The 50,827-nt window shown below is 42.3% G+C and overlaps 1 protein-coding gene and 3 pseudogenes across 1 annotated transcript; 2 read left to right on the forward strand and 2 right to left on the reverse strand.

Annotated features, from left to right (window-relative positions):
- Positions 1–2,669: 2,669 nt before the first annotated feature.
- Positions 2,670–11,943, reverse strand: LOC128579406 (tripartite motif-containing protein 43-like). Its single transcript, XM_053581522.1, has 6 exons — positions 10,974–11,943; positions 7,736–8,147; positions 7,003–7,098; positions 4,224–4,454; positions 3,308–3,330; positions 2,670–2,790 (listed from the first exon to the last, which is right to left on the reverse strand). Exons 2-6 carry the CDS (start codon positions 8,141–8,143, stop codon positions 2,670–2,672), a joined length of 879 nt encoding a protein of 292 aa, XP_053437497.1. The 5' UTR covers positions 8,144–8,147; positions 10,974–11,943.
- Positions 11,944–12,214: 271 nt separating this feature from the next.
- On the forward strand, positions 12,215–14,351 carry LOC128579407 (forkhead box protein K2-like; annotated as a pseudogene).
- Positions 14,352–24,829: 10,478 nt separating this feature from the next.
- LOC128579410 (serine/threonine-protein kinase RIO2-like) lies at positions 24,830–26,462 on the reverse strand (annotated as a pseudogene).
- A 4,392-nt stretch (positions 26,463–30,854) lies between these two features.
- LOC128579408 (cyclin-dependent kinase 16-like) lies at positions 30,855–32,265 on the forward strand (annotated as a pseudogene).
- Positions 32,266–50,827: the final 18,562 nt, after the last annotated feature.

Consider the following 50,827-nt stretch of genomic DNA (forward strand, 5'->3'; position numbering starts at 1 on the left):
CCTCCTATTATATTCTTTTCACTGAGAAAGACACGATCACTTATATAGAATCAGATCGACTCGATGGATACCTAGGTCCTCAGGTGGAAGAAACGTGCTGAGATTTGCCTCTGTGCATCAGCCAAATCAGTGTTTCTCAAATCATTATCGTTCATTACAATCCTCTGGAAGATTTGCTAAACCATGGATGGCTGTCCTCACCCATTGAGTGTCTCATTCAAGTGGTCTTGGGAGGAGCTCCGAATTTCCATTTCCAACAAGTTCCAGGTGATACCGATTCTACTGGAGCTGGCAGCAAACCACAAGCCACAAACATTTATTCAATCCAGGTTGTCCTTAGCATTTTCTAACTGACTGGTTGCACTGTATTTTAGCACTGCATGTGCTTTATAGCAATTTTTAATTTACTTTTGGTTTTGATTAATATTCTTGATCAGTATCTACAAACTTTGGGAACCACGTTTTGTCTGAAATAACCTTTTTCTTGTAATGATGTAATTCCCTGAGGAATTGTGTTCTATGTGACCACTAGCAGAGATGATGGAACAGCACACTGAGAACTCACACTGTTGGAGGCAGCTTGCTTATACCTTTATTCACCTACACCTATTCACTCATCAAATATTTGTAAGTACTCACTATGTCCTGCACAGTATGTTACCTGCTGAGAATGGGGTCTGAATAGGAGATACAACCTGTATGTCTTCTAATTTACACTATTGAAAAACGACCAGCTCTTCTGTGTTTATATACAGAAAGACTGTCCTCCCTCTGAGGGTCAGTCGAAGTTTCACTGTGAAATAATTTTTTCTCCTAAGGTGGACTGATATATAGAATTTGTTAGATTGACAGGAGTTAATATCAGGCTGATAGGAGCAGTGTGGCCAACCAGGTCTGTCCAGAATTTAGAAACTGTTCATTAAGGTGGAATCACACACCCAAAGATTTTCAGAACCGCAGGGAGCTCACAAAGCACGTGAGCAAGCTGAGTGCAGTGCACGTTTAGGTAGCAGACCACAAGAGATGATTTCAATGTAAAGAAAATGGGACAACAGAATTTTGCGTTTTATACTGTTTTACTGAATAACAATAAAATGAGATTCCATGACAGTACAAAACCTTCAAGACAATAAAGTAGGGTTGATTTTCTTCAGCTGAGAAGGGCTCCCCAGCACATGGAGGTCCCAGACCTGCAGTCAGGTTCCTGCCTCATCCCTGCTCATTTGTGTTCAGTGATAACGAAATGCCTGACAGGGAAACACAAGGAGCCAGCGCGGCACATCCATATAAGGGAACTCTTGGCAACGTTCACAAAACTCACACTCCCACTCTGCAAATCAAGATACACACCAACCCGGCCCACAGGTTTCTCTACAAACTGAGGAATTGCTGGGGAGGTTGTCCAGAGAGTGTACTGATTATCCTGCCTCACACATGTCCCCAGGAAGCATTGTGCCAAGTCTGCGTATCGGGTAATCTCTACCCCTAGAGCCCAGTCCCGAGAGTCGTCCATATCCAGCTCCCAGTAATACTTCCCAGCAGTGAAGACCTGGTCTCCCCAAGCAGCAAAATAGTTAGATTACTCAGGATTCAAAGACTGATCTTGATTGCGAGATCTAAATGTGAAGTCTCTCAAATCGTCAAACAGCCTGATGTGCTGATTGCTTGCTTCATTGTGGAAAGAAGACAATAGTTCATTAAACATCTATTTTACAAATAAATTATCTCTGAGATATGAAAGTCTACCTGGATGGTCAGTGGAATAAATAGGCCAAGACAACCAAGAAGGCAGTTCTGGCAGAACTGTATTAATTCACAAGCTACCCATAAAAATGAAGCAGAAAGAAGGATCTAATCACAGTGGGGAGATTCCTTCAACTTCAGAGACTGTAGCGAATGAGGCCATGCCTACCACTCCCTGGTTACATTTCATGGCACATGGAATTCTGGAGTTATAATTCCATAGCAATAAACTTCCTTACATTTCCCTTCCTGCTTCCTGCTTTCTCAGAAGGATCTGAGACCTAGAGAAATGGTGATCACCCTGCCCATGTTACTGTAGGCTAGCTCCTGAGCACTTAAGCTAAATATGCCTGTGAGAACGTGACTTCCTGCTAGGAATTCTGTGCCTTTCACTCCTACTTTCATGTTGCACCTAATCTGCCACTCTACCTCAGGCTTAGCACACCTGCCTTAGCCTTAGATGTGCTGCTGGGCTCTAGGTCCTGCCTCCTTAACCACTGACTTTCTTTCTGCTTATAAAATGCGGTCTGCATTTACTTTATTCATGCATTTTTATGATAATTTCAATTGAAATTCCCATTATATGAAGTCCAATGTTTCAAAATTTTACAGGAAATATATTTTAAGATGAAACGTCAGCATCGCTAATTGCATTTAATAAGAGCTCAGAGGTACTGAACACATTCACAGTTCTGCACGATTCCATGCATTGACAAGCTCCCTAAGAATTATTCCAATTCTAATAGAGACCTTTTGCTTGATATTTTTTTCTCATTCTAGTTTTGCACCAGCTTCCTTTTACTGTAGTGCAATAAACACATGTCTATCCTGTTCACGGCATTACTTTCTCTCCTAAAGGAAAGACCAATGAAGAAGGAAACACTGGCTATAGGAAACATGATCAGAGTGGACTTGGGCATTCCCAGTCACACCGCAGGCTGACACTCACCCCGGTAGCGGCTGTATCTGTCCATCAGTCCAGTGATGGCTCTGATGCTGAGCTCTGGACGCACAGGCCGGGGCATGTGCAGCTGCACATACTCATTCCTGGAAGAAGGATTCAGATGATACTTTGGCTCCCAAACATTTCATCATGATGCTTAAGAGAGACATAAGTACCCAACAGAAAAGACTTTCTCGAAGACTACTTCCGAATTATGCTTACCTCCACAAACTCCTTACAGGATTCTATTATTCATAGGGTACCTTTCTTACTTTTCTCTTTGCTTAAATACTTTTACCTCATGATTCTCAGAGACACTTGCTTTTAACTACAATCCTGGGGAAATCTAGTCCACACCCCTGAAGATTTCTCTGAGTTTGATGCCTTCTGGCTACTTGTGAATTCAGCCCGTCAACATACCCCTCTGAGCCACCAGGCAGAGATCAAGACTAACTTGTGGTAAAGGGAGTACAGGACATGGTATTCAGAACAGCACATGAATGCTTGGTCACATAAACAATGTAATAGCTATAATCTAATATGTAATGGCTTCAATTGCTAGAAACAGCTTGATCTCTGTCCTAACCAGGTACCCCAGTTCACATTGAAGGTCCAACTTACCTCATCAGTAGGGCTCCCAAATCCTGTAAAGAGGGAAAAAAGGACAAGTTATATTCCTCAGACATTGGATGTTGTGCCTATCCAGGCTTAGGGTTTGGGAAAGTAAAGAAAATTACTCATCACAAACATTCCCTAAACCTTCTTATCAACCATGTCTCTTTTTCCTCTTAAAGGATGAGCCCAGTACAACCTGGTAACAGACTGAACTCTTGATGAATTCATAACTCTGAGGGTGACATGAAGAGAGAGAAGCTAATGGATAGGAACCACAGTCACCAGCCTCCTGCCACCATCCAATGTCTACCAGGGGTTCTTGCTAGGGGTTATCCCCCAAGGCCAATGAATTAAGACAATTCAAATCTAGTACATCCACAGAGAATGGCAAAATCAGTGGGAGCTTGTGCCAGATATTTCTGTATTTTCCCTTACAGACAAAAATGGAGGGTGGCGCCTGTGGCTCAGTGAGTAAGGCAGCAGCCCCATATACCAAGGGTGGCAGGTTCAAACCTGACCCTGGACGAACTACAACAACAAAAAAAATAGCCGAGTGTTATGGCAGGCGCCTGTGGTCCCAGCTACTCCAGAGGCTGAGGCAAGAGATCATCTAAGCCCAGGAACTGGAGGTTGCTGAGAGGTGTGACGCCCTGGCACTCTACCAAAGGCAAAGTAGTGAGACTCTGTCTAAACAAAAATAAACAAAAAATGACTCCCAACAAAGATGTGGAAATAAGGAGAAATATTTTGGGGACCAAAGTAATAATGGAGATTAACGTAGTAGCAGGGTGGTGCCTGTGGCTCAAGGAGTAGGGCGCTGGCCCCGTATACCAGAGGTGGTGGGTTCAAACCTGTCCCAGGCCAAAAACTGCAACAACAACAACAAAAAGATGTAGCCAGTGAGCTGAGGGCAAGTCCTGACCTGCAGCAGCTCCTCATCTGGTTTGTGGCACATGCCCATCAGTTCCTCGTGCATTTCCTTTAGTTGTTTCCGCTTTTGATTTATTTGGGCCACAGTTCTCTTGAGTTGCTGAAGGATATTCCAGCTCTCCCTTTCCAGTTCCTCCAAATGTTGTTCTTCTTCCTTATAGAGAACTGGGTGAAGCTCTGCATAATTGGTCCTGGTCATTTTTCTCACTAGAAGCACATATTCCTGTAAGGAATGGGTTAGATAGAAATGGGTTACCCAGATCACATTCCAGGCCACCTTAACTTGCACGCACACCTCGCCTGTTTCTCTTTGGCTCTTGCCCTTCACCCATTAGCAGTGCACAGCTTAAATTCACATTGTCCAGCTGTCACAATCCACAATTCTTCTCTTTATTTCCTTTCTTCCTTCCTTTTTTTTTTTCTTTGTTAATCATGACCAGTTTATTAGCGCACAACCTAAATAAATCATTTTTAAATCCACCATGTGCTCCTTGGTCACGAGCACTCAGGAAGCATTATTTCTCATAGTAACCTTAGTTATGCTTTCTTTAAAGATGGAGGCTATTTGGAGCACATTGATTTTCATTGTTATGTGACCTTTTGACAGGAGTCATCTTTACTCACCTCTGATATTGGTAAAGATATGGGCATTATTTTTTTTTTCTCTCCTATCTATAAAGGTGTTTTTATTTCTGCTCCTATTACATCAATTACCATTCAAGATTTCTATGTCCTCTATCATATCAAATATTAGTCAAGGCTTTTATTCATTTTACTATAAAGATATGTCAGTATTATTTACACTGTCCTGTTTTTTGCTATCTAGGAAACAATTGGTGAAGTAATATATTTTAAAAATGTAGAATGTTTTTCTCTTCAATACACAAGGTAAGTGCCCTGATTACACAACGTGTGCCTAGATGTAGCATTGTCTTATGATTCAAACCACCACCCTCGACAAAGTATTTCTTTAGATTTTCTTAGTGGAGTTTACATTTAGTACTAAACATTCTTGGATAAAATTGATACTAATCATATTTACGATCATACTAAATAGCCTGTCATAGGCTTGAGGCAGATCACATATTTTTCAAGTAAACATTACGAATAAAAGTATAGCATCCAGTAATTTGAGAACTGAATTACATCAATATTCACTTTTGAATAAATTGAAATACTTTCAATAGAAAGCATCCATGAATAGATTAACAATTATACCTTTTAACATAAATGTCTAGTTAATTATTCAGTGTAAAATTCTGGGAAAAAGATACCAAAATTTTATGGGATACGCAATCTTTTTCCAATTATTTATTCCTTGGTATTTGATTAAGCAATGATAATTAGATAAAATTTTACCATACTGATCCAGGTTGTAGATTTTGGCATGTAAAGGTAATATTGGTTGGAGGAAATATAACAAAGTTTTAATGAATGATTCCTAAAATTGATGGCGTTCATAGCTATGCTCTTTGATTTTATATCTCTGGTCGTCAGAAACACTGAGGCTGGGTGTGGTGGCTTACACCTGTAATCCCAGCACTCTGAGTGGGTGGATTTCTGGAGGTCTCCAGTTCAAGACCTGCCTGAGGCAGAGCAAGACCTCATCTCTAAAAATAGACAGGCACTGGAGAGTCACCTTCCCCAGTTACTTTCTTTAATACATATCCTCTCAAATCTGAAATCCAACATTTAAACAGTTGAAATTTAAGGTTTCTTATTAAAACTTTGTATGAGCTATTGTGATCTGTTTAACTCATTAGTCTCGCCACTCTGCAACCTGATTATTTAAATTAGAAGAAATACTGTATATTACATATAGGATTAGAAGCCATCAGACAAGAACCTAACCCCTTAAAAAGATTTCTATTCTCTTAATTTCCATGGTGCTCCTAAATATGACCTTGGGCCTCATATGGCCAGCCATTTTAAAAACAGGAATTCTAATTTCATTGCATCTCCTCCCAATAATCACGTATTTGTTTTCTAAGTCCGCTGAGTATTTTTGTTTTTGTTCTGTCCTTCTTTGTCAATCTCTCCACATGTTCTATGTTCTCCTACCAGTATCACTGTCTAGCGTCTGTGCAAACCGTTTTAACCATGGCAGGCACACTTCTAAAATTGCTGTTCATGCTTTTCCATCCCTAATGAAAGGCCTACAATACGCAATTACATACTCTGTATTTTCTAGAATTCATCTCCCACATAAATCTTTGCCTGAGGCACCCATGGAATTTTTATCACCTATGTTCCTCTCTGAAATCACACTGATTTTAAATCAATATTGGGGAATTTGGGAAAGCTCGGTGGTTACTGAATTTCCTCAAACCCTGTGTGTGTGCCTTCTCCACCTCTCTTTGGGTAATTTTTGTGGTTGTTCTTACCTTAGGGTCTAGAAATCCTCAGAAAAATGTGACCCTCCATTGAAAAGCCCAACAGCAGGGTGTCCCAAAAGTCACCATATAAGCAAAATTCATATATTCATATTATATATATTTATATTTTATGACTTAATTTATACATATATGTATCTACACATAGAGAAATGTATTATAAAATTTTGTAACAAATGTTTTGCATATGAAGCTACATTTGGCTAAAATTTCTCATTTTCCCTATGTATGTGTCTTTTAAGACAACCTGCATTTATCCCATAAACCTATCAATTCATTGAATGTAAGAACTCATGGTTTCAGGTCAGGCGTTTAATGGCTAATGTTGTAGCATGTCTGTCCGAAGCCAAATCTGATGGAAACATTTCCTGTACTTACCATCCAATGGTTAATCATTATTTGTTCCTCTCTCAGGTTCCTCTGATTTTCCTGGATCTTGTCCCATAAAGATCTCATTTGCTTTTCGAGTTTAGCCTGCCAGAAAGATACAAATGTGAGCAGTAGAAAAACAAACAGTATAGAATTCTGACCCCGACTGATGCAGAGAGTCAAGGGATGTTCAATAAAAGTATGTTGGGAAGAGCGGCAGGATTATTTTGTACTTTTACTCTGCATAACTTTCTATATTAGAAGATTTCAGACTGTAGCCCACATGTAATACAACCACTATCAAGGCAAAACAAATAAATATTTGATATATTTGGGGAAGTTTCAGGTAAGCATCCTGCCTCATGATGTCCATCTACAACTGCTTTTCAAATGCCCATTCCAATGTACTTAAAGCTAACATGTTTGTCAAGTTTTGGTAAATGTGTTTCCAATACAAAATTTTCTTTACGTAGTTTTCTTAGTCGATGATCTCTGAACATGAGAGCTTTCTGTTGATGTCTGCATAATCCTCTTAATGAAAACAATCAATTCACATTATCATCCTTCTATTGGAATGCTAACCTCATGGAGGCGGCTATATGTATAGCTGTTAGGCATGTACCAGTACATGTTAGGCATGGTAAAGAACGGAAAACTCTTCCTCATGATCTTCATCTTCCTTCTACCCTCTTTAATTCTACCACCCTCCAGCTCTCAATGTGATCTCAGAAGCATCCCTTACCCGCTGGTCCGCAGCTGCCCCTTCAATGGGACAGTGTCTGTGAGCCCCGTGCTCCTGGGAGTTACAGCAGAGTGAACACAGCAGGCTCCTGTCCACTTCACAGAACATCTTCTTCTCCTTGTGGGTTCCACACATTTGTTCCTCAGAGCTCAGGAATTGCCAGAGACTGGCTTTTCTGGCAACGGACACCAGATTCTTCAGAACAATATTGGTTTTGAACTTTCTCTGCCATGATGGTTCTCTGCACTCTGAGCAGTGGGCAGGATTTGGGGCTCCTTCCCAGGAGAGAGAAAGGCAGGGCCTGCAAAAGCTGTGTCCACAGCCTATAGTGACTGGGTCTATAAGGTAGTGCAGGCAGATGGCACAGGTGATTTCCCTCTGGAAGGCTTGCAGTATATCTAGGTCCATGTTACTAAAGAAAGAAAATTAGAATTTATTCTTCTGCCCTAAAGAAGCAAAAGTCTAACCAAAAATACACTCACATGTTGACTGAATAATAAACTCCTATCTAGAGCAGAATAGCTTTCCTTTGCATGACACAAATGGGAAACTGAGGCACAAACACATTTCTCAAGCTTTGTAGATAACTGGTTGGGTACTTATCTAACATGTATCTACCTTACCAAACCGTTTCTCCTCTAGAAATGTACCAGTTTTCAGCTGGGCGCCGATAACTTAGTGATTAGGGCACCAGCCACATGCACCAAGGCTGGTGAATCAAATCCAGCCTGGGTCTGTTAAAATTGAATCTGGCCCATGCCTGGTAAAAGAAAAAAAAAAAAAATAGCTGGGCATTGTAGCAGGCACGTGTAGCCCCAGCAACTCAGGAGGCTGAGGCAAGAGAATCACTTCAGCCCAAGAGTTGGAGGTTGCTGTAAGCTATGATGCCCATAGTTTTATCACCTATTTTCCTCTCTGACATCAGATTGATTTTGAATCAATATTGAGAAATTTGGCAAAGCCCCGTGGTTACTGAATTTCCAAAGTGAGACTCTGTCTCAATTTAAAAAAAAAAAAAGAAAGAAAAAAGAAAAGAAATGTGCATGTTTTGTGTTGTATTACTTTCCTTTAAGTTGCTCAAACTACAGGAGCTCAACCCAATCTGTACCTCCAGGAGTTTGGTCTGGAGGGATCTGAAAATCAGTTAATTCTCATTGCCAGTCATTGACTTGACAATGGAAGGAGGGGCTGAGATTTGATCTCAATTAATTGTTGGAATCCCCCTACCATGACACGTCTCCAACATCACTCTAAAGTAAGTGTTAAGGTTTCAGATCTAAATTAAAATCAGCTACCGAAGCACCTGTTATTCTCTAAACAACAATTTAATTCAATCAACAATTATTTTCTGGTACATTTCCTCTTCCAAGCCCTATGTCTCAATCAACTCAAAGATATGCTGCTGACTACAACGTCCATATCAATAGATAAGAAATGTTTCACAAAAAGAAAAAAAATTATAAAATGCAGTAATGTAGAGAATGCCACTGTGTCTTGTGTGTCTCACTCATGAGGTAGAAAATACCTTCCAGCTAACCAATTGATAAAAATAAGAAAAATGTATATACAACATGTTTATAAAACAAATTTTCTCCATTGATGTCTTTTGTTGTCTCTAACAGATTCCCTCCCAAAATCAACTTTTGAATACAGGAGACAAACTTAACTTTGTAAAATTGGATCATATTTCGACCAGTCTCTTTTTATATAAATACCCTAAGTTGTTGAATCTGTTCTATCTTTATTATCTATATCTTGCATACAAATCGAATATCTAGAGCCTGCTTGATGGAGAAAAACCAAAGTGATAATGGTGGGCAACTAAGAATAACAAGAGAAACAAATACAGGATTGGGATTAGTGGTGCAGCCATGCTCATCACCAGCCTCAAGCAAAGAAATCAGCCTAAGTATATAGGGAAAGTTAAAGTTCTTTGTGCACAGACAGTGTAACCAAGGAAAAATATCTTCAACTTTTTATGGGCTTCTGTAGGTGCTAAGGAAAAGGTTACAAAGAAGGTAATGAAAATCAGTCTAGTCCCTTACAATTGTTTCATCACAAGACTTCCGTAGAGTGAAGTAAAAGGTAAAAGCTTCCTGGGAGAGGATGAAAAACAAGTTGAAGAAAAATATGTTGTTCTTGAAGGAAAAGGGCAGCTGGGGGTCATTCTTAGAATGTTTCCAAGTCGTGGGGGCCCCCACCACCTCATGACTGTTCTCCACCACAGACCAGTAAATACACCATTGACATTAGATCTTCCAGGTCTTTGAAAAACACCAGGCATACTTTCACACTGAGAAGAAATAATAAATATCATGTAATAAAATTCATTGTACAATAAAACTGGGGTTCTCTTTTCTATAGTAGATAAATACAGATAGCATTCTCATTACTGAGGTTCCTTCATGATCACTAATATCATCTTTTTCAGTGCCTAAACATTTACTCATTTTTAGTATTTAAGTTTATAAATGGAAGCTTCTAAAGTGACAATATTGCCACCGTCAAGAGCAATATTTTCCTAAGAAAGTTATCACTTATTTGAATATCTCTTCTATGCGTACATGAAGCACTACTTATAAAGTAGTATGTAATGTATGTATGCATGTATAACATATTTCTAGAATAAATGTTCCTGGCCAGTCTCTGCAAACATAGCTCAGTGTTTAGGGTATTGGCCACATACACCTGGGCAAGTGGGTTTAAACATGGCCCGAGCCTACTAAAACAAAAATGACAACAGCAGCGGGAAAAAAAAAAAAAAAAAGGCAGGTGCCTGTAGTCCCAGCTACTTCGGACCCTGAAGCAAGAGAATTGCTTAAGCCCAAGAGTTTGAGGTTGCTGTAAGCTGCAACACCACAGAACTCTACCAAGGGTGACTATCTCAAAAACAAAAAAAGAAAGAAAAATAAAAAAAGAAAAAATATTTCTTGCCAATTTGTACAATCTACAAAAAGCACAAAATTATAAGTCATCTGGCAACCTATCTTTGAATATTACCAGGTAAACAATGAAGACATACCTAAAATAATACAGAAAAATCATCATATGAATTAAAAATTAGTAAGATGACTTTATAAAATAGTTTATCTTTCAACTAGAGTGTAGGAGTCATTTTTACTAACTGAGCAAAATCGCTGCATAAAAACAATTTCAATTGACTGATCTGCAAATTAAAATTACACTATTTATTTCAGTGATAGAAAGTAGTAGGGACTCATGCAGATTGGGTACTCACCTAATGACTCTATCTGTGACCTCACCAGTGCTTGCTGGAGCAGTATGAAGTCAGGTTAAGATCAGGACCTCACAGGGTAGGGGTAGTAGCTTTCAGAAGTGTGCGAGGCCAAGTGAGCTCCCAACTCAACTCTGCCTGTTATGGAGAGAATGAGCTTGACTCCTTGACAGTCTCTAATTTATAGGACCTCTGAGGACCACACCCATAATGTCAAAGTGATTATCAAAGTGATTACTACTCATCAGATGGGTGGGTGTTAGTATGGGCGATTAGGTTTCCCGGAGACAAAAGGGAAGACTGATTTATCACCTTGGATATCTCCGGAAACAAATTTCTACCAACATCATCTCATCAAGAATCACATATTTTTGCAACAAATAAACTCCCTACTGGTGATTTAGTATCTAAAAAATGATTTCTGGATTGGTAGCTTTAATTATTAACTTAAAAAATGGTAAAAAAAAATTTTTTTTTCAACAGTTAGTAATTTTGTCAAATGTCTAAGAAACGTTGACGATGATGTGCCTGAGGGTGACTTCACATGTATTTGTTACTGTAGGAAGTGTTTTATTTTTTATATTGATTTATTTTTGTATTGGAATGTAAAAATGTAATGTGAGAACAATTTTGGCCCTTACTTCAGAACACAGATTTCTCCTGCTCCTGAAACTCCAGATAATGTTGCCTAAGGGTTTCTCCCCAGAGCATAATACAGAATTCTTTGCCAGGCGCCCCCCAACCCCATGTCAGAGGGAAGGAATGCCAGGAAATTGCTGGGAAGCCAGAAGCAGGGTGCCCCTGGGTCTGAGCAGGGAAGAGAAGTTATGTGGAGGTTAATCAGAATTTATTTCTACCCCAGAATATAATATGATGGGAGCCTTTTCCCCAACTCATTTAGTTCACTGCTTATGGGGTGGGAAGAGATGACGCATTGGAGCCTTAAGGAAAACCCTTCTCCTGACAATTCCCTCCAAACATCTTCCATGTTGTCTGAGAGAGCCAACCTGGATTCTGAAGAGGCATCTCAGATCTGTGCACAAGAGTTTTTAGGCAACTGTCTTGGCTTCACAGAGAAAATTGGGACAATGGGATGATACACCAAGGCTCTGAGGACCTAGAGGAAGGAATGCCTGGATCTGCCTCACTGACCAGAGGCTTTGCTGTGGAGCTTGGCCGGGCGCCTGGGCCTCCACCTCCTGCAGGCACCTGCACCAAGCAGCGGCGGGCCCTCACAAAGGTCGATGGCTGCGGCAGCGGTGGCACTCTTGGGTGTGGGTCCCCCACTGGCGGGCAGCGCGGCCATGGCATGACTGGAGGGCCACGAGTTCGAGTATCTGATGAAGGAGTGCTCCGTGACCCTCCGGTGCAACTCGTGGCAGGGCTCGGTAGACATGAGTATGGGGCGCTGGAGCTTCATCTCCCCGTGCCACCTCAAGATCTTCACGCCCAGAGTTGCTGGCCGCACAGCCCAGGCTGGACACTGGCGGCTACTTCTACCTGCACTGCCTCTGCAAGAACAGCCTGTGCGTGGACTGCTGTTCCAGAGGCACAGGGCGCCTGGCAGCTGCTGCCTCCCATGTGCAGGTTCAGGTTGCCGAGCACAAACGTCAAGATCACATTCACCGCCCTGTGCAGGACAAGAGGGAGAAGCAGGAAGTGCCGAGTCCCCAGTGAAGGCCGGTCAGCCGCCCATCTTGCCCCTGACCATCAACATTCCAGACACCGTGGTCCCTCCCCTCCCCCACGGGGGGCATCATTGCTGCCAACTCCTGCCCATCCAGCCCACAGAGCAGGTTGTTCAGGGTACAAAGTGGGCCGAGTGATGCCACCTGACCTCAATTTAATGGCCGAAAACTCGCAGCCAGAACATGAGAAGGAAGCTTCCGGAGGAGAAAGCCCAAAGGGTGGCTCAAAGCCACCTTATTCCTGTGCACGGTTAATAGTACAAGCAATTAGAATGGCTCCTGATAAACAACTTACCCTAAATGGAATTACACGCACATCACAAAAATTTACCCCCAGTACAGGACTGTGGACAAGGGCTGCTAGAACTCAATTCGCTCCAATCTCTCTCTGAATCGTTACTTCATCAAAGTAGCATGTTCCCAGGAAGAACCAGGCAAAAGGTTGTTCTGGAGGATAGATCCTGCCTCTGAATGCAAATCAATAGAGCAGACTTTTAGGAAAAGACGGCCTAGGGATATGCCTTACTTTAGAACCCCCCTGGCACTGTCTCTTCTAGGAGCAGGTGGCTTCTCCCAGTCACACTGGGGCGCCTGTGCTCACTCCAGCAGCACCCAGACCCCTGCAGCCTGTCCAGGGAAGGTTCGCCCACACCATGGAGCCTGAGCCTGGCGCCTCACAGACCAAACTTGCTGACATCCAGGAAGCTTGGTGTGCCCAGAGCCACCATGGTCACCTCTGCCCAGCCAGCCAGTCCTCATTGCTGTTCAGCGACAGCTGCCACAGACCATTTAAGGCCGCCCCTTACACGGTTGCAGCCCCAGTGACCACTCCGACCTCCCAGCCGTCCGTTGTGCGGACAGTTCACGTGGTCCACCAGTTACCAGCAGTGTTGGTCACCAGTGTGGCTGGACTGGCCCCAGCAAACACTTACACTGTTGCAGGACAAGCTGTGGTCACTCAGGTGGCTGTGCTGCCCCCCACGACATCCGAGCCGGGGGGAGAACGGCCATGACACGGAAGTGAAAGTAGAAACTATTGGGTGGCGCCTGTGGCTCAAGGAGTAGGGCTCCAGTCCCATATGCCGGAGGTGGTGGGTTCAAACACAGCCCCGGCCAAAAAACCACACACACAGAAAAAAAGAAACTATTCCCGCAACTAGTCATGATACACTAGGCGCTGCCAGCCAGATCATTCAGCCCTCACAGACCACCCGTGTCCAGACGGTCAACAAAGTACAACAGGAGCCTCTAGGTCAACACCAGCAACCACTAAAATCTGAAACAGAAAATGGTACTCACGTGGTACCAATCCCCAGCTCAGTCCACGGTAAGGTGGACCATGGGGCAGTGAGCCCTCCGCAAACTGGCAGCCCATGGTCAGCATCAGCCTCCCTGCCCCGTCCACAAAGCGCCAGAACGGCGACCAGCCAGAGCAGCCAGAGCAGCAGCGGCTGAAAACGGAGGACAGCGAGAGTATGGTCATGGCCCTGAGCATGGCCACGCCACCGGCAGCTGCGAGGGAGAAGGGCATCCAAAACTAGCGTCTGGGAGAGTTTTCTGACTTCAAAGATACCAACTTTGTGGTGCCAAAAGGAGACATTGCCTCTCACCTACGCTCAGAGCACATCCCCTAGCCTAGCCCAGCCCATGGAATGATTTACTTTTGTCTGTCTTGTTAAAGTTCAGAGGGAGCTACTCTGTGACAGCTGCAGATGTCCCCTGGTGGAGTGGTTGCCTGAAGGATTTCAGCACCTCGGTCTCCATGGGTGGGACAGACCAGCGGTGCCACAGCCACACGTGTAGGCCCAGGTGCATGAGGCACATGTGAGGGCCCAGGGATGAGCCAGTTGTGCAAAAGACCTGCCAGGATTCGTGAGCTGCACTTAACTGTTCTCTTTCTTGGTATTTTTTATTGTTTGTTTCTTTGTGTTAACTTTGTCCCTGGCAAAATATTTTCACTCTAAGTAAAACCAGTCTCCTAAAAAAAGAAAATAATAATGATAGCAAGGAAGGAAAATGAAGTTGAGGAAGCCCCTATCTTCTAGGATGCCTCATTTTGAGCATGGGCAACATAGATGATTTCACCTTGAGGTCTTTCCTGGTCTCCTCTGAGATTTGGGTTTTCTTCTGGATGAGGCCATCCAGGGATGTGACAAGAGGTTTGATTCTAGGGGCCTAAAGCAGGGACTTGGGATGGAGAACCCCTAAGGGAAAGGGACCCTGCTGAGCAGATTCCTGGATGCTTGGGGCACAGTGGAGGTAGAGTAGGGATAATTTTGCAGAACCTGGAAGTTCCAGAACCCCCCTGTCCCCATCACCAGTGGATGGATCTCATGATAGTGGAAGCCTGGGGAAACATGGGAGAATGTGTGATAAAGAGCAGCCCCCTAAAAGACCCAGGTTTGTCTCAGCCTGTTTCAGCCTTAGTCCCCAGCATGTTCCCCCGTTTAATCTGAAAGGCAAGTTTCAGAATAAAACTGAATTTCTCCCAGTTCCTCCAACCCCCTAGCAACAGCTAAACAATGGTGGAAAAATCACCTACACGAAGTTCCCAAGCTACTGTATCTCCCACGCTGTCTCCGTGCCAACCATCACGATGTAGGCCATGCAGTCACCAGGCTATAGCCCCCTGACTGTAACTCTGCCTCTCTGCCACGTTCTGCTTTTGTTTCTGCTTGCTTCTATGGCGCAAATGGTATAAAAGTCCACCTGCCCCTCACTTCGGGCCCTTTGCTATCCCAGCAACAGCCCCCTGCACAGGTGTAATAAATCACCATCTGATTTATACCCGAAGTGGGGTCCAAGTCTTTCTAACAGGTGGCTGTGGGTCCTACACTGCTTACAACAAAGGGAAGTGAAATACTATTGTAGTTTTTACTGTTCACTGGACTGAGCATCCTCTTAGTTTCAGAAACAAGGACTGCAGGTGCTCTGGGGCCTACAGAGCAGAGCACTTTTCTCTGGTTCCTCCAAGACCACCCAGCATCACCCAACTGACAGAGACGTCTGTGAGGACTTCTGGTTCCTAGAGTCTCTCTAGGATTTCTAAATCCAAAATTGACTGTGTGAACCAGGAGCTGCTCTGATCGTTCCCCTGGTTTGTTTTTCCAGAGCAGACAGCACAACATTGGCTCCATACATAGGTCTGACCATTCTAAATTCCAATCCAGCCTTCTATGTTATGAAAGTATAAAATATTTCTCAGAAGGATAGAAGATGTGTATTGACAGTTTGATAGCTATAGTTACACATTTTGAACATTTGGGCATTTGGTATGTGTGCCTCAATTTGTTTTCTTGCTCCAGTTTCACAAATATGAGAAGATATCTGTGAAAAAGTCTCACTGAGAGGTTCTTTTAACACCCACCTCTTCCCAGCCTGGGGCTTGTTCCCAAGCCAGTTTCCTTGAAAATTGCTTTCTATGTCTTCTTTTACTACTTAGTTCATAAATCATTATAACAGAAAATCTACTATAGTGGAAAAGTGATAGAGCTCATTTTTTTATTAATATTAAATCATAGCTGTGTAAATCAATGTGATCATGGGGCACCATACACTGGTTTTTTAGACCGTTTGACACATTTTCATCACACTGGTTAACATAGCCTTCCTGGCATTGTCTTAGTTATTGTGTTAAGACAATTATATTCTACATTTACTAAGTTTCACATGTACCCTTGTAAGATGCACTGCAGGTGTAATCCCACCAATCACCCTCCCTCTGCCCATCCTCCCTCCTCCCTCCCCTCCCTCTCCCTCTTTCCCATATTCTTAGGTTATAACTGGGTTATAGCTTTCATATGAAAGCCATACATTAGTTTCATAGTAGGGCTGAGTACATTGGATACTTTTTCTTCCTTTCTTGAGATACTTTACTAAGAACAAGGATAGACCTTATTTTTAATGAATTATTTCTATTGAAAACTCCAGTAAAAGTTAATAATTGAATCTGCATGTCTCCCTTTCCTGAAGCATTCCCCACCTAAGGATTCAGGTGATCGTAAAGAGTTGATGATAGGTTTGGGATGTTTTGCTTAAAGAAAAAAATTGTCTTTAAAGGAACAAGAATTATTACCTGGTCTTAGATCTCCCATAGCACACTCCTATAGGTAGGTTGAAACTTTTGAGAGACACAAAAATCACAACACATACAATCCATGCAGACAAAAACAGATGAAGCCCTCCCCGCAACACCAATGAACCTAGCAAGTTGAAACTGGCAGGGTGAATGTGAAAAGACACTGTTGACTGTGTTATGTAGACATGAAATAATGGACCATAACACAGTCTGTCTCAAAACTTCTATAGTGATCCATGTATAGTTTATGTTCAGAAGGTGATTAAGCTTCAGCCATCATGTTCTGAGAAATGATCTTGAATTTCAAAAGCATGACTATTCTCTCCTGAGACCCATGATTTTACAAAGACTCCCAAAGCCTTTTGTTCATTCCTTGGTTTACAATAATTTTAGGAGCATCTCTTCCTAAATGAGGTACAGAAATATATACTTGTTAATAAAGCAATATGTATTATTCAGAACTAATCAGAAGTATCCTCCAGGAGGATGGGTAGAATACACAGAAAAGATTTGCATCAGCAGTGGGGAATAATTATCTTCACATTGAATCTTTCTCCAGTTTAGGCTATTCTATCTTAAAAGGAAGATCTTAAAACATTCAACTATTTCTAAACTATTTAACAGTGATTCCAAATAGCACTGAAAAATATGACTAAGAATATAAAACTATGCAACACCCCCCACAAGGTTCACAATATCTGGAACACAATAAAAAGTATCAATAATGCAAAGGGTCAGAAAAAGAAGGCCTGTCAAAAGGAGGAAAAGTGATCATTCAAAACCAGAACTGACACAGGTATTAGAACTAGCAGATAAGGACATTAGAGCATTTAAACTAACCATACTTCATCTGTTCAGATAAAGTAAGTAGGGATATGGAAAGCATAAAAAACAAATTTAAATTACAGAGATAAAATCTACAACTTCTGAAAGGAAAAATGCATTGACTGGGATTGAGAGATTAGACACTCCAGAAGATTAGATCAGTAAATGTTAACACTACAAAACGAAACAGAACGAAGAATTTTGTTAATAATAATCCTATTCTTATACTCTTATTGTCTGTCTGCTCTGCTGTGATGTTAAATTTTATGTATTAATTTGGCTAGGTCACATGTTTTAGTCTGTTTAATGATGCCATAACAGAACACAAGAGTCTCAACAATTTATAAGGAAATTAATTGGCTCCCAATTCTAATGGCTGGAAAGTCCAGGATTGGGCAGCGGCATCTAGTGAGGCCACCAGGCTGCTTCTACTAACGCAGGCAGTGAGCATGTCCTAAGAGATCATGTGGCCATAGAGGAAGCAAGAGAGGGAAACCTGGGGAACTAGCCTCTTCTTAACAACCCACTTTCTCTGGAGGGAGTCCATTCTCAAAAGAGCTACACCTCACTCACCCCTGATGGAGGTACTAATCTATTGATGTGGGTTTCACTCGAGGATCAGAGCACCCAGCACGAGCTTCACCTTCCAACTTTGCCTCCTATTTCAACATAGTGTTGCCAGGGATGAGCCACACCAGAGCTCCACGGCACCCAGGTTTTCATCGAAAGCCAGTCTAAATGTCCCTGTGCAGACAGTTTTTAAGATGTGATTAACATTTCAATAGACTTGAGCTAATCAGATTCTTTTCCATGAGGTGGTTGGGCTTTGTCCAATCAACTAAATGTTTTAGAGTGAAGACTACCCTACCTTGAGGAGGAATTATTTCTGCCTCCAGTCAGCCTTCACACTGGAGACTGCAACATCAGCTCATCCCTGAGTCGACAGCCTACTAGTCTACCTTTCAGATTTTAGAATCGTCAGTCTCTAAAATCATGTAAGTCAATTCCTAATACTCCAGTTTGATAGATCAAAATATATATGTGTTTGGATGTAGATTTATGCCTATAGGGTCATGTCTTGCTCAATGATGAAACTACATTCTGAGAAAAGCATTCCTAGTTAATGGTATCATTGTGAGACTGCTACTGAGTATGCTAACACAAACCTACTGTAAAAGCCTGTTAGCTCCCAAAACTTCAGCACGTCCCCCCAACCCCCGTAGATTCTGAGAAAGGGCTTCAGAACGAGAAAGCACAAAGTCCCCAAGTTCCCGAAACCTCCCCTAGTTCCCAGTGAACAAACAATAGTGAAAACTTGCTCAAGCTGTGTTTCTCAAGCTATAGGTTCTCGTGAACAAACAATAGTAGAAACTTACTCAAGCTGTGTTTCTTAAGCTCTAACCCCGCCCTGAGCTAGCCACAATATTATGCTTCTGTGTAACTTGCTTGCCACGTGGCACAAAAAAGGTATAAAAGTCAACCTGCCTTCCACTTCAGGGCCGCCTGCCTTTGAGAGCAGTGGTCCCCTGCACAGGTGTAATAAAATCACCATCTGATTTTACCAAAGTGGGGTCCGAGTCTATCTTTACAGGCTGTGACGGATACAACACTAGACGGGTTAGCCTATTATATACCTAGGCTATGTGGTATAGCCTATTGCTTCTAGGCTACAAATTTGTACAGTATGTTACTGTACTGAACACTCTAGGAAATCATAGCACAGAGGTAAGTATTTGTATATCTAGATATAGAAAAAATGCCATGAAATTACAGTAGACAAGATTTTAAAAATTGGCTGGACATAGAGTTTCATGCCTATAATCCCAGCATTTTGGGAGTCCAAGACAGGAGAATTGCTTTGAGTCCAAGAGTTTGAGAACAACCTGGGAAACATAGGGAGGACCTGTCTCTACAAAAACAAAAACAAACAAAAAATTATCTACACATGGTGGTGGGTATCTGTAGTGCCAGTTTCTTGGGAAGCTAACCAGGAAGATTATTTGAACTCAGGAGTTCAAGGTTACAATGATCTGTGATCATGCCACCGAACTCCTGCCTGTACAACAAATGAGAACTTGCCTTAAAAAAAAAAAAAAAAAGAATAAAAGAATTGCATCGCTATCCTGGGCAGCTCCAGTACAGTCTTTTGAGACCGTCCTTGTATATTTGGTCCGTTGTTAGCTGAAACACCATTATTCAGCACATAGATGGCCCCAAAGATTACAGTGGAACTGTATATACAGGTAAACTGTTTTTCCCACCTCTAGCGAACCTGACTAGTACACCCATTTCACAGTCAGAGCATTCAGGAAAAGTTAGCCAGTTTTTCCTGTTTGTTCATTCATTATTGATTTCCTTTGATTCACTAATGCACAAAATAGTTCCTGCAGACATAGAGTGCTACCTTCCCTGAGAAATTTAAACCATATAATTTCCCAGGTGTCTCTGGAAGGAAAATATCAATGTAATGAAAGTGACTTTCTCTTGAATTTTGCTGTCTTTTGACATGTTTTTCCAAATATCAATAGTACTATTTGGCAGACCACAACGTGGCCTGCCCCTCATCTCTGCATCATTCATAATAAACCTCTGAACTGTTTTTGGGGTATTTTTGTTTATTTTTTTGCAGTTTTGGGCTGGGGCTGGATTTGAACCCTCCACCTCTGGCATATGGGGCTGGAGCCCTACCCCTTTGAGACCCAGGCACCACCCTTTGAACTGTTATTTTTAAACCAGATTCTACTCAAGTACATTTGTGTCTTGAAAATTGTTGAAGATATCTGTTCCTGCATTATGTTTGCAAGAATGCTCAAAGTAAGTAACTCTTGGTAGCAAAGAACATCTTCCCTTTTGATCACAATGAAGGGTACGCCTATGCTGAGTTGGCAGTGTCCCTTAATTCATCCAAATAGTTGATTAACATATATATTTGCTTTTGCCTTATAGCTTTGATTTCTGCAATACAACCTTTCATGTCTCTCCCTCTAATTTAAGATACTTGTGGTCCTTATGAGTGTTATCATGCCGACAAATAACGTATTTCTTTGAAAGTTGCCATCATCACATAAACCAGTAACTGTGAACAGTTTGCAACATCCGTAGATTCATTAAGCTGGATACTAAATATTGGAAGTGGAGCAGATTTAATTTCCTGGATTACCTGATCAAGAACATCAGCAGACCTGTCGTCTATTCTTCTGCCGACAGTGTCGTTAGATAAGGAAGTTGCACTCGATTTCATAGCAAATTCTCCTCTGATCATAACTTGAACAATGCCTTTGGCTACTGGCAACAATAAATCCTCAGCAGTGGTGTGAGGTTTCATAGCTCTGGTGATTCTGAGTGCCACCCAATGTGAAGCTTTAATGGCTGCTATGTTTTGTTTGTGGTACTTGCCACCAGTGTCAAGCCTGGCTTGAATCCATCAGGTTTGCTTCTAAAATACTTGGTATCCTTGCTGGCAAAGCTAGGATGCTTGCTATCAAAATGGCATTTGAGTTTGTTCGGTTTCATAGATTCAGCTGATACAACTTCACAACAAATAACACATTGTGGTTTCTCAATTCCTGCTATAATTATTGAGGTAAAACCATATTGTAAAACATCCTCACTATATTTTCTTCTCTAAATGTTCTTCTCTACACAATCCATTGTCATGGGATGGTTTGCTAATGAAAATAATATATGACAATAGCTTTAATAATACAAAAGATGATACATGGCATAGTTCCATCAATACAGTTCATTAAAGTTTCCTATGATTTACATTCTCTGTGTTGTTGGGTTTTTTTTTTTTTTTGAACATACATGTTATTATCACAAAGGGGCAGTCTTCACATCAACCACAGTGGAATATAAAAAGACCGATCAGCATCTAGATTTAAGTTCCCATGGTACAGATAGATATTTTTTTTTCAGTAGTTGATGATTTTACAGTACATGATTTTACATTTACCCAATGATCATAATTCATGAAGCGTCATTTTACCTCCAATACTGCTGCTTTCTTTCTTTCTTTCTTTCTTTCTTTCTTTCTTTCTTTCTTTCTTTCTTTCTTTCTTTCTTTCTTTTTTTTTTTAGAGACGGAGTCTTACTTTATTGCCCTCGGTAGAGTGCTATGGTGTCACAGCTCACAGCAATCTCCAACTCCTGGGCTTAGGCGATTCTCTTGCCTCAGCCTCCCAAGTAGCTGGGACTACAGGCGCCTGCAACAATGCCTGGCTATTTTTTTGTTGCATTAAGTATTTGATAGAGTTTCTAAGTGAATTAGCTTGCATCTGGGCTCTGTATATGGAAAAGTTTCAAATGAATTTAATATTTTAATTTTTGCCTGAGTTTATTATATTAATTTGTAGAGAGTGTATAGGGATTTATTTCTAATTTATCGTATTGCACATTTCTAGATTTTAAGGCAGTTGAGATCAAAATTTTAAAAAGTAATATGCAAAAATAAAGGTTTTTAGCAAAGTTTCCTCAATGTGTAGGGTCTCCTGTGGGCAGGAGGAGGCCATTATTGTACTTCTTGTATTTAATTCCTATATTTACTACATGGAATAAATGGCGGTATACAATCTATAGAAAGTTGAAGAATGATCTAATTGTACTCAAAATAAAAATCCAAGCCATGGGCCGTGCCTGTGTCTCAAGGGAGTAGGGCACCAGCCTCATATAACGAAGGTGGTGGGTTTAAACGCGACCACGGCAAAAAAAAAAAAAAAAAAAAAAAAATATATATATATATATATATATATATCCGAGCCTATCTCTCCTCATCAATATTTAGGTGGACAAATATAAATTTGAATAAAAATAGAAAATGACACAGAAAATAAAGAACGGTACAAAGAGATAAAACTCTGACAAAGTAGATTTGTTAATACCTAGATTACACCTGTTTTTTGACACAACTCCTATGTGTTTATGTATATATATTTAATGATAATAAATTTGGCATATAGCTCAGAGTGAGGACATATTTATAATCATTTGGGTGATTTAAAAGCATCATAGAAATCAACTGTTCTTGTACAAAACAAATTAATGAACACAAAAAGTGTTAAGTAATTTTGTTAAAAAGTTTGATTTGGTAATTAGGTACACACATAAACATCATTTTTGATGCTAAACAGAAGATAAAATACTTTTTAAACCCTATGGGAAAGATTTTTATAAGTACTGTGAAATGACAGTAGAAACCATCAATTACAGCATAACCCATAAGTAATATGTAAATAACCACATGCACATTTCCTCTACGATAATTTTAAATAACTACTGGAGAAAATTTAAACCAACATCACTTTAGGAGACTTCAAGTATTATTTTTTCTTATTTTGAGACAGCCCCACTTTGTCACTCTTGGTAGAGTGCTGTGGCGTGACAGCAACCTCAAACTCTTGGGCTCAAACGATTCTGTTGCCTCAGCTGCCCTAGTAGCTGGGACGATAGGTGCCCATCACAATGCTCGGCTACATTATTTTGGTTTAGCAGGCCTGGGTGGCTTCCAAACCACCCACCCCGGAGCATGTGGCTGGTGCCCTAACCACTGAGCTACGGGCAACCCCAGAGTTCAAGTATTGATAAGAAGAAAGCATTTTCACTGGAGCCAAAGGGCCTACATTTACATAATTAATTCTATCAATACTGAATTTATGGGACTGAAAAACATAAGTCTGGCTGTAATCAGGTCTCATACATTAAAGTGGAAGATTGCCACTTGATAATTCATGTTTTGGGCAAAGGGATATTCATAAATACTATTTGGTGAAGACATCTAAAAATACTCAAATGTTATCATTATTCATACATTACTTAACAAATTGGATCGGAAAATATGGGCACTTTCGAAAAGCACAAGTAAATTAAAAGAAGAATTCATAGGAGTAATCAAACCGACAAGTCAGTTTTCCTTCAGAAACTTTATAACCATGTGGACCTCAAGGCTTTGGGGACTTCTCAACTTATCCTTTTTGACTAAACAAGGAAAATTGCTAAATGAACTTATCCCAAATGTAAATTTTTTCAAATGTGCAAACCAAATTATTTTCAAATTGTAATTTCTTATGGAGTATGAAGCAAGGTGAGAAGGTCATCTCTAGAGCCTGCATAGTACAGAAAACAGGGAAATAAAGAGTGCTGAGAGAAATAGTGTCCATGCTATAATTGGATACCTAACTAAAATGTCTTTACAAAATAAGGGTAACATTTTTTTTTTTGGAAATAAAAATAAATGAATAATGTAAAACTTTGATAAATTTAATTACTAATAGGAGCTTCTTTAGATAGAGAAGTTTTCTGATATGAAGTTCAGGGAAGCAAATTAAAAGATAACAAATTTCGGGCGGCGCCTGTGGCTCAGTCAGTAAGGTGCCGGCCCCATATACCGAGGGTGGTGGGTTCAAACCCGGCCCCGGCCAAACTGCAACCAAAAAATAGCTGGGCATTGTGGCGGGCGCCTGTAGTCCCAGCTACTCAGGAGGCTGAGGCAGGAGAATCGCTTAAGCCCAGGAGTTGGAGGTTGCTGTGAGCTGTGTGATGCCATGGCACTCTACCGAGGGCCATAAAGTGAGACTCTGTCTCTACAAAAAAAAAAAAAAAAAAAAAAAAAAAAATAACAAATTTCTTGGGTTTTTTTATGATGAAAAGTTATATATTTAGAATGAGCCACCTGGACTTGGTTTAAATGATCCCAATTTTGTTGGCAACATACAGAGCATCATAATCAGAAGCCAGTGGAACATATGCCTTCTACTCATCATCATTTCATTTTTTTATAAATGAAATCGGATTTATTCATCTTTTTATATATTGGCCTTGATGCAAAAGAAGACTGAAAGTGACTTAAAAGGTGAGTAGAGTAACTTTAAAAAAAATATCAAAAATAGCTCATTACCTTATTTTAAAACTTACTATAATAAACTACAGCAATCGAGACAGTGTGGTATTGGTAAAAGGACAGATACAATGAGAGAGAATAAAGAGTCCAGAAAGAGAATCACAAATATATATAATCAGTTGAATTTATTTTTATTTTTTATAGAATGGGGTCTTGTTATATTGCCCAGGCTGGTCTTGAACTCCTGGCCTCAAGCAATCCTCCCATCTTAGCATTCCAAAGTTGTGGGATTACAGGCATGAGCCACTATACCCAGTCTATTATCAGTAGACTTTTGGATAAAGCTAATTCTAATGAGAAAGGGTAGCTTTTTTCAACAGATGGAACTAGAACAATCCCTATATGCAAAAAAAAAAAAAATCAAAAATATATATTATTCTCCCCAAAAGCTAGCTGCTTCCAACTTGATTTAATACTTTGCATGTTTTCCCTTCATTGCTCGGTAAACACATTTGCTTCTGTTTTCTGTAATCACCGACTGCTGAGTTTTGCTGTTTTGTCAACTGACGTTTCACCTTCTGTTTCACGAGTTCGGGAAGAATTGTTGAACAGCTCACAACACTGCCCGTAGAAGAAGTAATACTCAGAGTTCTTGTTCTACACCAATTAATCTCTCCCATATGTTTTTCATTTCTGAGAGGCCTGGATTCTTTACTCAGTGACACAAGGCAGTTAGATGACAGCATTCATCCACGCACTCCTCAGAGCCAGCAGAGGCTTCTCCTTGATGTGTCTGACCACCCTGTCTCAGGTAATTTTCATTTCTGTTTTTCTCCTCAGAAAATTCAGGTATGGAAATTTTGTCAACAACCTGCCCTTCCGTTTCTTCTAAACCTGGCTGAAGTCAGTCATTTCAAAGTGGTGTGTGCCAACACTCTGCTCTGATGAACTGTCCTCCCTGATGTGTTCCAGGTCTTCGAATGATCTGTAGCCACCCGACTGGTCCACACAGTTCTGTTCTCTTTCATCTTTGGAACTACAAACCTCTGATTTTTCTGACACTTTTCCATTAGAAAATGAAAACTGAGGTCCGTCTTCTGTCTCAGTGGCCCTCTCACCTGGGCCCACTGGCTGCAGCAGGTGGTCACCAGCCTGTAGCTCCTTTGTGTAGCCGCTGGAAGAAACCTCCACATCAAGAAAGCCTTCCGTCCTGACATCACTAAAGGTTGGATAAAGCTCACTTTCATAGCCAAAACACTTCATGAAGAAATCTCTGATGCACTTGACATCTCTGTCAAAATACCCTTCAGCATTGGGATGAGAAGTTGAGATCATCTGTGGGAAATCGATCCATAGTGATACGATCATTTCCATCCAAAATGCGATTGAATTCATTGAAATCTCCATGAATCAGCCCATGATTCCCAAGTCTTACAATTAGTTCCATAGCTTCATCATAGACTGAGGCAGGATCTTCAACATGGTGTATCTGACATAGAGGATAACCATTTATGCTCTCCATGACCACTGCATGGCGATTGTAATCAACTAGCTTTGGAAGTGGAAATTTCCTCCCATATAACACCTTCAAATAAGCAAATTCCTTCACCGCAGAGAGAGGAGATAAATAAAGCTAAGACACATCATGCCTGTGTTTATGGTAATCACGCTTGTTTTTTAGATTTCGAAAGGAGGTTCTTCCTAGTCTGTGAAGTGTTAATGCAAATTGCTGTCCTTCTTCATTTGCAACAATGTAAATATCTGATTCTTTGCCAACACCCATCTGGTTTCCAACAGACTCAACTAATTGTCTGGAACAAAGTGTTTTCAAAGCCATAATCATAGCCTGCATTTGTCAATAAATAGCCCCGGACAGTCTTGGGATGCTCCCAAGCTATGAGTTTATGTTTCACTAATTCTCTTAAAACTTTATTACAGCCAGCTATAGAGGTGATCAAACTGCAGGGAACTATCTCATGGTTCTTCATGGTCATTTCAACACCAGTCAAAACGCTGAAACCATCCCGGCTCAGGTGGCGTAACTTGGCCACATTCACCTTCCCCATGGAGGCAGCGGACAAAAGTCCAATCATAAAGCTTTTAAGTAGCATCAGTTCTTAAATAACTGATATATAATAAGAGTATAATTTTTATACATGGTAATTAAATCAAACAAATTATCTTCTATGTGAAAAGGTAACTGAGGAGATTAAAACCTACTCTTCAGAGAATTAATTTTATTTTATGCCACTTATTTTGTATATTTTGGAGAACATTATTCTTTTGTTTGAACTGAGTAGCACCAAAGGATCAAATGTGGCATTTTCTGGACATTCCAATGACTGAGCCATATGCCCAAAACAAGGTTGAGGAGAATGAAATAATAAAATCCACCCACTACATGACCACAAAGCAACTCACTAGCAGCAGGATGGTCTGGGTGGCCATCTTCTCCGGGGAGGCTTTAGAGGAGAGTCTAGTGCTTTGAAGGTGCTGGGATCGTCTCTGCTCCCTGAGCAGGAGGATCACCACGTAAGCACTTGAGAGCATCATGATTCCTACAGAGGAGACAAGCCTGGATAATGACAGAGCAAAAAGAAGTCCCCTGATTAGGGGATTCATGGGGGAAAGTGAGAAGTGTTTATCTTCAGTAGATTTGTCTGATCAAATTATAAGTAGATACGGTGTAGAAGATCATGCTGTGATTAAAAGACAAGGTGCAGGACCACAAAAAGAATAAAACATGGATAATGTAATCTGTGGACTTACGTTTAAATCTGGCCAACCAGGAGGTGCTGGGGCTGACAGTGATGGCCTGGACCATGCTCAGGAGGCTGGTGGTGCATATGGAGAGATCCTTGATCCCTCTGCTCAAGTAGAAAAATGCCTCGCATGTAAGATCATTCTGAAAGTTCAATGACCCAAAGAGACCCCAATAATAGTACGGTGAAGAACTTCACACATGAACGAAGGCCAAGTGTCAGATGGTCAGGTCCGTGGCTTTCACCCTGTGATCAGAGGAAGTATGAAAATGCAGAAGAGGAGGAGAAAGGTGTTGGCTGAGATTCCAATACCAGTTTGTAAAATTATGCAGTTTTAAACGGTAGCATAAATGAAAAATAAGTTCATTGTTGTACTAAAAGTGAAATAGTTGTATATCTGAAAACATTAACAGACATTATCAATGTTTTTTTATAGTCAAAATTATCACCACCATAAGGCTTTTTTCTCCCCATGATTAACTCTTCCTATGTGATAGAAATTATTAAAAATACAGCTGCACAGGGAAGGCTGGATGTGGTATGTACATTTTTATCTCACTTGCACAATGTATTTGATTTCATTAATGGAATTTTCAGTTCCAAAAAAGTAATTTTATATTTCTATAAATATCCAGTGTGTGATTGCATGAAATAGAAAAATTATTTTTTAAGTATTATTTGGGGTTAGGGACTTACGAAATTTAAAACCAGCTGTTTTCAATTATGAAATAGAAAATAATATAAAAAAATATGGCTTTTAATTAAGGGATTCAAGTTTGAACTCTTTTCCATACATTACGATGGAAATTAGGACCATAAATGGTATGTATATTTTGACACAAAATGTGTCATTTTAAAATTATTACCCACACGTGAAAATAGTCATCAAATAGAATTTTCCTAATGTATTAATTTTTATTTTTCTATTTCAAATTTAAAATCCTTATTATCACAAATGTTTATTTCACTTGTTTAAATAAATATTCAATAACATTGTTTTAAAAATATACAGTTTTAGCATTATATAGGTATTTATTCATATGATGCCTCAGCAAACAGGGTGTCTATAAACTTTGTGTGCAATTACAGCCAAACTTTATGGACACCCGATATAATGCGTCAGTGTACATACTCAGTGTATGCAGGCATGTGCACACACACATATACACTGCATCAGCATTATTTAAGCCAAATAACAAATATAATGTGTATGCATATATATTAAATTCTTCTATGCATATATACACACATGTAGTAAGTCCTCATTTAATGTCATTGATACGTTCAAAGCAACTGTGACTTCAAGCGAAATGATGTACTTATTAAGGAAAGCAATTTTACCATAGGTGAATTGAAAAAAAGTGCTAAATTTCTATGGAATAGAGAATGTCATTTCGCTTAAAGTTGCAGTTTCCAAGGACCTATCAATGGTAAGTGAGAACTGATGTGCACAAAACACCAGCACCTCCACTGTCACGTTGGTAAGACGCCCCCACCGCGTCTGCTCCTAGAGTTCCTGTCCTTACTCTTTCAACAGCGCTGCTTTACTGCTCTGCGTTCCCTCTTCCATGTGCAGCACAGAAAATGCTAATGAGAATGGAAATGACTCCATAGCATTTGTAGGGCTGAGCAAAAGTCAATTTCACACTAATGGTAAGAGAAACACCAAAACAAATTCCTGGAGAACCAATAATGTGAAAGTGAGTCTTTCTACCATTACATCTCCTATAGTCACACCGTTTTTGTCCCCTCAAAATTTATATTATAACCTTATCAATGGCTGGGGGTGTGGTGGCCATTGACAAGATTATCACATAAACAACGTAGTGATGCTAGCCTGCAGTCCACCTTCCAAGGAGAAAGAATACCTCAGAGGAGGAGGCACAAGTTGGTGGGGAAGTCAACCTGGGCTAGGGACAGGCCTCTTGTCACAGCAGCATCAGAGGCCACAGAAACCCATGATGTTGGGTCCCAGGGAAAAAGATCCATTTTGTTGAGGGGTATCTTTCACTTCAACTGAGAAAAAGGCATGCTGCAGAGTAAAGTGCTTGCCTGTGCTTCCAGTCCATGGCCAGTCCATTCCAGGCAATGCCTGGTGGCCCCACATCCTCGTTCTTCCTGGACTTGTAACGGGGCTACCGCCACCAACGCAGCCTGCGAAGTGGGCAGTGTGCAGGTGGCGAGGGTTGCCTGGCTGGTCGCTCTGGGGCAATTCTGTTGGATCTCCAGCAGAAGAGGGACCGAAGACAATTGCAGGTGGGCAGGGGCTCGGGACTTGGAGAGGGCTGTGGTGGGGCATGGCCCGCCAAGAACAGGGGGCTGGGAGGAGGCTGTGGAGGGGGGTGACCAGGCAGAAACAGGGGGCTGGGAGGGGAGTGGGGAGGGGGGTTACCAGGCAGGAACAGGGGGCTGGGAGGGGGCTGTGGAGGGGGGTGACCAGGCAGGAACAGGGGGCTGGGAGGGGGCTGTGGAGGGGGGTGACCAGGCAGGAACAGAGGGCTGGGAGGGGGCTGTGGAGGGGGGTGACCAGGCAGAAACCGGGGGCTGGGAGGGGGCTGTGGAGGGAGGGCACCAGGCAGGAACAAGGGGCTGGGAGGGGGCTGTGGAGGGAGGTGACCAGGCAGGAACAGGGGGCTGGGAGGGGGCTGTGGAGGGAGGGCACCAGGCAGGAACAAGGGGCTGGGAGGGGGCTGTGGAGGGAGGTGACCAGGCAGGAACAAGGGGCTGGGAGGGGGCTGTGGAGGGGGGTTACCAGGCAGAAACAGGGAGCTGGGAGGGGGCTGTGGAGGGAGGTGACCAGGCAGGAACAGGGGGCTGGGAGGGGGCTGTGGAGGGAGGGCACCAGGCAGGAACAAGGGGCTGGGAGGGGGCTGTGGAGGGAGGTGACCAGGCAGAAACCGGGGGCTGGGAGGGGGCTGTGGAGGGAGGGCACCAGGCAGGAACAAGGGGCTGGGAGGGGGCTGTGGAGGGAGGTGACCAGGCAGGAACAGGGGGCTGGGAGGGGGCTGTGGAGGGGGGTTACCAGGCAGAAACAGGGAGCTGGGAGGGGGCTGTGGTGGGAGGTGACCAGGCAGGAACAGGGGGCTGGGAGGGGGCTGTGGAGGGGGGTGACCAGGCAGGAACAGGGGGCTGGGAGGGGGCTGTGGACGCAGGTGACCAGGCAAAAACAGGGGGCTGGGGTGGGACCGTGCAACAGTGAGTGTGGGCAGGGACCGGGGGCGAGAAAGGGGACATGAAGTGGCAGGGGCAGGCAGGGACTTTGTTCGAGAAGGGGTTGATGACCTAAATAGGTCCAGGGGGCACCAGAGGCGAGGAGGTGGCATGAGTGGGGTCAGGGGAACAGGCTGGGGATAGAGAGGGATGGGTGGGAGACGTGGGACGACTGAAGGGCAGCAGGAGCGGGAGAAACATTGCTTTGCTGAAACAAAGGAGATAAAAAGCCAGATGAAATGTTAGATCTACACAAGCCATGACAGAGAGATGAAGGAACATTCAATATCTATGGATGAGTGAAATGTTAGTCTAAAACAACTCCATTTTCAAGTCCTCGTGCACAATCTCTGGTGAGAGCTGAGTGGGCCGCATATAGATCGAGGTTCCCCAAGGGCACTACCACCACCACAGCCACTCTCATCCAGGCCTATCTGCTCAGAGGCACCTGTGGTCTTATCTATGCCTCGGCCACTTCCGAGTGTCATGGACAGCTGCCCTTTCATCTTCTGCATCCATCCATGGCCACCTGCGGGGGCGCGAGCAGCCTCAGAGCCGCGGGGTAGGAGCGGCGGCGCCTGGGGCGACAGCCCGGGCTTAGGCCGCACGACCTCCTTCTCCTCCTACCGGTCCCAGCAGTCCTTGAAGATTGGGTCTGATGGGGAGTGACCAGGCTTCGGCCACATCCTAGGATGAGGTGCAGGCGCCAGTGAGGGTGCCATGCCCCACTCCAGATCTCCACTGAGGACATTAACAAGCACCTGTCACTACCAGCTGACATCCGGCTGCCTGAGGGTTACCTTGAGAAGCTGACTCTAAATAGTCCCATTTTTGACAAGCCCCTCAGCCGCTGCCTCCGTCGTGTCAGCCTGTCCGAGATTGGCTTTGGAAAACTAGAGACCTACATCAAGCTGCACAAACTGGGCGAGGGTACCTATGCCACAATATACAAAGGCAAAAGCAAGCTTACAGACAACCTTGTAGCACTCAAGGAGATCAGACTGGAACACGAAGAGGGGGCGCCCTGCACCGCCATCCGGGAAGTGTCTCTCTCTGCTCAAGGACCTCAAACGTGCCAACATTGTTAGGCTACGTGACATTATCCACACGGAGAAATCCCTCACCCTTGTCTTTGAGTACCTGGAAAAGGACCTGAAGCAGTACCTGGATGACTGTGGGAACCTAATCAACATGCACAAGGTGAAACTGTTCCTGTTCCAGCTGCTCCATGGCCTGGCCTACTGCCACGGCAGAAGGTGCTACACCGAGACCTCAAGCCCCAGAACCTGCTTATCAACGAGAGGGGAGAGCTCAAGCTAGCTGACTTTGGCCTGGCCCGGGCCAAGTCAATCCCAACAAAAACATACTCTAATGAGGTGGTGACACTGTGGTACCGGCCACCTGACATCCTGCTTGGGTCCACATACTACTCCACTCAGATTGACATGTGGGGTGTGGGCTGCATCTTCTATGAGATGGCCGACCCCTCTTCACGGGCTCCGCAGTGGAAGAACAGCTGCACTTCATCTTCGGCATCTTAGGAACCCCAACTGAGGACACGTGGCCAGGCATCCCGTCCAATGAGGAGTTTAAGACATACAACTATCCCCAGTACCAAGCCGAGGCCCTTTTAAGCCATGCACCCCGACTTGATAGCGACGGGGCTGACCTCCTCTCTAAGCTGCTACAGTTTTAGGGTCAAAATCGCATCTCTGCAGAGGATGCCATGAAACATCCATTCTTCTTCAGTCTGGGGGAGCGGATCCACACACTTCCTGACACTACTTCCATATTTGCACTACAGGAGATTCAGCTACAAAAGGAGGCCAGCCTTCAGTCTTCATCAATGCCTGACTCAGGCAGGCCAGCTTTCCACGTGGTGGACACCGAGTTCTGAGTTCTAAGCCACAGACCGAGGCCCCAGCAGGCAGCAGCTGGAGGGATGCCACACCCCTCACAGGGGAGCCCCCAACTGCATCCTTCTGCTTGCTACCTGCCTACCTGCCTGAGCCATGTTCACCTGCCCACTGGTCCCCTGCTGCCCACCTGAACACCCGACCATTGGCCTGTCAACCCACCCATTGACCTGTCTGCTGGGTGCTAACAAAGCTCTCATCACGCCTTCAAAAAAAAAAATAATAAAACAACTCCATTATTTATCATTCCAATTACATGACATTCTGGAAACACAAAAATATAAAAACAGTGCAAATCGCAATAGTTGCCAGGGTTTGTGGACCAACAAAGGGTAAGGGGCCTTTGAGGGCAGGGAGACGGCACCACATGAGGACACAATGGACAACGGGGCTTTGAAGGTGTCACAACTGACAGAAATGCCCAGTAGAAAGAGTGAACCTGAATGGAAATGATTAACTTTAGAGAATCAGATGTCAAGTTTTAGATTAATTGTAATAAATGTATCCCAGTAAGTAAAGATGTCATTGATCATTCCCAATAGGACATGGGGGAGAGAGGAAAGATTGATAGGGGAACATTGATCCATTTTTATGTCAACCCCAAACTCTTCTAGATGAGATGATGCCTTTATTAGAAATCATCATTTAGCACCATTCTTTCAGGCAGATATTTTCAGGGGTCAGGGCAGGACAGGGTCTCACTCTGCCTCCCTGGATTGAAAGCTAGAGTGTGGGTGGTGTCATCATAGGTCACTGCAACCTCAAAGTCCTGGGGTCCAGTGATCCTCCTGCCTCAGCCTCCCGAAGGGCAAGGATGACAGGCCTCACCCACCAAGCATGGTCCACTGAGATGTTTTTATGCCAATGGTCAATAACCAGATAGTATCTAGACATGAGCTTCAATTATTCTCTGCCATCGAATGTGAACCAATCTTGACTTGAAAATGTATATTGAATTCTGTGGTTGCAGCAGCACTTATGACTTGGAAAATTAAAATATTGCTGCATGAAAAACACAGCTTACACTCTTCATAGGTTTGTATTACATCTGGGACACCAAGTAATACCCAGTCACTATTCTAAATAACCTTCATGGTCACAGTAAGTTTTTCAGGTGACCAAAACTGATGCAGTACAATGCTCTGCTCTTGGGGGTGGCGTGGGGGTCAGTGCTGTCAGCAAAGAACATGGTTAGTGCCTTCCCAATAGGGACAACTGTAAGCATCTTCCTGACAGAAGTCCAGAGAGAACTAGTAAAATTGGATTCTGAGTTTGAACATCTGATCCCATTGTTTACTGAGTTCCAAGCAGAGCCATCTGATGAAAGCTGGGTTTCAGGGAGATCGTGGGGTTCAGGGAGCCTGTGTGGGCCAAGCCTTCATGGAGATGAGACCACAGAGAAAGGCAGCAGAGCAGAGAGACAGAGAGCAGGTGGTGCAGAGTTAGGGATGGGGTCCAAGCCCATTGACAGGCACCTACACCTGAGAAGGTCATGAGGTCCCTCTGTCCTCAGTTCTCTGCACTGTCATATGACTATGGTAATAGGCTTATTTGTTGTTACGACATGAGGCAGCTGAAATGACTCAATCCAGGTGAATCGTGAGGAAGAGGACTGGTCCCTTAGTCGTCTTCCGTGTTTCCTAAATGGCAGGGGGAACAAACCGGACACCAGGTAGGTGCTTGCACCACTGCAGGGCAGTGGGGGTGGAGGGTGATTTCTCATCCCTTCTGTGGGTACGATGCTCTGCAGCTGTCAGGGAACATCTGGCATTATGGCCTGTGATCCCCACATCAGACTGTGGGTGGGCAGAGCAGGTGCTGTACCTCCTGTTCTCTACTGTGTGGTTGTGACATTGAGGGAAGCTAAGTGGCTTTTAGCATCACATCATGAAAGAGTGATGGATCTGGCATGGGATGCGTACCTGGTCCCATGGGAGGCGCAGATCTCTGATGACTGGGACCTCTCCACCATATCCTGGACTCCTGATTCAAGATCTCCCCTGACTCTTTCTCCAACATTCCTACCCGTTGTTCAGGGGGAATCCAAGTCGATGCCCTGGAGGACATGCCTGGATAAGGAGGTTGCCCTGATCACGACACATCCTCTCTCCTCTAAAATACACATCTTCCGTCCCTAATGTGGCCCTGTTTCCACTGAAGGAAATCCTCTTAGGGTCTTGGCATCACATCTGTGGCCTTTCTCCCCCAGTACTGTCATGCTGTGAGCTGCCCCTCATGTGACCACACTGAATGACCAGTGTCTGCTTGTCCCCCAAGTGTGCTCAGAATGTAGGACATTGTGAAAAGCTGCCTCATAATGTTTTCACAAACAATAACCTTTCCTACCACTGATTAAACCCGAGTTAGCAGGCAGGGAGAATTCACTGGAAGAATAGCCATCTGGGCTGGTGCTTTGTTAGTTTATTGAGATAAACTAGTAGCCTCCTTGTCTACTTATCTGACCAGCCTCTATAGAATTAAAGTCAATGAGTGTTTTGTTTTATATAGTGACACCAGGGAGCACACACTGAGATTTGTTGTTTTTTTAAATTTACATATGAACAGAAATGACATGCCAAATGTTGACTGAACTCAGCACACATTTCAGGAAAAAGAAAAGACATGTGAAACATAGAGTTTAACATGTGAAAACCCACAAAGTCATCTCCTGCTTTCTGGATTTCCTTCAAATTTTTAAAATGAATGGTTTTAGCAGGTACTCAGTTAAGTTAAAATGACATGGAAATAGATGTTCCCATATTTTCCAATTTAGGGGACACCTAATTGAGCAATGTTTGAGGATCACAGGATATAAGAAAAAAGAATCTATTTTTGAAAGGAGGAGATACACTTTAGGGCAACCTGCTTGACAAGACTATCAACTATAAATTAGGGAATCAAACAAAACCAGAAACACATTATAACCACCCATGGGAAAATGCTGAGGATAATTTTGTAAGTAAAATATTGTGAGAAATACTCTAGTCACTGTGAAGGAGCAGAGTGTCCCACAGGTCAGTATGAACATACCTTTGAATCGGCTTTTCAGGTTTCCCATGTTGAATGGCAAGTGGCAGCAGGAGGGGCCAAGATATATACTCTCATGTCACCACGGTGATGGGTGTCACAGAACCTTCCCAGTGAAGGCACAATCCACACTGTGAGGTCCAACTGCTGCTCTGCAGGCAAGTGGGCTTTCAGTGTGCAAAAGTGTCATCGAAGTTGAAATAGATTATCTGAAAAACTAAACCCCAATCCCCCACATACTATTCTCTGTTTCTTAAAATAAGTCATAGCAGAGACACGGTGTACCCCCAAATAGAGTCCACAGTGAGGATTTGAAATGAAAAAGATACAAAAATGACCTGTTGACAACAAGCAGAGGTTCCATTCTTGATTTGAAACACATCCCTGGACATTTCTACTGTTCCTGCAGCATCTAATAGTTCTAGAATCAAGAAGGCCATATTGTTCAGGATGAGATAAAATACAGTAGTTACAGATATTTAATTATAAAATGTCATAGTTAAGAATATACTTATCAAACCGCACTTTCATCCTATTTACATGTATTACTGTGTCCTTAGTTCTAGCTCAAGCTCTGTGAATTCAAGGAGGAATTTCTCTTTCCAAGTGTATGTAAATAACTGGGTGTTCATTGAGTAATTTAGTAGGGGTGAGAGAGGCCATATGTTCACCACAGCATCTTCTGGAGAGTGAACATTCTCAATGGATACATGCCTGTATTGCCAGCTACTTTGTGGTTTTTCTTTTTTTCTTTTTTTTTGAGACAGTCTTCCTTTGTCACTCACAGTAGGGTGCAGTAGTGTCATAGCTCACAGCAATGTAAAACTTTTGGGCTCAAGTGATTCTCTTGCCTCAGCCTCCCAAGTAGCTAGGACTACAGGTGCCCTCCACAATGCCTGGCCATTTGTAGAGAGGGCGTCTCACTCTGTCTCTAGCTGATCTTGAACTCCTGAGGTCAGTCAGTCCACTCACCTCATCCTCCCAGAGTGCTGAGATTTCAGGCCTGAGCCACAGCGTCCAGGCAAAACCTATTATTTGTAAAGCCTTTTAAGTGCTATGCATCAAAATATTCTTACCCGAGGGCGGCGCCTGTGGCTCAAAAGGGTAGGGCGCCTGCCCCATATGCTGGAGGTGGCGTGTTCAAACCCAGCCCTGGCCAAAAACTGTAAAGAAAAAAAAAATTCTTACCTGAGGTTCTTTATTATTGATTATAGTGTATTTTCTGTGAAATTGTATTTTCATACACCATGTGCCACTGATTGAAAATATTTGCTCTCTATAGATACATAGGGATCATAGGTCATAGTTGAACCTTCTAGTTATCTAGAAAAACATTCTTTTTTAATGTCATATTAATTTCCATACAGAATTTCATAAGCTAAAGTTTCTAATATTCTTGTTTTATAACACCTTATGACTGTGTTTCTTGGTAGGCCAGTTACCTTAACATCAGTTTATTGTGTGTTTGGTTTGTCTACGTCTTATATTCTTAGATAAGAGTGTGTAACTCTATATATACACTTTAAGTCAAGGTGAGGTTCAATCAAAATATTAGGGATATGTATATCACTAATAATATATGTATGTGTTTTTCTTAACAGACTTTCTTTATGATTATCTTATATATTTATTTTCTTGTTTAGTTTTTTTTTTTTTCTTTTCTGAGGCAGAGTCTCACATCGTCGCCTTTGGTAGAGTGTCATGTACTTATAGCTCACAGCAACTTCAAAGCCTTGGGCTCAGGCTACTGTCTTGTCTCAGCCACCCTAGTTGCCGGGACTACAGGCACCCATTACAATGTCCAGCTATGTTTTAGAGATGGGGTCCTGCACTTGCTCAGGCTGGTCTTGAACCTGTGAGCTCAGGCAATCCACCTGCCTAGGCCGCCCAGACTACTGGGATTACAGGCATGAGCCACTGAGCCCCAGCTCTTCCTTAGTTTTTAATGTTTTTTTTATCTTATCTAGTGGAATGATCATAAAAATAGTCTTAATTTCACCAGGTGCTCAATGATGGATCTATGTTTTTATGTGTGTGAGAGAAACACTTGTTATTTGAAGGTAATTTTTGAAAAGATTTATTGACTGTCTCTTTTTGTTATCTGTTTAAAATTGTATTATTAAAAGAACACATAACAAAAGGTATTATCATACTGGATGATTCACACCTGAGATCCTACCTAGCACTCTGGGAGGCTGACGTGGATGGATTGCTTGAGCTCAGGAGTTAAAGACCAGCCTGAGCAAGAGGGAGAGAGAGACCCTAGCCAGCCGTGGTGGTTCACGCCTAGAGTCCCAGCTACTCAGAAGACAGGCAACAGGATTTCTTTCTTTCTTTTTTTTTTTTTAATTTCGGATCAATGTGAGGTACAATTAGGTTACAATGTTTGCAATAAGAGTCCTTATTGTGATTGTGTCCCACACTGAGGAGTCATGCCTTCTACCATTACATTGTGCCCATTTAGTGGGAGCACACTAATCCCCGCTTCCAAAGAGGATCTCTTGACCCAAGAGTTTGAGGCTGCTGTGGGCAATTATGATGCCGTGGCACTCTACCCAACAGAGTGAGACTCTGTGTCACAAAGAAACACAGCCAAACATATTCCTAAAAATACTTTCTTTTCAATGTTGAATTTTTTCTTTATTAAAATGAACTTTTATCTTATAAAAAAAATACCTTTTTTTTTTTGAGACAGAGTCTCACTTTGTCCACCTTGGCTCAGTAGAGTGCTATGGTATCATAGTTCACAGCAACCTCATACTCTTGGACTCAAACAGTTTTCTTGCCTCATCCTCCCAAGTGGCAGGGACTACAGGCAAACACCACAATGACCAGCTATTTTTAGAGATGAGGTGTTGCTCTGACTCAGACTGGTCTCAAACCTGTGAGCTCAGGCTATCCACCCACCTCGGCCTCCCAGAGTGCTAGGATTATAGGAGTGAGCCACCACATCTGACCTTAAAAATCTTTTTAAGTTTAGATTTCAGTAGTGTTAAGTATATTTGTTACTTACTGTTATACAGATCTCTAGAACTTTGAAATCATTCAGATCTACCACTCAATACCCCCTAAGTAAAAACTCCTTTTACCCTCTCTTCAACCCTTGAGTAACACCCTTGACAAACACCATTCTATTTTCTCTTTCTATGAGTTTGACTACTTAAGATAGCTTATGTAAGTGAAATTAATGTAATATGCATCATTTTGTTGCCAGTATATTTCAGTTAACATAATATTCTGAAGGTTTGCTCTTATCATACCTTATGATGAGGCCTGCTTTCATATTTAATGGAAGACAGAGCCTCAAATAAGAAAACAAAATTTTTAAGGTGGCAAACCCAGGGAGGGGCAGGACTGGTTGGAAAACAGACACGTCTGACTGCAGTGTCAATAAGGGCCTCCTAACGTTGGGAACATTCTCCACCCCTATTCTGCTCAGTGAAGTGCTGGGTGACTACCCTCCCAGGACACACTGCACTGTGCCTAAAGTGCATTTTTGCATTGTATGTTTTTACACCACCTTGCTAGGTGGGTTTTCCTTGTCCTTTTAGAAAGTTTTTTTTTTTTCCTTTTAAGTGTGAGGAATTCCAGAGGGCAAGACTCATTTCTGCCTTTCCTCCTCAATACTAGCATCCAAATAAGGGAGGGAATGAACATCTGAACAAGCAAAGAGGTTAGCTTTTTTAGGTGAAGGGATACCAGAGGACTACTCTCGGCCCCAGGGCACGTAGCTACTCTCAAGAGAGACTTCACCTCTACCATCTCAGGCTGTTCTCTAGCAGATGGCTCAGGGACACGTCTGCTAGATGGCTGCTGTAGGCATCTTGGTTAATTCTAGACAGTTATGAAATACAGAGCCATGAAAATACAGGATGGTGGCTGAGAACACGTCACACTGCAAAGTTTCCAAAAGGGAATTATAGACAAAAAACCTATAAGTAAACCTTTCAATGGTTCCATTTTGTGAAGGAAGTTTGAAGTCTTTTGTGAGTGGAAGGGAAAGAACCTGGATGGAACTACACATGTGGCTTAGGGCCTAATCACGTAGAAGTGATTTAGGGCCGAGCTTCGTGGGGCAGGCCTGCAGGCAGAGACCTGTATAGCTCAGCTGTTTCCAGAAGACTCCCTAAAGGTGATTGATTGCCTCCAGATGGTCCATTAAAGGTCCAGCATTCAAACATCTTATTTCCCCAGAACCTTGCTTTGTGGTTTTGTTTTTGATTATTTAGCACAAAAATAACTTTAGATAATGTTAGTGAAGTGGTAACCGGTTAATCAGGTTAAACCTTAGCACATAAGAATACTTTGAGTTAATATTAGTGAAGTGGTTATCAGTTAATCCAGTTAATCTGTAGGCCACTAGGTGCCAGGCAGTAAGAGGCCTGGGGCCAAGTTTTAAGTCACATGTTTATTGATTAAGTTATGTGCCTATATAAGCCTTGGTGGAAGAAATAAAATTGCTGTTTGCCTGAGTGAGCTTTCAGCCTTCCTTATTCTCCCACATTGAATCCCAGGCTTAATCTCTGTGGCATCGCCCATGCAAGAATCATTCACACAACAGAATTTAAATTCAAACACATTCTCTACCTGGGAAAAATAAAAGGGGAAGCAGTACAAAAATGATTTTATTATAGAGTGTCAGGGGATCATTCTCTGGTTTCCTGTCAAGGGAAATGTTCACAGTAGGAAAATATCATTTGAACACACTGACTGCCACACCAGGAAAAAAAATTCCTTGGGGCCATGATGTGTTATTAGATCAAGAAATGTATGAGTGATATATGCTTCACAAGGCCCAGGCTCATAACTAGCATATGCTAAATGCTAGTCACACAGTAGTTAATGTGTTACAAATGCCTTTCATGGGTGGCTGTGTATGATGACAGGTGGGAAGGACCTTTAGTGGAGCCGTCCTAGAGCAAAGGGGCAAAGGGAGAGGGCTGGATCAGTCCCAGTGTGGCATATCGACTACAGTGGTGGCTGGGAGTGTGCATCATGGAAGCAGACAGCAGGATTTGGCCAGAGGTGTGGAGAACTATCACATCTGGGCAAGTTTTGGCAGGTTCCCCCATGCTGCAGTGCCTCTGGGAGGGAAGACGCCCGGGGCTACTGTGGCCAGATTGGATTGCTGGCTGGAGCCACTCTGACGAGGGTGGCAAACCATGGGTCATACACAGGGGAGGGCTTCCCAGATAGAGGAGAGCCACAGAAGCGGGTGTGAGCTGACATGTTGCTGGGCGCCCATCGGGAAGTGAACATGTGCCCTTATCAGGCTCAGGAATTCTGAAAGGAATGAAGAAGTAGATACTCCCAAGCTGAATTTGGGGACCAGTTTGGGGTCCTGTCTGGTGCAGCCTCTCTGTGGTTTGGCAGTGGGGAGACATTCGCAGGGGGAGAAAGTTTCCTATCAGGGTCATACCATTGTTGGAAACACTGTGCCATGGTGCTGGCAGGCTTCTTGCTGGGGCAAGGTGGACAGCATCCTGCCTGCGGGAGTGAGCCTTCACTCGGGACAGGCACAGGAACCCCTGATCCCCATTGTAGAGGCCTGTTGCTGAGGAACTGTTGAGAACTGTGGAATCCCAGGTCTGTGGGAGCTAAGTGCTAAGGTGGACGGGCAGCCACCAGGAGCAAGTAAGCTGGCATACTGCTCTAAGCCCGGAACCAGACAGAGGTTAATACCTGTGTTGTTTGTCCCCCAAATTCATAGCACCACTTGTTGTCCAGGAAGTATAGTACAGCATAAATATACTACAGAAATCTAATCCCTATGTCTTGTATATAATTTTTTTTCTTTTGGTTGCTGTTGCTTTTTTCTTTTCTCTTTTTTTCTTCTCTTTTGTCTGTAATTTAGCTTCCTGAATTGGTTGCTGAGAGTGCTTATATCAGATTATCTTAGCTTTTTAAAAAATTTACTTTGTTTTTCTTTTCTAATATTTTCTTTCAATGCGTGTTGCTTTTTAAGTTTGGATTTTTCTCCTAGATCCCATTTGTTACATTCAGCAAGAGCAAGGACATCTATATTCTTTTAATTTTTTTCTTTTTTTCTGGCTTTGGTTGCAGAATTTTAGCTTGGACTACTCCCTCACCCTAGTACTCCCCATGGCATTCTCTCAGTTGATAGAGTCCCTTCTACTCACCCCATCTCTCCCACATGAAGTACTTCAGCACCAGCCAAGATATGAACTCCCACCCCGTTTCTAGTATTGACTTTCTCTTTTTCTTGGTTTGTTCCCTGTTTTCTTTCCTTATGACTCCTCCCTCCCTCCCCTTAATTTGATCCAAAAGTACATTTAATTTTCCTTGATCTATGCATATATATATATATATATATATATATATATATATATATATAGTCTCCTCTTTTTTCTTTCTCTTTTCACCCTTTCGTTGCTGAGGACAAGTGGGACACAGTGGTGGCCTAGAAGATTGACCCCAGCAGTAGCCTGGCTGAAAGAAGCCAGAAGAGCTTGCTAATCTTGGCCCTAGAAAGAGAGTAGTAGGAAGATCACAGTACAGATCTTTTCTACTTTTTTCTCCCCCGCCCCCTTACCTTCTTCCTTATCCAACTATTACTTCTTGGGTTTTGTGTTTCCTTTTCTTCTTGTGTTCTTATTTATTTATTTATTTATTTATTTGGCAAAGGAAGAGTCTGGCTGTGGTCAGAAAAATAAGGTGGGCCTATCTATGAGAAACCCACACAGCTCAGCTTGTCACAACCCTCGAGCTATAGGAGTGGCCATAGGACAGAGCTGAACAACATCTCTTCCATCACTCTCATCCTCCCTTCCTGTCCTCCATTTCACCTGCTCCTCAATTTTCTTCTATTAGCCTCCCTTCTCCCCTTGTTTTTACCTTTCTTTTTCTTCCTTTTGCTTTTACCCTACACTTACCCCTTTTATTTTTTATTTCCTTTTTCTCTTCTTCTCTTTCTCCTGTACCCTCACTACTCTTTGCTTCCTGTACCCTCTTTGCCTTCTGACCCTATACCAAGAGTCCTCTTCCTCACCTAAAGTCTGAGACAAAAAACTTGAAGCAAAGGAAGAATTGTGAAGGAGAAAAGTGTACAAAGAATGGAACCAGAAGAAAGCACACATGAGGAAGAACCAACAGAAAAACTCAGGCACCACAAATAACCAAATTAGAGCAACTCCTCTAAGGGACCATGAGGCAATTTATAAAGAAGTCTCTTCCTATAAAGAATTCATGGATTCAACAAAAAGAGAAGGTAAATAAGGTTGATTAAGTTAATAAAGGGATTGGAAGAGAAAATGGAAGTACAGAACCAAAAGTCAGTTGAGAGATATGTAGATGTAGAAAAGGGAAGGGTGGGGAAAGGAAGACCAGAGAGAGGGAAGGAGGGAGGGAGGGTGAGGTCTTGGTGTGTGACACACCATTTGGGGGCAAGACACGATTGTAAGAGGGACTTTATGTAACAAATGCAATCAATGTAACCTGGTTTCCTGTTCCCTCAATGAATCCCCAACATTAAAAAATAATAATAATAATAACTTCAAAAAAAAAAAGAATATAGAAAAGATATGGATGAGCTTAAAGAAATGAATGAATCTAAACTCACTCAGAAATTTTTGATCAAATTCCAACTTCCACAGTGGTGAAAGGATTCAAAATGTCCACTGGACTTTTGAAAAACTCAGTACCCAAATCTGCAAGGCTTATCAATATTTTAAAATAATGTGAATGGTTTAAATTGTCCTCTAAAGAGACACAAGTTGACTTACTGGATATAAAAACTCAGACCAGATATCTGCTGCATAGAAGAATCTCATCTTGGGCGGCGCCTGTGGCTCAGTGAGTAGGGCGCCGGCCCCATATGCCGAGGGTGGCGGGTTCAAACCCAGCCCCGGCCAAACTGCAACAAAAGAAGAATCTCATCTTACCTATTTAAAAATAGAAAAGATCCGTACTGTTATCTTCCTACTACATCTATTTAAAAGATAAATATAGATTCAGGGTGAAGGGATGGTCATCTATAATTCAGGCAAATTGATATCAGAAAAAAGCAGGGTTGCAATTTTATTCACAGATACCATAGGCTTTAAATCAACAAAAGTAAGGAAAGATAAGAGTGGTCACTTCATATTTGTTAAGGGTAACACTCAACACGATAAGATTTCAATTATTAACATTTATGCACCTAACCAGAATGTGCCTCAATTTATAAAAGAGACTCTAACAGACGTGAGCAGCTTGATTTCCTCCAGCACCATAATAGTTGGAGATTTTAACTATTTAACACTTTGGCTGTGTTGAATAGACCCTCCAATCAGAAACTCGGAAAAGAAATGTTAGACTTAAACTTAACCATTCGACAACTGGACTTAACAGATATCTACAGAACATTTCATTCTAACACAATTGAATGCACATTCTTTTCATCAGCCCATGGAACATCCTCCAGAATTGATCACATCTTAGGTCACAAGTCTAACCTCAGCAAATTTAAAAGAATTTTAATTTTATCTTCTCGGACTATCATAGAATAAAAGTTGAACTAAGTAACAACAGCAATCTATATACTCATACAAAAACATGGAAACTAAATAACCTTATGCTGAACAATAGCTGGGTTATAGATGAGATTAAGAAGGAAATTAAAATTTTTGGAACAAAAATGACGATGAAGACGCAAATTACCAGAACCTCTGTGATACTGCAAAGGCAGTCCTAAGAGCTAAATTTATAGCACTGCAATCCTTCCTCAAGAGAATGGAAAGAGGGAAAGGAACAAGATGGCAGCCGAGTAACAGCTTCTTTGCAACTGGGCATGGTGAGACTGAGGCGAGAAGACTCCAGACATTTCTGATTGGCAGGATCTGCCCAGAAACACCCCCTTTGAAGACACAGGGAGTCAGTGAGAGACTTCTGGACCCCAGGAGGAGAACAAAAGCAGTGGAGAACTGGCAAGTGGTTGCATGTGTTCATTTGGTCTAATCCACCCAGCAACTATAAGTAAAGCAGCAGTGAGATTGCAAACTGGAAAGGCCTTACCTGTGAGCTGGTTTTGTTTTTTGTTATTGTTTTCTTCTTTTTTTAGGACTTGGCACTCAGTTGTACCATCTTGGGAGAACTTGGGCAAGATTGCAGAGGACTTTAGCATTGTTTTAGGGCCCCAGACTGAGCAATGAGCCAGACGGAGCTAATACTGTTCAGCTATGGGCCGCACGGAGTCATTGTGGGAGAACTGCACCGACAAGCTCTTCCCTCAGGGTCACAGAGCAAGGATCAGGCAGGAAACCTTAGGTGAGTAATCTAGTGACTGAGCAGCCTAAAGGAGGGGACTAAAACGCCTTACAGCCTTGGCCTCAGGGGCACAGAGTGAGACCCATTTGACACACTGGGTAAGTGGACAGCCACTTCAGGAGTAATACCAGTGACAAGTGCTTTCCTGCGAAAGCTTCTGTTTAGCCAAGGTTAAGAAGTTTAAAGTGGGCTGAGGAGAGATTTATACTCTCCACCCTGTGGGTTTGAGAAATCAGCAGAGGTCTCCAGTCTCCTCTCATATAGTTGTGTCAGTTTTGTGATTGACATCTCATACCCCAGAAGATCACCTGTTGCCCAGAAAATATTCAGCAAGATATATATACTGCTGTCTTTATGTTTTTTTTTTTAATTTCAACATTTTCCCTCTAGATTTTTCCCATTCATTTTTCTTTCTTTTCTTTCTTCATTTTTCTAGTTTAAATATAATTTTCCATTGTTGCCTTCTTTACCAATTAGAACTTCATTTTTGCTAGTGTTTCTACCCATATTATTTGGTTTTCCCCCATTTTTATCCCATAAAATTTTCTGTTTGCTTGTTATGGTTTCATTTGTAGCATTTTTGTCTTTTCTGTCTACTTGGTGAGGTGGGTTTCTGTGTCCAGTCTAGCAAAGAGCTGCTGACCTCAAGGAACTACCAAAACCACAACCCCCTGATGTTGGGGGGGTTTAAGGTTTGGTCAAAGTACCCTACCGTACACCTACAATGCTCCTGTCTCCCACTTTCTGTGCCTCTCTTCTTTTTGTTAATATTCCCTTTTACTCAACCCCTTCTTTTTCTCCTTTTTTTTTTTCTTTTCTTTTTTCCCTTCTTGCTCTTCAGTCTTCTCATCCTTCTGGTCCTGAGGGCCACAATGCAAACCCCCCAGGCCTCAGTTTTCCCATCTGAAGAAATCGGCATGGACATTCAAATAGCCTTCCAGGCCTACTTAGTGGATATACTGATCAAATGTCTGTCAGGGGGACTGAGAAAGACCAAAAGGCTAAACCCAGGCTAGAAGACCATGGGCGTGGGCTGAGTTCTTACACTGGGCCCAGAAGATCACACCACAGTGGAGTCTCTCAACTAAAGTCCCTCACCCCCAGCCTAAACTGACTTGTTTGTCTGCCCTCCGGAGAAATCGGGACGTTACCAAAAGTTCAGCCCTTGTCCTCCAGGTCATCGCATCACAATTAAGAAGTCAAGTGGAGGGTGGCACCTGTGGCTCAACGTGTAGGGCGCCGGTCCCATATGCCGGAGGTGGCGGGTTCAAGCCCAGCCCCGGCCAAAAAAAAAAAAAAAAAGAAGTCAAGTGGTTTGAGGAGAAGGAAAGAGGACCTTAGGAATTAATTTCTTCATTTGAGGAGGATGGAGACCACTGTCTAAATGCCATCATTGTCCACATAAGCAGAAAGATAGAGCTTTCAAATGGAGAGCTTACAGTTCCAGGCTGTTGTCATTTGACTATACAATTAACAATTTGGATCATCCTGAGGAAGGAGAAATCAATCAATCAATCTTATACTACTTAATGATCCTGAGAAAGCAGGAGGCAGCTTCAGAAAAACTCCTCCAAAGATAAGAAGAAACTTTTCACTGAGCTAAAATAATCTTGGACAAAAACTATGGAACAAGAGCACCTTAGTTTCTTGAGTATTACAATCATTAACTGTTTGTACCCTTTGTTGTAACTATACCTATGCAGCTGATACTGAGCTGCAGAAAAAAGTCATGAGTTGGAGACTAGCCTGAGCCAGAGCCAGACCACATGTCTAAAGTTAAAGCCAGGCATTGTGGTGGGCACCCATAGTCCCACGTATGTGGGAGGCTAGGCAAGCGAATCACTCGAGCCCAAGAGTTGGAGGTTGCTATGAGCTGTGATACCATGGCACTTTACTGAGGGTCATAAAGTGAGACTCTGTCTAAATGAATAAATAAATAAAAAGAAAAAATAGTTTGAAAAAACTGTTTCCCTGGAACTCATCATTTTATGCCCTGAGGCACCTGAGTTCACCCCAGCAGTTCACCCCACAGTTCCTTCCTCTGTATTGTTGGTGTAAGTGTCTGCCAGATTTAAGTCACCATTTTTCCAGCAACAACAATACCTTCTCCATGAGCTATAACCCCGTGACCTCCACCCACCAGAGAGGCCCAGACCTTAGCCCCCCTGGCCTCCATGCAGACAGTTCAGCTGAGCCATCTTCAATGGCACAAAGAACTAAAGACACCTGCCCCTCCTGACCACTGGCCTGAGGCATGGACAATGCAGGATTTATGTATGTATGTATGTATGTATGTATTGAGACAGAGATTCACTCATTGACCCGGGTAGAGTGCTATGACATCATAGCTCACAGCAACCTCAAACTCCTGGGCTCAAGTGATCCTCCTGCCTCAGCCTCTTCAGTAACTGGGATCACAGGTGCCCACCATGACACCCCACTAGTTTTTCTATTTTTAGTAGAGATGGGGAGTCACTCTTGCTTAGTTAGGATGGTCTCTGAACTCCTGAGCCCAAGAAATCTTCTTACCTCAGCCTCCCAGAGTGCTAGGATGACAGGCATGAGCCAGAAGTATAGGTTTTAATACCCCAAAAGAATGGTGAAAGTCTTACACAGACGGAAAATACTTTTTGTCATTTTTCTTGGCCATTTCCTGTGTTAGGAGAAGAGAGAGAGAGAGATAATAGCCAAATCTCCAAGCAGGCCAGTTTTAGCCACAGATAAGGAAGTCCCCTCTGCTTCACCTTTATGAGGAGAGCAACTTTGAAATGATCAATGTGCATTTTGTTCTTGTTTTGCTTTCCTCAGCCCTTTCAATTGTATTTTTTTTTTATTGTTGGAGATACATTGAGGGTAAAAAGAACAGATTACACTGATTGCATTCATTAGGTAAAGTCCCTCATGTAATTATGTCCCACCCCAAAAGTTGTGTCACACACCAAGACCCCCACTCCCTCCCTCCTTTGTTCTATCTGCGCTCCCCTTCATCACCCCCCACCATGTACTAGGTCATCAACCCCGTCCTCATATAAGAATGAGTACATAGGATTCTTGCTTCTCCATTCTTGTGATGCTTTGCTAAGAATAATGTGTTCCATTTCCATCCAGGTTAATATAAAGGGTGTAAAGTCTCCAAATTTTCTAATGGTGGAATAGTATTCCATGGTATACATATATACCACAGCTTGTTAATCCATTCCTGGGTTGGTGGGCATTTAAGCTGTTTCCACAATTTGGCGATGAATTGAGCTGCCATAAACAGTCTAATGCAAGTGTCCTTATGGTAAAAAGATTTTTTTCCTTCTGGGTAGATGGCAGTAATGGGATTGTAGGATCAAATGGAGGGTCTAGTTTGAGTTCTTTGAGGGTTCATCATACTTCCTTCCAAAAAGGTTGTATTAGTTTGCAGTCCCACCAGGAGTGTAAAACTGTTCCCTTCTCTGCACATCCACACCAGCATCTGCAGTTTTGAGATTTTTGACGTGGGCCATTCTCACTGGGGTTAGATGGTATCTCAGTGTGGTTTTGATTTGCATTTCTCTAATAACTAGGGACCATGAACATTTTTTCATATGTTTGTTAGCCATTCGTCTGTCTTCTTTAGAGAAGATTCTATTCATCTCTCTTGCCCATTGATATATGGGATTGTTGGCTTTTTTCATGTGGAATAATTTTAGTTCTCTGTAGATCCTAGTTATCAAGCTTTGGTCTGATTCAAAATATGCAAACATCCCTACCATTGTGTAGGTTGTCTATTTGCTTCGGTTGCTGTCTCCTTAGCTATACAGAAGCTTTTCAATTTAATTAAGTCCCATTTGTTTATTTTTGTTGTTGCAATTGCCTTGGCAGTCTTCTTCATAAAGTCTTTCCCCAGGCCAATATCTTCAAGTATTTTTCCTATGCTTTATTTGAGAATTTTTATCATTTCTTGCCTTAAATTTAAGTCATTTATCCATCTTGAATCAATTTTTGTGAGTGGAGAAAGGTGCAGGTCCAGTTTCAGACTTTTACATGTGGATATCCAGTGCTCCCAGCATCATTTATTGAATAGGGATTCTTTCCCTTGGTTTATGTTCTTGTTTGGTTTATTGAAGATTAGGTGGTTGTAAAATGTTAGTTTCATTTCCTGGTTTTCTATTCGTTTCCAAATGTCTATGTCTCTATTTGGTGCCAGTACCATGCTGGCTTGATCACTATGGCCTTGTAGTACAGCCTAAAATCTGGTATGCTGATGTCCCCAGCTTTGTTTTTATTTCTAAGAACTACCTTAGATATACGGGTTTTTTTTCTGGTTCCTTGTAAAATGAAGAATCATTTTTTTCCAAGTCTTGAAAGTACGATGTTGGTATTTTAATAGAGGTAGCGTTGAATCAGTAGATTGCTTTGGGACGTATAGACATTTTAACAATGTTGATTTTTCTCAGCCATAAGCATGGTATGTTCTACCATTTGTTCATATCCTCTACTATTTCCTTTCTTAGGGTTTCATAATTTTCCTTGTAGAGGTCCTTTACCTCTTTTTCTAGGTATATTTCTAGGTGTTTCATTTTCTTTCAAGCTATGGTAAAGGGAGTTGTGTCCTTAATTAGACTCTCATCTTAGCTGTTGTTGGCAGATACAAAGGCTACTGACTTGTGGGCATTGATTTTATATCCTGAGACATTACTGTATTTTTTGACAACTCCCAGGACTCTTGTGTGAGTCTTTGGGGTTCTCTAAGTATAAGATCATATCAACAGCAAAGAGGGAGAGTTTAACCCCCTCTGCTCCTGTTTGGATGCCCTTTATTTCCTTCTTTATTTCCTTCTAGTCTAAGTGTATTGGCTAGAACTTTGAACACTATGTTGAAAAGTAATGGTGACAGAGAACAACCTCATCTGGTTCTAGTTCTTAGTGAAAAAGCTTTAAGTTTTACTCCATTCAGTAAAATATTAGCTATGGGTTTGTCACAGATAGCTTTGATCAGTTTCAGAAATGTGCCAATATGTCTATACTCTTCAGTGTTCTAATTAGAAAAGGATACTGGATTTTGTTGAATGCTTTTTCTGCATCTATTGAGAGGATCATATGGTCTTTGTTTTTGCTTCTGTTGATATGGTGAATAACTTTTATTCCCATACTGCAGAAATCATTCCAAAATATTGAGGAGGAAGGAATCTTCCCCAACATGTTCTACAAAGGAAACATCACCCTCATACCAAAACCAGGAAAAGACCCAACTACAAAGGAGACTTCAGACCAATTTCACTAATGAATATAGATGCAAAAATTCTAAAAAAAACTCCTAACCAATAGATTACAGCTTATCATCAAAAAAGTCATACATCATGATCAAGTAGGTTTCATCCAGGGATAAAATGCTGGTTTAACATACACAGGTTCATAAACGTTCTTCTCATTGTACTTTATGAATTGAAGCATTGATAGATTCTAGACTCACAAATGAAAGGACATGAAGATTTTTGCACTAAATTTGTTGCATTTTTGTTTTTCTCAAAGGTAACAGTAGGATGAGAATGACAAGGATATGGTGATGGTGTTACTCACAGCGACCCACTGTTGCAGGAAGAGGAAGTCCAGTGGAGAGAATGAGCACCCAAACACTGTGTTTAAAAGAGGAAGAGCTGTATTTCAGACAGGGGAGCGATGGCACAGAACAATTCATAATAGCCACGCTCCCTGACTGGTTCAGTTTTCTCCTTCTTACCTCCAGTCAAAAAGTTCTGGCCCACAGGTACCTTGCTCATTAGTCATTTTGAATCAAGCTGGAGAAGCTGGCTCTGGCTTTTACAGAAGTGAAGCAAGCATTTGTTTCCAGGTCCCAGGAAGTTAAGTTTCTACAAATTTATAACAGCTGAGTCACCACAGGGAGGACCTCGCAGGTATATCCTTGGGGTCCTCTTGAGAAAACCTCTGTTCCTTTAGACCTTAATTTTTCTGGGTAACTTCCCTCTCCGCCTCTTGGAAGAAGGGACATGACACACAGCCTTCATTTTGCTGACAGTGGCGGAGGGGTGTGTGGGTGTGTTTTCAGGCTGCTGTAACAAAGGCAGACAGACTGAGTGGTTTAAACAACAGAAATCGATCCTCTCATACTTTCAGAGGCTCCAAGTCTGTGTCAAGGGGCTGGCTGGGTTAGTTTCTTCTAAGGGCCTCTCCTTGCCTGGCAGGTGTCTGTCGTCTCCCTGTGTGTGTCTGCATCCTAATCTCCTCTTCTCATAAGGACACTAGTCAGATTGCATGAGGGTCTAC

The sequence above is a fragment of the Nycticebus coucang genome, unplaced genomic scaffold (genome assembly GCF_027406575.1).
Source record: "Nycticebus coucang isolate mNycCou1 unplaced genomic scaffold, mNycCou1.pri scaffold_67, whole genome shotgun sequence".
Classification (NCBI taxonomy): domain Eukaryota; kingdom Metazoa; phylum Chordata; class Mammalia; order Primates; family Lorisidae; genus Nycticebus; species Nycticebus coucang.

What these genes read in the sequence shown, in the direction of transcription:
- LOC128579406 (XM_053581522.1), bottom strand. Translation starts at nt 8,143, where the DNA reads ATGGACCTAGATATACTGCAAGCCTTCCAGAGGGAAATCACCTGTGCC. An exon ending in GGGCAGCTGCGGACCAGCGG is followed by an intron (nt 7,099 to 7,735) that starts GTAAGGGATGCT and finishes TCTTTCTGGCAG; the next exon opens with GCTAAACTCGAAAAGCAAAT. An exon ending in CAGATGAGGAGCTGCTGCAG is followed by an intron (nt 3,331 to 4,223) that starts GTCAGGACTTGC and finishes CCCTCTTTACAG; the next exon opens with GATTTGGGAGCCCTACTGAT.